This window comes from Girardinichthys multiradiatus, chromosome 9, assembly GCF_021462225.1.
Source record: "Girardinichthys multiradiatus isolate DD_20200921_A chromosome 9, DD_fGirMul_XY1, whole genome shotgun sequence".
Lineage (NCBI taxonomy): Eukaryota > Metazoa > Chordata > Actinopteri > Cyprinodontiformes > Goodeidae > Girardinichthys > Girardinichthys multiradiatus.
Genome location: NC_061802.1, coordinates 20,144,753 through 20,216,841, shown reverse-complemented (window position 1 = coordinate 20,216,841; position 72,089 = coordinate 20,144,753). Strand labels below are relative to the sequence as shown.

Here is a 72,089-nt window from a genome sequence, read left to right as displayed (position 1 = left end):
GTTCCTTTCTAAATCTTTCTTTTCCAACTTGAACAGTGAGTTATCAACATTTATTTGGAATAAAAAACATCCACGAATTGGCAGTAAGATGCTGCAGCTGCCCTGCAATCTCGGAGGCATGTCATTCCCTAACTTCATGTATTATTACTGGGCGGCCAATATTAGAACCTTATTGTATTGGTTGGAGAAGGACACTCCTGTTCCAGATTGGGTGATCTTGGAAAGGAATTCAATCACATCTAGTTCTCTCCCTGCTTTACTCTGTACCCAATTACCTTTTAAACAATCAGTGGCTTCCTATACATCTAACCCAGTCGTATCCCACAAAGTAAAAGTCTGGAACCAGTGTAGGAGGGCTTTTAAGAGTACAGAGTTATTACTGGCTGCTCCAGTATTAAATAATCACATGTTTGCCCCCTACTTGATAGATTCAGCTTTCGATGTTTGGGGTCTAAAAGGCATAAAGTCATTATATGATCTTTATGTAGATAATAAGTTCGTCTCTTTTGAGCAGCTGGTACAGAAATTTGATATTCAAAAATCACATTCCTTCAGGTACTTGCAATTGAGACATTTTGTGATGTCAAACTCTGGGTGTTTTCCTCTATGTCCTTCTACTTCTCTTGTGGATAAGGTTCTGGAATGGAAGCCTGACACAAAACGTTCCATGAGCAGAGTTTATACATTGCTCAGTTCATATAATGACACCAATTTGGACTCTTTGAAATACAGGTGGGAGATGGACCTGGAGGAATCCATAACAGACTCTGTCTGGCAAAAGGTTGTTCAAAATATTCATTCTTCCTCAATATGTCTAAGGCATGCAGTACTCCAATTCAAGGTGAGACATTGTCTGCATTGGTCCAAGGACAAAGTGTGCAAGTTTGGACGGGACGTGGATCCAACTTGTGATCGATGTAAACAATCTCCAGCTACACTTTTGCATATGTTCTGGACTTGTCCAGGGCTGCATGGGTATTGGCAATCTATTTTTGACACTTTCTCAGGAATATTTGGATGAACTGTGCATCCGTCACCATTCATTTCTCTTTTTGGGGTGGCCCCAGCAGACGTTTCCCTCAGCAAAAATCAGGGGACTATGTTAGCTTTCTGCTTTTTACTGGCCAGGAGACTCATTCTTTATAGATGGAAGGAACCACACCCTCCGATATATGGACACTGGTTAAAAAGTCATGTCTCACATTCATTTGGAGAAGATTAGATATACAGTTACGAGATCTGTTACAAAATTCTATGATATTTGGCAACCATTAATGTCTTATGTTGAAAACATTTCAGCAGATAAATTTGTGTAATGGTCAAATACTGGTGTATTACTTCTGCACTAACCTGAAACTGTCTTATGAGTACAAGATGGATACATTTTGGAATCATTGATCTAGTGTAGTAGGGGTGGGTTGGGAGGGGGTTTTGTGTTGTGTGTGTTCTTGTTATTGTTTTTGTGTTTGTATTAAAATAATAAAAAGACGTTGAACAAAAAAATAATAAACTAATATTTAATACAGTCAAAGTAGTTATTTGTGATATTAATATTCCGTACGCTGATACTACAATAATTATACATTTGCCACATACTGTTCAGCCCAAGAAGACAGATAATGAATCATTTGGTGCCATCCAGACACAGTCTTAAGCTTTATTATACATCAATAGCTTGATATCCTATAAGAGGTACTTGGAGGAAGGCTATAAGATCTACAAGAATACCTCTCTCATTACAGTGACAATGAAGGCACAGCAGGGATTAATGTTATGGTTAAAATGAAGATTAAAAAAAATGTTTAATGGTATAAGCCCAAACCTATATCATTTTATTTGACTAAAAGAGCAAAACCCAACATTTACTTTAAGAATTACCAGAACTTTCATATGAATTATTTATAAGTGTCTTCTAAACGTCCAAACCATAAGAAAACGGTTCAGATTACCTGTGACCTTGAAATTTAGTTAACTGGTCAATTTTAGCAGTAAGTCAATTAAATTGGTTGTAGAATGATTTAAGTTATATTTTATTTCTTGTAACATTAGAAAATAATAATTGAATTTTAGCATTACTATTTTGCATTACTATTTAGCTTAACTTTGTAAGCGATGTTTAACTACAGTATTTCACGTATAAATATTTTATGAAAGTGATTTACTTTTATCTTTAAAATTTTTTTCTCTTGTTTTTGCATGTTGTGCTCTTAGTGTGATATTCACATAACCTCCGCAACAATAAATAACAATAAATGTGTTTGAAATGGGTCAAATAAAATGTATCCTGCATGCTGAACATTAACACAGGCAGGCAAAGTGTGGGATAAAGTGGTAGACAGAAGATGACGATATTAGGAAAACCTGTAATATGGTGGTGTGCTGCTCTGCTGGGTGTCTTGTCTGGGCTGGCATTAGGGCGGCAGGATAGAGGGTGGCGTGGAGGGGCTGCAGTGTGTGTGGTTGAGGGGGTTGTGTCATTTGGCAATGTGGCATTGTGGCATTGTGGCATTTAAGGCGCTGTACATAAGAAAAAACATTACAGTGATACAGAAAATCAAACAATAGAGGTAGTTAAAAAAATAAAGAGAATAGAATGATGGATAAGAAAATGAAAGGAAAATTGGACTGAAAACTTAACTAATAATGTTTAGACACATTCAAAGGCCACTCTAAACAAATACATTTTTAATCTTGATTTAAATCAACTTAGGGTTTCGGCGCTTTTACAGTTTTCTGGCAGTTTATTCCAGATTAGTGGAGCATAAGAACTAAAAGCTGCTTCTCCATGTTTGGTTCTGGTTCTGGGTATGCAGAGTAGATGTGAGCCAGAAGACCTGAGAGGTCTGGGTGGTTGATACACTGTCAACAAGTCAGTAATGTATTTTGGTGCTAAGCCATTCAGTGATTTATAGACTAACAGAAGTATTTCAAAGTCTATTCTCTGAGACACAGGGAGCCAGTGTAGGGACTTTAGAACCGGGGTGATGTGCTCCACTTTCTTAGTTCTAGTGAGGACACGGGCAGCAGCGTTCTGGATAAACTGCAGCTGTCTTATCGACTTTTTAGGAAGACCTGTGAAGACACGGTTGCAGTAATCAATTCTACTAAGGATGAACGCATGAATTAGTTTTTCAAGGTCCTGCTGAGACATTAGTCCTTTAATCCTGGAGATGTTCTTTAGGTGATAGAAGGCTGACCTTGTTACTGTCTTTATGTGCCTCTGAAGGTTCAGGTCTGAGTCCATCACTACACCCAGGTTCCGAGCCTGACTGGTGGTTTCTAGCTGTATTAACTGAAGCTGTGTGCTAACTTTTAAACGCTCTTCCTTTGGTTTTGGTTTTGTTTTGATTCAGCTGAAGAAGGTTAAGGCCCATCCATGCATTGATTTCTTCTAAGCATTTACCCAGCCCTTGAATGGGTTCAAAGTCACCTGGTGACATCGTAACGTATAGCTGTGTGTCGTCTGCATAGTTATGATAACTTATGTTGTTGTTTATTAAAATCTGAGTTAAGGGGACCATGTAGATATTGAATATGAGGGGCCCTAAGATGGATCCTTGGGGAACGCCACCTGTGATATTTGTGGTCTCTGATGTAAAGTTACCTACTGACACAAAAAAGTCCCTGTCCTTCAAGTAGGATTTAAACCAGTTGAGTGCTGTACCAGAAAGGCTGACCCAGTTTTCCAGGCGCTCTAATAAAATGGAGTGATCAACAGTGTCGAATGCTGCACTAAGGTCCAATAATACCAGCACTGTGGTTTTTCCTGTCTGCATTTATACCGTTGTCATTGAACACCTTGACAAGAGGAATCTCTGTTCTGTGGTGAGCAGGAAGTCTGACTAGAAGACATCGAAGTGGTTGGTCGTTGTTAGGAAGTTGTTTAACTGCTGAAACACAGCTTTTTCAATAATTTTACTGATGAAGGGGAGGTTTGATATAGGCCTGTAGTTCTGTAGTAGCAGCTTGTCAAAAATTGCTCTTTTTCAATAGAAGTTTGATAATTGCTGTTTTCAGGGCCTGGGGGAAAACACCTGACAAAAGGGACGTGTTTATTTTTGTGTTAAATCAGATGTTATTACAGGCAAAGCTTTCTTAAGGAAAGCTGTGGGTAAAAGATCGAGACAGCAGGAAGAAGAGCTTAGTTGCTGTACGTTTTCTTCTAAGATTTTGCAGTTTATTTGGTGAAATTGGGAAATTTTGTCAAAATCAGTTCTAGTTGGAGACAGCATTGCTACTGGAGTTGATGTGGATGTGCTGACTGCCTCTCTGATCTTTTGGATTTTTTCAGTAAAGAATTTAGCAAATTCATTGCAGGCCCTGGTAGAGTGGAGTTTAGATGCTACAGTTACAGGAGGGTTTGTTAACCTGTCGACCGTGGCAAATAATGCACAAGCATTGTTAATGTTTTTGCTGATGATCTCAGAAAAGAAAGATTCCCTTGCATTTTTCAGTTGTAGGTTATATCTATATAGTCTCTCTTTATAGATCATATAGTGAACCTGGAGTCCAGTCTTTCACCTCCTGCGTTCAGCTTTTCGACACTCCTTTTTTTCACTTCTGACTGGTGGAGCACTTCTCCACGGAAACATTTTCTTCCCAGAAACGACTTTAACTTTAATTGGAGCAATTGAATCAATGATGTCCGAGATTATAGAATAAAAGTTATCTACCAGCTCATCTACAGTGTTACAGGACAAAGTGGAGGTACAAGAGTAAATCTGGTTAAAGGTCTCAGTGGCACCGTCCTTAAAGTTGCGTTTTCTTATCATGTCTCTTTGGCAAACTGAGTCATAGCAGATGATGCTTTCAAAAATAACAGAAAAGTGGTCAGATAGGGCAACATCAGTTACAGACACCTTGGAAATGTTTAGACCCTTAGTGATGATCAAGTCCAAAATATGTCCCTGTTTGTGCGTTTGAGTTTAACATTTTAAGTCAAACCAAAATTTCTAAATGTGTCACATTGATCTATTGGACTTCTGTCTTCAGGATTGTCCATGTGAATGTTGAAGTCTCCCACAATAATTAAACAGTCATAATCAACACATATCACAGATAAAAGCTCATCAAAATCACTGAAAAAGTTTGTTTTGGACTTAGGAGGCCTGTAAACATTCAAGAACATGGTTCGGACCGGGCTCTTTACCCGGAGAGCCAAATATTCAAGAGTCAAATTTGCCCAGAAATACTTTTTTACACTCTAATAAATCTTTAAGCAAAGTGGCCACCCCTCCACCTTTTCTTTGCTGTCTGCTCTCACAAAGAAAATTGAATTTCGGGGGCGTCGACTCTATCAGAATGGGAGCTTCATTAAATTCATGTAACCATGTTTCTGTTAAAAACATAACATCAAGATCATGGTCAGTAATGAAGTCATTGATTAAAAATGATTTTCCTGACAGAGATTTAATGTTCAATAAAGCCAGTTTATATGACTTAGTTGCTGATATTAACTGTGTCTGGTTGTACCTGTCAGTTTATGGCTTTTTTTTGATTGGTTCTCTCCATCTAATCTGACTGAGTTTGAGCTGTTTTGCAAAGAATGGGAAACATTTTCAGTCACTAGATGTGCAAAGCTGGTGAAGACATACCTTAAAAGACTTGCAGCTGTAATTGCAACGAAAGGTGGTTCCACAAAGTATTGATTCAGGGGGGCTGAATACTTTTGCAAAAAAATAAAATAAAATCATGAATGATTTTCTTTCCACTTCACAATTGTATACCACTTTGTGTTGGTATTTCACATAAAATTCCAATAAAATATATTTATTTTTGTGGTTGTAATGTGACAATATGTGGAAATGTTCAAGGGGTATGAATACTTTTACAAGCCACTGTATGTAAATTTTGGAGGGTCACAGGGTGCTGGCACCCATCCCCAGTGGTCAGTTAGGCACCAGCCTATCCCAGGTCAACTCAGAGAGTCACACAGGACAAACAACCATGTAAGCACACATTAACACCTAGGGGTAGATCAGAGATACCAATTAAACCAACATCCATGTTTTTTGGCAGTGGGAATGCTCTGGGAAAACCAATGCATCCATGGGAAGAACATGTAAGCCCCAAGCAAAAAGATCAAAATTCGAACCCAGGGTCTTTCCTGCTGTGAGGCAGCAGTATTAATAACTACTCTTGCCCACCATATGGCCCCCATACTTAGAAGTCAACATTTAGTTCCAATTTAGAAGAAAAAAAAAAACAACTGGAACACCACAACAATGTCGTAAAGTCAGAGTCATTATGGCTGCCTCATGCATCAGAAGTGATGATAGTTGAACTAATACATTATTTGTTCTTCTATAAGCTTGTATCTTATTAAATTAGTCACACATAATGCTGTACCTGGAAAAAAAAGAACAACTTACAAGTGGAAAAGTAATTCCTTGACAGTTTTACGTACTGTTCTAAGACTAAACTGTAGGTTTGCCTTTGTTTTTCAATATTTACGCACAGCAATTCAAAATTTAATGATCCTCTTAAGGACTTCATTAAGACTATTCTATAATAAAGGTACATAAAAGCCTGCTAAAATTGTATTCTGATATCATGCATTTAATGTCTTGTTCTGGCTGCCGGAAGATATTTTATTACCAGAGATTGTTTTTTTTCTTATCTAAACCTCATCACATGTTTAATAGAACATTATGAGGGCACCAAGACTGCTATAAGCACACCTGCACCCAAGACACCACCAACATCTTATTACACACTTTGATGACTTTGAAAAGCATTTGTCAGTCATTCGGTAGGATTTATCAGGTGTCAATCAACAGCCCTGCTGACTAGCCATCACTGTCTACATCTAGGGTGAAAACTGCCCTCCCCTGCTGCACTTCAGACTAAACTCCTCACCCCAACCATAATACACTTGGCCTCCATCCAGCCTTCCTTCAGCCTCCCGGCTTTTACCTTTTTCTTTCTATTCATAACACGAGCATTTATGTACTCAAAGATCCATCACTCAGGATGCTTTATGGGCCCTCCCCTCATCTTCGTTTGGGCTCTTATCCAACTATTTCTGGTATTTAGCTTGAGTGACAGTGTTTAATAAAGTGTTCAGGAATAAAAGGGCATTATTAAATCAGTCAAGGGGGGAGCAAGGCCACTAAAAGGCCAGCATTCAGGTTAGGCAGGTGAGCAAGGATGAGTTCCTGAGAGGAACTCATTCTACTTGAAAAACAAGTAATACTGGTAGGAGTGAATGTTGGCATGGCAGTGTGGATGTGTAAATAAAAAAGAGCACACAGGAAGGCGTAATTGCTTGTTCAATGATCAGCCAACAATTATCTTTACAAATGCCACCCCCTGCGTGCTCCGTCAAGTTCGACATTAATGGTGCATTGAGTAAGAGAACGCTCCAACTGTGCCTTAGAGCCTAATTCTATGTGGAGTCAGTGATAACTGAACTTTACAAAAGCCATTACTGGTATGTCTAGGAATGTATGCAGCACAGTTGATCCTGGCCAACGATAAGGCGCCATCTGTTACCCATGAGTGGAGCTGCTGGGCTATCCACGTACACAGACACATACACACACCAGTGTTGTCACTTGTGGAAACCTCCCTCTGTTGCTACGATAATGAAAGAGATGGTTAGGTTTCTCTCTGTTATTGTAGCATCTTTTGGGCGGCAGACACTGCCCTTCCTACCCCCTTTAAGTTCATGCTGGGGATTACAAGAAGCAATGGGGGCGAATGGATGGCTATCAACCCCTGTCCCCATACTTTTATTCTTCCTTCAGTTTTAATTTGATTGGATGTGCGAGGGGAGAAGAAGGGAAGATTTACGATGAAGAAAAAAGAGAGATCATTTGATACTATTATTTCATCATTGTGTGTGAAGTCCTGAGTTGTTATGCTTGGAAGAAATAAGGAATATTAGTAGACTGCCATTAGAAGACAAAACAAATATATGGAGAATTCACCTTAATAAAAAGGTATCAATGCATTTCCATAGAATACTGTTAAAAGGTGGCAATACAATCTTAATTTAGGGTTATTACTCTTAAATTAATTAAGAAGTAATTCAAAACAAATTGAAAATGAAATATTCTGAAAGTTTTATTATTAACTCATTGAGCAAAAACGTTCCTCTAACAACAGGCACTAATTTGTATGATTGTGGTATTTGACAGTGAGTTGAATGAAAGTTTATCAAAAACAGGCAATCAAAAGCAGTCTAATGTGAGTAATTTCTGATTGCACAAGTTCATTTCTGGTTTCAAGGTATACACAACATTATCTGGCCATTAAGATTTTTTTTAAATACTGTTGCTAAAGTAATTTTTATAAGATGCCAGAGAAAGAGAGACCCGAGTTTTCTTGGACTGTATGAGTAATACAGCAATGCCTCTCCTCTACCTGCTGCTGGGCACTGAAAGTCAGCTTGCTGAAAGAAGGAGCCTTTGCCCCTGCTTACTAGAAAAGAACATTTTTGTGTTTGGCAAAATTTCCTGTAGCTTAAAACACACACCCATGGTGTGAAAACTACAGCAATGTTAACCATTACTTTTATTAAGGTAACACTGTTTTAAAACATTAGTTGGCTATCTATTTTGGGGCATGTCTGTTAAGTAAACGACTGCAGACTGTGTACATGAGCAGATAGCCAAACTAATTAAAATAGCTAATAGCTTATATTTATGTTACTTAATAAACAGCTGAATGTTAAAAAGGTATAATATTCTGTTTAAAACACACTTGTCTAATGTTGCTAAAATCTGTTTATCAAAATCTAAATAATAAATGTTAAGGATAAGATTATTAGAACTCTAATACTCAGCATATTGAATTATTTTAGAATCAGCAGGAATAACTTGCTTTTACAGTTTAAATCAAAACAGTTATGTCATGGTAATCATTTTTGTAACAAACTTTGTTTATGAATACCAAGATACTGACAAAGTAATTTTACAAAGGTTACCATCTGAAAAACATTAATTTTAAAATGTGAGTATGAAAATCAAATGTAATACGAAATTAAGGTACTCTTCTTTAGCAAAAATCCAACAATGTGTTATTTCTGAGTCAAGGCTAAGTAGGGGGAATGTGAAAGACTTGACAGATTTTCATTTAAGTCTAAAAATCTGTTTCCACCACCAGCACCAATTGCGTTTTCCAATTTTAACAAAAATGGTCTTAAGAATGAGAAATTATTTTTTTCTTTTGTCAGTATTGCACTTTTTAAATTAATTTTAAATAATATAAATAAATTTCACATTCATATTTCCTTTTTAGGAAACAGGAGAAACGTTCCCTAAGACATTTTTAATAAAGGTTTTTGTGGCTCTATTGGCATTTATTTGCAGTATTCAGACAGGAATTTGGCACAGAAAAAGGGGGTAAGACATGCAGCAAAGGTCCCAAGGCCAGGAATCGAACTCTGGATGGCTGCGGACTAATAGCCTCTGTATATGTGGCACACACTCTACCTCTACACATGAGTCGCCCCAAGAGTATTTTTCTTCGTATTTAAATGTTCAATTATTGCATAAAAGTGTGTTTTCTGTGAAAGGTTTCCATTTCTGATTCAAATATCTTATGATCTACACACTCTCTGTTCAATAGATTTTACTCCCGCCTTTTGACAAATCTTAATTTCTTGGTTCTCTTTCACTAGCAACTTGTACTTTTCAGGAGGAGGCTTTTAACACGTTCTGACAGAAGAAACTGGAGGAGGTGGAGCAATAACAAGGTAGAAGAGATAGCGGAACAGCAGGGGTGTGACACCAGTCGATACCAGTGGGAAACGGCAGCAGAGATGCAGAGTAGCAGTAGAACTCTTTAGACTGGTGAGAAAATGCCAGGATGAAAGCACTAGCAGGGGGTGTGATAAGAGAAAGGTGTGAGATGAGATAGTTAGGAGGAATGTTGTCAGGCCTACTCACCCGACTAGCTCGACAGATCTGCAGGATGAATAAGTAATGCAGTCTCTCGTAAATTGTATTACGTTATTAATGAATGTTATCAGCCAGGATAGCATGTGATGTGGGTAGAACTTCTCACTGGACATAGGATGTCTTTGCCACAACTACAATGTAATGTAAAACCGTTTTTATTCATCATTCGATGGCAACTGGAAAAAGTAAAACAATAAAAGAAACATGACCAAACTGATTACATCAGTAATCGACCAGAATGTAATATATTACATGTTTACAAGAGGGAGCTGCGGGGATTCACCAAAGCTAAGGTGGGGAATCTGTTACTAGGACAGCTATTAGTCATACGCTTCAGATCAGGCATTGTTGAAAGGAAGCTTTAGGAAGTTCTGTTTGCCACAATTCATGCAAGGGAAATGAAGATGTGAAAGAAGGTGCTCTGGTCAACAATAGGAAAGATATAGCCAGAGCTACAGTGGAATGGTTTACATCAGAGCATGTTCATCTGTCAAAATAGTCAAAGTCCAGCCTCAAATCTATTTCAGAATTTCTGGCAAGTCTACAAAGACAAATGGGCAATGTCTTTTCAGGTGTTTTTTTGTAAAATGAACCATGTCTTTTCTCTTTCACTTTATAACTATGCACAAAATACTGTTGGTATATCACATAAAAGGACAAACAACAAAACACATTGAAATTTGTGGTTGTAACATGATAATCTGTGTGTGAAAGAGAAATACAAATTATTTTGCAAGGCACGACATTTAAGTATTCATCAGAGTGTAAATGCACACAATAAGTCAGGCACGCTGTGCATTCAGTTCTACTCATGCATGTCTAATTTGTCATAAATGTGTCTTCCTGGTGAGCTTGTCAGGTTAAATAAAGGGTTAACCATGAAAGAGATGAGCTAAAGCTGCCAAATGTTTGATGCTTGAAACTATTGGCATGAAAGACCTCCGAGTCCTCGCTGCCGGCAAACTCTGTGTGCTCTGGTGACCGTGGTATTGCTCAACTAGCTTCACGGCTGCAAACCACCCTTTAGTCACCGACAACATGCTACATACTTTTTTTCTGGGTCAGAGAAGTCCCTTTGGCAAAGAAGGTGTGTTATGTGAACATACAACTGTCTCTCACATTTTTTGTGTTCTGTCTTGTTGCATTTTTTTCTATTCTTGTTTACCTTGTTAAAGCAATCATCTCAGCACAAAACCCGAGTCCTGCCAGCTCGTCATGCAAAGAATACAATTTTTCAAAAACGTATTGCCAAAATAAATCCAGTGGCTCAGTCAACTTTTAAAATTATCCCTTCATTTCCCTAAACATTCAGGAAAACATGCTGCATTCTGACAGAGCACATTAACAAGCATATGTTTGTATTTGTTGCATGAGTCTGTGTCTTGCAAGTTTCTGTGTCTCCAGGCCATGTATGCAAGACCCTGTTCTCTAAGCCTCATCTTCAGACCGCCTCCACTAACCATAGCCTTTTCTCCCAGCTCTGGTAGGTTCTTTTCCGTCACACTGCAGACATCTCAGCTGTCCTGCTCCTTCACTGTCAAGGTACTAACAAACCATGAAAGGTGTCCATACAGAGGTCCTCTGATCAGACTTGGGCTTGCACATGAAAGCTGTCATACATGTGCGCTTGCAACTTGTCTGGGCCTGGAGGGTTGTGCGTGACGGCAGGGGTATACGGCTCTGTCAGGAGAAAGCTGATGGTGGGCCAACAGCTCAACATGCTCAGGTTCCCAGCCACTCATTCCCTCTGTGTGCAGCTGTGAGCAATAATTTGGCTCCAACTAGCACAGTGCTGATCCTGACCTGTGAATCTGATACCAATTAGTGAAGGCCTAATCATGTGTCTCCAGGTTCTTGCTTTTGTTAGGAAACAAAATAAAGATATAGGGAAAAAAAGTGATGGGAAAGTGCCAAAAGATGGACAGAAAAAGCACACAGAGTGCAGTACAAAAGACATTGTGTTTTTTTTTTTTTAAGTGGTTTAGCATCGTGAAGCAGATTTTTTGTGTAATCCTTGAGGCAGATGTCTGTAATAAGATGGAACTGTGGAGAAATTTGGGATGCTCCAGCACTAGCACTAGCCATGTGTTAGCATTATTAACCACAGATAAAACCCCAAGGGTGGGTTGTAGCAGACAAAGGGAATTACATCCAGTTGGGCACAAACTAACAGCCCCTCACTCGCATACACATGCATCATTGTCATTGTTCTCTTCTCGCAGGTGGAGGGTTGGCATTTAACCAGTCAGCACTGTCCCGCTGAGCTCCCAGCAGATTTGCAGTTCATCAGCGGGTCATATCTCTTTTACTCTGCTTCTCTGTTCAGTCATTACACTGTTCATCATAACAGCTTCTGCCAATCTGAGGTAGCACACTGCCCCCTAGTGGAGCCTGCATGCCAGGTAATAGAAAATCCCAGTCAGCTCTGCAAGTCTTTCAGCTAATTTTGATCCAATAACCTCTCTGTGAACCCAGTGAGTTCGCAAAATGTGACTTAACAGCTAAGCTTCTTTATATTCTCAGATAATAAAGCCTAGAAATGCCTGATTTCGTGTTTGAGTGTTTACTTGTTGGCTTGAAGCGATGATGATGATGTCAACGGACGATGTTTAAACGCTTCCTGCTGATGGTTTAAACAAAATTATGTGAAGCTCAGAGAAGCAAGTGGCTACTCTGAATAATTTGATCACTTAAGTTTTATAAATTATTTATATATTGACTTTCAGTTTTCCGAATATAGAAATATTGTATTTATCGTTGATGGGGTGTTTCATTATTGTATGTGTATAAGAAGCATACCTTGTTTTAGATATAGACAAAACATGGTCTAAACTTCAAATCAGATTTTAATTACAAGAAGATAATATTACTACTACTAATACTGCTACTTCTAAAAACAATACTACATACTCACTGATTTAAGAGATCACATCTATATGAGTTACTTCACAATTTGTTTTATATTTTTTATTTCAAACAAATTAGGCATTATTTTTAAGTTAACTGAAATCTATCAGCATATATTTTTAGTATTATTAAGGTTACAAAATAAGGGGAAACTGTATGACCATTAACCATTACTTTTATTAAGGTAACACTGTTTTAAAACATTAGTTGGCTATCTATTTCGGGGCATGTCTGTTAAGTAGACGACTGCAGACTGTATACATGAGCAGATAGCCAAACTAATTAAAATAGCTAATAGCTTATATTTCTGTTACTTAATAAACAGCTGAATGTTAAAAAGGTATAAAATTCTGTTTAAAACACACTTGTCTAATGTTGCTTAAATCTGTTTATCAAAATCTAAATAATAAACGTTAAGGATAAGATTATTAGATCTCTAATACTCAGCATATTGAATTATTTTAGAATCAGCTGGAATAATTGTTGCTTTTACAATTTAAATCAAAACAGTTATGTCATGATAATCATTTTTGTAACAAACTTTTTTTATGAATACCAAGACACTGACAAAGTAATTTTACAAAAGGTTATGCTGTGGGAATCCCACATTGACCACTGCCTATGTTACATTTGTACCATCTGAAATACATTAATTTTAAAATGTGAGTATGAAAATCAAATGTAATACGAAATTAAGGTACTCTTCTTTAGCAAAAATCCAAGAATTTGTTATTTCTGATTCAAGGCTAAGTAGGGGGAAAGTGAAAGACTTTAAATTTGACATTAAATTGGAGAATCCTCTGAAAAACACATAAAAGAGGGGATTTCTGTAGCTTTTAAACCGTTGTTAGATCTGCTGGATCTGTGTAGTTTGTAGCTTGTATAACAAACCACAAAGAAGAAGAATTTCATATCAACTCTGCAACAACAAAAAGTTAAGCACTTCTTATTGTTTTGTTTTTTCTTGATATGTTAATTTGTTGTTAGTTTACATTTTTTATTACCTCAATTTTTTTTACTTTGGCTTTTTTGAACTGAAACGTTTTTTTCTTGTTGAAGATTTTTTTCAATAAAAAAAGTCAACAACCCTAAGCCTTTCTTAAAATATACAGAATAACGAATAAAGAATTTATACCTCCTATTAATTATATTGTATTTTTTACTCTATATATTTTCACTCTAAGACATAATAATAATCAGTAGACCCAGAAAAAGTAAGTAACCGTAAACATCTGAATTTGCATGATCAAGTTTTTAATTTTTAGTTTTTTTTTGGAAGTCGTTTCTTTAGCCCAGCGGCCCAGTGTTATTTCTGCTCTGAGGCACATCAAGAAAACAGCCTGGCCTGTGTGTCAGTGTTTATCATTGTTTTCCTACTCCTGACGTACACACATGACCACGAGCAACATGAACTTGATGAAGGGAAATGGAGGGTTGTGGGCGGTGCGGATGTTGATGAGCGTGCTTGGTATTCGCAAAGACATACAATGCAGTCGAAAGGTACTGAGCTATTTGCAGATACACAGGGAAAAATGGGGCCACTGCCTCTCGGCAACCTCTGTGGCAGCATGTTCACATAACAACTGGTCTTCTTTCGTGAACGTTCTTATCTTAATGAGGTCCAATCCTTTGTTTAGCCTACAGTGGAATCCCAGATAGGACTGTTTTTAAATAATCCCCCAACCCCCAACTCCCATGTTCCTCTTGTAATGCTTCTTGCACAGTATCAAGCCAAAACAAGCCACCTTCTTCCACTGAACATCTGAGACGTGACATATTATTGTTAATGTTGACATGGTACTAGAAACTGATTGTCTTTAGGAGTTGATGAAGATTTTCAGCATGACCTTGTCCCTCATCTTGATTAAGAATAACTACAATGCTGTAAATCCCCATTAAGACTCTTGCTTGTGATGTTATGCATGTCGAAGACTTAGTCAGATGTTATGTCTGTAAGTGATCTCGGCTGGTAAAAGTGAGAGACAACCGGGTTTAAGATCAAGAACCCAATGAACAGAGTACAGAATCAAAAAGGTCAGGAAAAGGTTGTAGATGCTCAGCTGACTTTAAAGCGTGTCTGATCGCCCTAGGACTTCCTTGGTAGGCACACACAGATGCATATCTCAGTGGATCTAGGGCACAGTCATGCAATACAGACAAAGCAAGCCTTATCTCGTTTCTTGTTTAAGTCACCACTTCTACCTTGACCCTGTTGCCCACTGATCTGAGACGTCCGCAGACCCTCTTTGTCCCTGGTCTAAACGCTAATGGCCTTTTCCAGGGAATGGTTAAACATCTAATGTTAAAAATGCAGGGGTGAAGAGTTCATTCACTGAATGGAAATCCTTCTTGTCCATGTTAACATTAACACTTAGTGAAGTTCTTGGCAGCACTGCTCAAAGCAGCAAGATGAGGCCCCTGATAAACATGAGCTATAATGCAACGCTTAAATATCTTCATGGAACAAGAGTGCATGTATGTTTAGGTGTATCTGGATCTGACTGTTCTTTTCATGGCCAAATATATCAGGTGAAAAACACTGAAAAAAATGTTTTTAACACATTTGTTATAATTAGATGCACTCAGTTTTTTGTCATTTTATTTTATTATTTTGTGCTGAATTATTATGTGATTTATTTATTTATTTTTAAAGTGTATGATATTGCCACATTTACATCACCAATTAGATTAACCTGTATTTATTTCTTAACAAGAAAATGACATATAAAGAATATCATTTTTGAATTACTGTCAATTATTTTTTACGACATCACAGATAAATTACGTATTTTGTAACAATAAATGTGATAAAAAAAATGGTGGTGCTTTGTATAAATACAAAAATATATTTTGAATGATTTTCATAGTAATGCAATGTGTATGTATTTTCAGATATTATGTAGTAGTTACTCATTAGTAATGAATAATGAGCCTTATTTCTAAGTTATTAAACAAATATTAAATATTTTTTAAATATCTATTAAAAATGTATGTTACACATACAAAATTTTTTTTAAAGTTTATTTAAATTTGTGTTTTAAAAATAAAATGTTTGTAATAAAATACATTTTTGTCATCTTAAAACGTCATTGGGAGGCCAAATACAATATTTAAGCTTCTCATCAGTGTCCTGTGCCTTCTAGAGTGGAAGAAAGAGCAAGAGGACCTAAAAGCCTCTCTACCAACATCAATTTAGTCTGTCCTCGGGGACAGATAACCGGAGCAACTCCTGGGGCCATAAAAAGTTGTTTCAACCAAGGATTTAACAATATAATATCCCTGTAATCTGCCTACAGGTCTAAAAGGAACCAGTAAATGTCTACCTGCAAAGTGAGGACATGGGGATACATGAGAACCGCAAGCAAAAGCAAGACTCACTGCTTAACAGTGTGTGATTAACATAACAGGAACCTGCAGATTGGAATGCAGATAATGCAAGATTAACCACAGTCCATTAAATAGGAAAGCAAATAGAGGCACTTTGATAAATGAAAACCAGACTTGGTAATGCATATCAAGTGTACCTCCATGCATTAAATTCATTTTAAACAGCTCAATATGGCAATAAAAGTAATTATACACTGTTTTTTGTTAACATACACCTAGCGTTTGTTTAGTGAGTGAAAGCAATGATTGTTTACAGGTAAAATTATATAATCACTATTTAAAAAATATAAATTAAAAAAGCATGACAGTGAAAACCCCCAAAATGTTAGTAATAATTTAATTTTTAAGTTTTAATCATTAAGTGTTTCCCTGGTTGCTTTGAGATTTGCTTCTTACGCATCTTGGTTTTAGCTTCGTTCGGAGAGTTAGTCCCCTGCTTTCTTTTATTGATACAAAGGAAACTTTAAACAAAAAGAATTTGTAATTGTAGAAATGCAATGAAGTAGGCGATGAGAACTTTGTCTTATGGGCAGGTTATGTCTGTCAACACTAAGTCAGTGAAAGCTACTATTTTCTGTCAATAACAAGTCTAAATGAAATGTTCTTTGAATTATTGGCACTGCTGTTAAGAATGTGTAATAAGCCTTAAAATAAATGTATCTTTTATTGAAGCAGCATGATATCAAAGTTACATTTTTAGAAAAAACTAAAATTTCTTTAGAGTACATTTACACACATTAGAAATAAAAAGAAATAAAAAGTTCAAATAATAATGACATTATTTTAATGAATTTAAAGTTCATAATAACAAAAACAGTTTTTAAGATCCTAGAATCTGGTGTTTTACAATTGTTGGCACCCCTAACATTTCCCATGAAATAAATGTAACTAAAGCACTTAGTTACACAATAGCCAGAAATAGTAGTACTCTGTTTCATTTATTATTTCATATTTATTATAATTACAGAGGCCTATTTTTCTAAGCCCATCTTCAAAATTGGTATAACATCAACATGAGTCACCAGATAACTATAAGAAAGCAGCTACTTACTGTATTTCACATTTTTGTGCACATCTTTTTTTGGGGAGCCAACATCTGGGCATGGTACAAGGCAAGAGTACAAAATAATACAAAAATGAAATATTGCTGCTTATGTTAACTTATTATGACATAACTGTAGTTTAATGAAGATTTTTAGTAAATGTAAAAACAACTTAAACAGATGCTGAAAATAAATGTTATCCATTCATCTAAATATACTGTACATATAGTATATGTTTCTGTGTTCTTTAATTCGTTAAAAGCTGGATTTCAAAGCTCTAGTTGAGGCTGCAATTAATACACACAGTACATCTAGTATTTAAGGTTGTTTGTCCAAACAGCTTCTTACATTTCTCAAGTTTGTTTCAAGTTTCAAGCTCTGATAAATGCTTAAAAATAATTAAATTCATAAATAACTATATTTAAGCATTTTAAGATCAGTGAAGCGTTGTTCATAATAAATCAAGCATCTCTCTATATATTTGAAATATAGTCTGAAATATAGTGTCACAGTAAAAACTAAATATCAATGTAGGTTAATTATTTGTTTTTCAAAAGAAAGAAAACATTGATAGCGCAACACAATTTTTTTCCCCATTGAAGAAATACAACAAATAAGAGACAGTATAACAAGAGGGTGGTAAGAGAACAATTTAATAAGACATTGCAAGAAAGGACAGAGAGTAATCAACAGTGTTTGTGCTTTATATAGTGGTTTAATCTATACACTGAGTTGGTAATGACTTGACATATTATAAAATATTATACCAAACCTTCAGGGGTACAGTCCAATCCTCAAATATAACAATACTCAAATCTTTAAATCCTTGGAACATATCAGCGAGAAATCACACAAAATTAATGTAGTCCAAGGCAAAGGACTAACATGTGGCTCAAACTGCATAGTGAAAAATGGCATATGTCACATTGGTAAAATATAGCACGATACATTTTTGATGAGAAAAACTTTGAGAAATTAACTTTGATTCTTACTTTAAACTGTAATTGTAACTTAACATGAGACACACAAGTTCATCTGACATCTAGCTCACACTCTCAGCTGCTCTAATTTGTATTACATGAATGAGATTCAAGAAAAAATACATTTTACCATGTGATGCTTGGACTATAGTGCTTCAGTGAAAATGCAAGTAGGACATTATACATAAACCAGATATTCATTTCATTCATTCAAGTATAGAAACGGGTCATTTCAGACATGAACTACCTTTCAAACATATTTAAGAACATAGTTAATACCTTAGAAACTTTAACAAAGAGGCAGCAGATTTAGACGAGTAAGAACAAGCCTTACAAAGATGCAGTGCGTGAGTCACAGAAAACATCCAAACAGTGTAATAAGACCTGTAAAAAAATAAATAAAACAGTCTCCATCAGAGCAGCAGTGCTGTCTTTGGCAAGTAAACAAGAATGAATGCATAGGTCAAAACACCAAATGAGAATTCATGAGGAAACTTTTGCAGTAAGTTCCAAAGACATAAACAATTAATTTAAAATGGAAGAAATATATAAATCATAGTACATAAACCTATAGTTAAAAAGACAGTTGAATTGAAAGTATGGGAAATTATGGATGGATTAATATAAGGTTGGCAGCATTTGTCAGCATATTTGTTATTTTTCTTTTAATTGCTCTTTTTTAATAGAAATTGCCCCAGCTGTGCGGTGTTATGTTGCGTAAATGTGGAATACGCTATGACTACTATTTTTTTTTATTTGATGAGACTTTAATTGGTTAACTAGTGAATTCAGCCTATACCTTAGACCAATTGCACCTTAGTAAGTCAGCTATATCGCAGACATGTCAAACAGTCTAACACCTCACAGAGACAGCGCAAAGCAAGAGAAAGTTGCAAGTGAAAGCTGTGAATGGGCATCTGGCAAAGAGGGATTTAGGGAGGGAAAGAAGTAAAAACAGCATGATGAACCAAGGTGTTTTGGGGCTGGATCAAGAGTTCAGAGCTGGAATTTGTCACCTGCTCAGATTCTCTCATGAGCAGCAAGACTAAAGCTTAACCACTCCCACTCCCACTTCTGTGTCATTTTTACCACCCCCCTAATTGGATTTAATGAGCAATTTAACAACACAACTTTGCGCAGTCAAATCAAACCGCTACTGTGCTTAATCCTGGGTCACTACCTTTGTAATTTGAACATGGTCCAAGGCCCTCCTTGCTTGCAGAGCACTTCCAATTTAGAGGTGTCCACTGCTGCCAAACACATTCCCTCTCTTCTCCGTCACCTGGCTGTCTCTTTCAGTTAAAGTCCTGCAACACTTGCAAACAGCATGCTCAGTAGCCCCAAACGTCCAAAACGTTCTCCAGCAACAAAGGCTGTTGTGTTTGGTAAATAATATGCTTGAGAGTTTGCTGTTGTGCTCAGGGTGTGATGACACCAGTAGGTCAGGAGGAGTCTCACCTCTGCTCTCTTAAGCACATTTCTACTTGCTCTGTTATTTTACCGTTAATTTTCAAGATTTCAATTGTTCTTTCACCAAGATCTTTTACACCACCAAGTTTTATCTATTACAGTAAAATCCAACTGAAATGTAGGCTTAATGAAATATATTTAATATGAAAAAGTAGAATTAATAAATTGAAAGTAATTTAATACCAACTTAAAGGTTGACATTTTCAAAAGGTGCTTTTAATCGGACAAATAAGCCTTATTGGAACGCATATTCCAATTTACTAAGATGTACCTTTATATTGGCATCAATACAGCGATAAAAGAAAGCTGCTTCTCAACTCATAGGCAGCTTAGTTTTAGAATCAAAGACTAAAAGTCAGGCGATCGGGGTGATTATTTGCCATGTTATCATTCATTTAGGCTTTTATTGTTTAACGTCTTGGTCTAGGACTTATTTAATGAAATATGAAATCAAATTTACAAGAAAAAGGATTTGTTTAAATTGCTTGAAACTGCAATAGTGCAAAAAAAAATGAGCAAGATGAAAAGCAGCCATTTGTCATAGTAAAGTCCAATTTAGTAGCTAATAGGGCACATCTGTAGGAGTAATTGTGCATTTTTATTAAATAACTTGGCTTCACGTAAGAGTGAGATTATCATACTGCTTAAAATGCCTACAGTCACAAATGGCAGGGTTATAATGTTAGGCTACAGCCAGTGGATCTGTTCTGCTTCAGATATGTTTTAACCCTTATTTGTCTGTATAAACAAGGTTTAAATGGACTTAAAGGAAAAATATGTAGCTCTCCAATTTCAGTTGTCCTTTGAGAGCATGAAAAAAAAATGGATGGAAATCAGGAATATTGGAACAGGAAATGTTGCATCAGGTCAGTCCCTATATATATAACACTCTAATGTGCCACAAATGAGTCACAACGAATAAGAGATAATTTCATGGACTGCCTCTGTGTTCAGGTCAAGGCAGAAGTCTGCTTTGCCCTGAAAGAAATTTATGGTGAAAAGTTATCAGGCCATGTATTTATACTTCTTCTCCAGGCGTCGACCCATCTTTCCCAGTATGCAATCAGTGTGTCTACTTCCATTTTGTTTAAATCTCTTTTTTTTTTTTTTTTCTCCCAGTGTTGAGTTCTCATTCACCCTCCCCAGGTCTGCCTGATTTCCACTCAGTTCAGCAGCAGGGCACTGGGTCACGGCACTGACTTGATTTTCACACTGCTCCCTCAACATAGTGCCACATCAAGTTAATCAGGGTTAACAATTGCAGCGGGGGCTTGCTGAGCAGGGCGCCCATCGGCTTAGCGTGGCCTGACTCAGGCGATGCAGATGGGCCGGTAATCTCCCTTCTGGGAGCACAGGGGACGCATGAGGCCAGTGGAAGCTGGTTCGGTGGCACATGGGAGGGAAACTAGCAGTCTGAATGCAGTCTGAACAGGGACAAAAGAACGAATGGGAAATAACTTGAGACTTTATTATTACCTTAAACTGTAAGACCGAGTTCCTATAAATTTTTAATTTCAAAATTCCAAAGTTTTCCAGACTCAAATGTCTTTTTTTCTGGAGATTTTATAATGTTTTGGTATTTAAGTACAATTACCAAGTACATTACTAAGCTCTAACTGCTTGAATATGAAGTAGGTCTTATCCACAAAACAACAGTTTTTTCAGTATTAAAAGTAATACTGAAATTGGCTTCCAGTTTTTGAAGTGCGGTAAAGTGACATTTCACTGCTTTTTTCTAGCATGAGGACTAAATTAGATCGGCTCTATTTCAAAATGTATACCTTTCGGTCTTGTAAATAAATCCAGATTCTTTACAACACAGTTTGTGTTCACTGGTATTTTTATTTTGTCTGTAAAACTTCTTTACAGAATTGCAGTTTCAGTGCTTTTATTTTAACCAAACCCAGTTTAAAACCAAAGGTGTAGTTCAGTCTGAGTTTAAAGATGCCCAGAGGCCAAAAAAGTTGTGAAATAGTTCTTATTTGATTTCCAAATGAGTGCATTTAGTCAATAAGTCAGAAACCAAAATGAGGGTTAAAATGACAAACCAATGTTTGACATGGCAAATCAACGATAAAAGGCATAACTGAAATATAAATCAATATAAAGTTTGTTGTATTTATTAACCATTATTAGATTTTGTCCTTTAGAAAATAAAAGAAGCAAAAAAGTCCAGAAAAACTAAACATTTATCTAATAATATATTTTTTGTTTTATTTCGTACCTACCTATCCAGACCTGGAAAAGCATAAAATAACTTCCAGACTTTTAATGACTGCATAGGAACCCTGATGATAACAAAGAATATGGTCTGAATCCAAAAACATAAACCTCTTAAATTGTAAATTAAACTAAACATCAAGAGATATTGAAGAAATAACACATTGCTTCATGTTTATGTTTCAAAAAAGCAACTTTCATCTTCATTTCAATTTCCCTAAACTAATATACCTTTTTGGTCAAAATAATATCAGTGTGTAAAGCTCAAAATAATTATAATAGCTTTTATTTCCCCTCAAATGTATTACTCTACAGAAAGTGGGTAAAATGACATTTTAAGATGATTAAACAATACTAACTCAAGTACTTACTGTACAAATTAAAAAATGGTGAATTACTGAACTCATATTTTGCCAGATTAGTGCTGTTTCTAAAAACCATGTTACATCGGTGTTGCAAGGAACATGTGGATGGATATTCCGGGCCAGGAGGATTGCACTACATTCTATAGTTGTTGTACATTTCTTGGTTTGACATCAGAAACAGCATTTGGTTTTCTCTTAGAACTAAGCTACAAGTAAAACCTTCTGGGTTTGGTCTTCATTTTATAGCAGTTTGAGGCCATTCTAGCGGAGCAGTTTTTCATTTTGTATACCTCTACATATGTTTTCCAGTTTCCTATTAACATTATAATCAAAGTACACTATTCTTCTGAACATTTTCTGGAATTCCATATTTTACTCAGTATCTGTACATGGTTCAGTATTTACAGCATTTGCTGCCTTTTTTATCTAAAACAATGTCTACCTGTTTGCCTCGAGTTTTTTTCACAAAACGATTAATCTCATTGATTGAACTCCGCACTGCTAATATTTTAATCATGTCCCCTTTCAATTAATATTTTAATTATGCAGAACGAACAGCATGCATGTCATGCCTGACAGATATATTGGTTTGATATATGGTTTGCGTATAAAAAAGATAGATGTTTTCTTTTAAAAAAAAAGAAAAACATGATTATTGATGATGGTCTGCTATGTATACCAATAAATGACTTTATAATGTACATAAAAAAGATGGAAACCTGGGGAAAGAAATTATTAAATCATGTGTATGATGCAAATAGGAGGTAAACATTGAACTTTTGACACATTTTAGAAAATAAAACAGCCTTGTGTGACCTGGGTATAGACAGAGCAGACCTATTTATTCATTCAGTCAGCAGAGAAATTACACAACCATGAATCTCCAATAAAATCAATGATGAAGAAAAACTCTTTCATCATACAGGCCGGGGTAACAGATGGAGTTCATATTTTGTCCTTTTAGAGTTCACTTTAAGCAAACATAGTAAGCATCTTGACATGACCTTTTATACAGAAGAAACTAGGCCACGGTATAACTTAGGCATGAGCTTGACTTGTATTTTCCTGTTTCCTTCGGGAAACCTTCTGCTGCCGTGCATTCTTTTATCTCCGTGTTGCCACAACTCCAGCACTCTGCTTCGTCCTTTTTTTCCATAACCGCCTTGCTTTTGAAATGTCACACCTTCCGAGTGACACATGTATTATTAAATGGGTCTTCAAGTGCTACCTCTACAGGGACACTCGGGGACTTTCACACGCTGGTGTTGGTGCCATCATTTTGATTTGACCGTGGCAGGGACGTTCAGTGCGAAAACATTAGGAATCCTCGACACCACTGCAAAATCTAAATATTTCATGCCTGTGGTAGCAATTCAAATGTTTTTGCTCAAGAGCATTTCTAAGATTCTTTGCTTTATGAAAGTTACCTCTGAAGCATTACTGCACTGATCAGGCATTTCTTGGCCGATACCGATTTCCAGTTTTGTTTGAGATCTGACCTACCAACACATCGGAGAAAAAATGTATTGCATGTCCTTTGATAGAGGTCATGCTTTTAAATCAAACAGAACATGAAGGATTTTGAAGATTATCCCCATTTATCAATCAAAGTCAAATCTTTATCTAGTTTTCATTAAAGTGAAAAAAATGCATAAAATCATGTGACATTTGATAATGCATTTATGACTTATGTTGTTTCATTTACTTTATCTGTTTAACTTGTAAATACATTTTATTTTCATTTGGTTCGGTTGCTCTTTTCAAACTGTATTTAGTACTGAGATTTCATCAGAAATAAATGTAATTTTAAGTTTTATCTTTATTTGTATTATAGATAAAGCACATTTTTTTTCAGTTAGGTTACTAGAATTATAAAGTTTTTATTTTGAGTTAATATTTGTCTCTGGTGTTTCCGGTGTTCTGTTTGTTTTATGTCATGCTCTTTGTTGTCTAATTGTTGTTTAATCATTTTTATGGCTTATAATTTATTATTTGTTGTGTTTTTTTGTTAATGCTTTTTTATAGTTCCAATTTTTGGAAAGACAATTATTACTACATTTCTGAGGATTATGAAGGTTATTGATTTTGATGCATTAGACCAGAAAACGTTCTTCCTGTCACAATATTCTGAGGCTTCCTGAGTATAACTATCAGAATGCAGTATAGTGCGTCAAGTTGTTCATAAACTCAACAATACATTATGTGATCTCAATACATTATGTGATCATCACAGTCTTTCTTCCTGTACACATCTATACAATCAGAAACAGAAACCAAATTAGGGAAAATAATGAATTTAAATGCACCAGTTTTCAGGAATGTACACAAATTTGAAATGAGCTTGATGCCAAGCCAAAACGTCAGATTGCATTTTTTATCTTTAAGGAAAACTAGAAACTGCAAATACAGTCAAAGGATGACTGAATTTATTGAATATACTAAAAGGCTTGTTTATGGATAAGTTGATAGGGGCTCATGTGTTATTTATCTCTTATTTAATCAATTTAAATATCTATTACTGTGAAGAGTGGCTGATTTATCTTAATTGTACCAACATATTGAACAACATTTGAATGTTGGGATTGATTGTTGTATACCTGCTAAATGTTTGTTTGTACACTGCTGCATTCAAAATATATATGAGACCAATATTTAGACTGTATTTGTCTTTTCAGTAAGAAACTTGGCCCCCTATAAAAACCTTTAAATAATTGGAGTGACCCCTTCGCACCTCCAATCTTTGTTATAATGTTCAGAGATGTTTTTTTTTTATATATGTCCATGATCAAATATTACCCAAAAGAAGTTTTGCACACTATTTAAAAAACAACAACAGATTTTTAATTAAACAACATCCAATTCGGTCAAAGTTCCTCTGTGATTAGCGACAACTTGTTTTTTCCCCCAGCAGTCAATCAGCTTAGCAATACAAAGTGTTGCCTTTTTTCCTGCTGGATATGTTCTTTAAAAGTTATTCAATAGGTATTTATGGGTCATATCAGAGACTTTGTGCATGCAGACAATTTTATTTGACTTTCAGAGCTTTTCGGCTTTGTCCACACTCCCACAAAGAAACTAGTACAAAGTAAGCAGCACTGTTCTAAAAAATCCCAGTCATAATGCACCCGCTTGAGACAACACCAGCCCAGTTTTTGGGAGGTCAATCAGCGTCAGAGCTGGTGGAGATGGAAAAATAAATAGAAAATAAAAAATGACGACAACAAATACTGAAGTCCCCCTAAACTCAGCCTGCCCTTGGTGCCATCTAGTCGAGGTAAAACAGAGTTCACCAAAAGTTCACGCGTCCATTATTATAGAGGAATTTGGTACCACAGGATTGTGATTGGAGAGGAAAGAGGAGGAGCCAACTCACCAGATTTACCCAGAAAAACTGTTATGACACATGACGTGTTCTGCACTTTCGACCCCAATACGCAGGGTCATTCGTCGGTCAGAGTGTTGCTCCAGGCCAACTGTGTTTTGGGACTCTGTGTGTGTGTGATGGGCGCAGGGACTCAGTTAAAAAAAAATAAATAAATAAATAAATAGGAAAACCCTAAAATATCTTTGTTACTGCCCATGTGTCGTAACATCTCTAAGCCTGCCCCGCCCAACATGGAAACAGGTTCAACCAGAGTTCACACTGATGAGCTACGCCCCTTCACCACCACGTCACTAGGGACACCATGTTTTATCATAAGCAAGACACACTTTATCCAGGTTTTCTGTTAGCAACGTCACAGCGACCCCTGACGAGTTCATAGCCACATTCTCCGAAGCTTCTAATGCCCTCTTTGAATGCATTTCCCCTCAAAGCTCTTGGCCTGTTTATGCCAAAATAAAATAAATTCCTTCATTTTATTCCTACAAAAATAAGGATTATTTTACATCACATTAACATTACATCAACATTTTTGCATCTTATTTTCTTCCCTCTAACAACTGTATCTAACTTCTTTAAATATGATTTTGTTGCTGAGCACAGATTGGGCATTATGTTTCAATACTGATACTGTGAACTATTACCAATATTTGATCTTTAACATGCATCCTCTTAATGGCTATTTTTATATTATAGGTATATATTCTACTGTAATTATTATTATTTTTTTATTTTTTTTGATATCATAGAGAACTTTTATTTGTATCATTGTATTGAAATTATATTCACACAACAGAAAATATTTTCTTTTCAAAACTCCGTTTTAAATTAGTTGAAATGAGTAAAGAAATATATATATATAATAATACACTTGGTTTATGTAACTTATTAAGTTTTGGCTTACATAATTTGTAAAACCCTGTTAAGCATGCTTTTTCGGTTTATTGAATTTCTTTTATTTTTGGCTAAAATAAATAAATGCAAAAATAAAATAAAATCCCTTTTTAAGATAATTCTAATAGTCATATGCCACCTATTTTCCTTTAAATATGTCAAGTCAATTTGAAAAATTGGATTTAAAGAAACAAAGAAATGTACACTGTTAAATGGAACAGTAACAAATACTGGGCTACATAAAGTAACCAAATAATGCTAATAATAATACATTTTAAACCATTTAAATAATGAACACTTTTAGGTCACTTCAGTTTAACACTAACTATACGTTTAACAGTTTCTAGAATAATATAGTGCATGTATTATACTAAAAGTATCACGATTTATTTGTTTTGTTAATAAAATAACCTTTTTCTAGAAATTAACACATGACTTCCTAACAAAAACATATTTTTCATTGTGATAACCTGTAAAAAAATAATGAAAAAATTTAATAAAATCTATAATTATAAAAATACACAGTATATTAAAACAGTAAAAAGAATGTTTTAACAGCAACAGACATGAGCACGCTTTTTTTGGGTAAATAATTAAATAGTTCTTTACTGAATAATAAAACAAGTCTGTGGAATAGATGTTTTTTTTTTTTTTCATCTTTGAACAAGAAACGAAAACAAACAACAGATAATCATATGTTTACAACAGATCTACAAGTTAGATCCTAAAAAATAAGAAAAAAAAATAGTGTCTTACTTTACTTACTTTATCTTATTTGTTGGGCATATAAAACCTAATGAAATCATTTGATTTATTTTCATTTACAGCTACTGAAAACGACTTTTAGATTTTATTTGTGACACAGATGTGTCAGTAGAGCTTATGTTCCACACGAGTAATTATAAAGATACACTTCACTGCCTGTGGCCTCCCAGCATGCTGGGTTCTGTATTAATGAGGATGGCACACAGAATAAAGACTAACAGCACCCACTTGTGTTGACAAAAAACATTACATCAAGCATATGGTAAAATACATGTGTACTTACAGGGGTTGGACAATGAAACTGAAACACCTGTCATTTTAGTGTGGGAGGTTTCATGGCTAAATTGGACCAGCCTGGTAGCCAGTCTTCATTGATTGCACATTGCACCAGTAAGAGCAGAGTGTGAAGGTTCAATTAGCAGGGTAAGAGCACAGTTTTGCTCAAAATATTGAAATGCACACAACATTATGGGTGACATACCAGAGTTCAAAAGAGGACAAATTGTTGGTGCACGTCTTGCTGGCGCATCTGTGACCAAGACAGCAAGTCTTCGTTGATGTATCAAGAGCCACGGTATCCAGGGTAATGTCAGCATACCACCAAGAAGGACGAACCACATCCAACAGGATTAACTGTGGACGCAAGAGGAAGCGGTCAGAAAGGGATGTTCGGGTGCTAACCCGGATTGTATCCAAAAAACATAAAACCACAGCTGCCCAAATCACGGCAGAATTAAATGTGCACCTCAACTCTCCTGTTTCCACCAGAACTGTCCGTCGGGAGCTCCACAGGGTCAATATACACGGCCGGGCTGCTATAGCCAAACCTTTGGTCACTCATGCCAATGCCAAACGTCGGTTTCAATGGTGCAAGGAGCGCAGATCTTGGGCTGTGGACAAGGTAAAACATGTATTGTTCTCTGATGACTCCACCTTTACTGTTTTCCCCACATCCGGGAGAGTTACGGTGTGGAGAAGCTCCAAAGAAGCGTACCACCCAGACTGTTGTATGCCTAGAGTGAAGCATGGGGGTGGATCAGTGATGGTTTAGGCTGCCATATCATGGCATTCCCTTGGCCCAATACTTGTGCTAGATGGGCTCGTCACTGCCAAGGACTACCGAACCATTCTTGAGGACCATGTGCATCCAATGGTTCAAACATTGTATCCTGAAGGCGATGCCGTGTATCAGGATGACAATGCACCAATACACACAGCAAGACTGGTGAAAGATTGGTTTGATGAACATGAAAGTGAAGTTGAACATCTCCCATGGCCTGCACAGTCACCAGATCTAAATATTATTGGGCCACTTTGGGGTGTTTTGAAGGAGCGAGTCAGGAAACGTTTTCCTCCACCAGTATCGCGTAGTGACCTGGCCACTATCCTGCAAGAAGAATGGCTTAAAATCCCTCTGACCACTGTGCAGGACTTGTATATGTCATTCCCAAGACGAATTGACGCTGTATTGGCCGCAAAAGGAGGCCCTACACCATACTAATAAATTATTGTGGTCTAAAACCAGGTGTTTCAGTTTCATTGTCCAACCCCAGTAGCTCAGCACATTTGAAACAAGGAAAATTTAAAAATTTAAAAAATCAATTACAGTTACAGAGTAATAGATGTAAAAAAATAATTTCCAATGATGGCAGAATAAACAAACCAACATGACACACTGTGTAATCTTTAAGTTTGGCTACATTAACTGTGGTTCGAAAAATAACAATACGGTAGCCATGGGGTGCAAACCAACGTTACAAAATCTAAAACACTTTTACAAACCTAAAGACAAATTTACATTTCCGAAAACAATTTAACAAGATGTGAAACACTTTTACAAGTACTGAAACAAATTTACATTTCAGAAAAGCTGTCCCAATTCATGAATCATGACTCCCACAAATGCGGCCGACAAATATGTACTTATTTTGCCCGATTTGAAGGATGCGTCGTGAGTATCCTTCGCGGCCCATCATTTCCCATCATTCATTGCGGGTCGAAGCGGATTGGTCAAGCAGGGGAAGCCATGGTGGACCATAGCAACAAAAGCTGTGAGTAAATTGTGGAAAATTACACTTTCTGTGACACAAATTAACTTCTGCAATGTTTTTAGTGCGGGAATATAACTATGTAGACGTGAAATATCTGCTTGATTTATCTAGACATCGCTTAATTTCAAACGTGCTCCGACGTGTTCGGAGTTTTCCGTTCCCGGCGTAGTAACCGGCTCGCCTCGCCAGCCCTACCGGCGGTGAGGTGAGCTAGCCCGGTAGAGATCTGACCGTACTCCCGGCACTAAGCTCCCGCTGGCAGTCATCACAGTGAACGTTTAACACAACTGTTTCTAACAGTTTATGTTATTATTTTAATTGTTACTGAAAATCGATTTAATATTTCAGGTGATATTAAGGTTAACCAGAATAAATGGACAGTTTTATGTAATCCAACTGTATCGCTGGAGAGTGTGATTGAGAATAAATAAGCTTTACAATATTAATTTTTAATGAAGAAATGTGCTATATGTTTTAAAAGTTTATTTATAATTCAGTTAGCATTATAATTTCTGATTCCAGGTAAACCCGACATAGGAAATATTTTTATATTTTCTTCAAATTAAGACAAATGTAAAATTAAAAGAGGCTTTATTTTTGCTCTGATATTAAGCAAGATGTTTTTTTTTTTGGTATTTTCATATTTTTTTTTAGGTACAAAGGAGCAGATGGGCCAGTTTATTAAGCTCAGGGGTGAGAACCACCACCTTTTTACTGGAGCTAAAAACTCAGCCACTGTGGCTTGGAGGTACAATAACATTCTTTGCAGTCAGTTTCTGTCCAGTTTCAATAACTCCTATCTTTCTAACTTTCATAAATATCTATCCAGTGATTAACATACTTCTTTCGGTTTAGGACAGTTCTGGAGAAGATGTTCCAACAGGGGAAGGTCAACCCCTTGCAGGCCAAAAAAAAAGTGGGACAATATGATAAAGAAATATAAAGTTTGTTCAGAACTTCTCATGTCACACACAAATAAAAAACATATTTCTAAAAGTCTTATTGGTTTCTCTGTTTAGTCAATTTTTTTTTTTTATTCCTTCTAACTTTAGGATTGTACGTATCCAGGGTCAGGAGAGGGAGTCAGTGAAAAGCCCACTGCTGCTACTTGGCCCTGGTTTGTCCTTATGGATGAGGTGTTGGGTCAGAGGTCTTCCACAACACCTCCTGTCCTAATTGCCTCCATCCCTGAGGACACTCCAGGGCCAAGCGGAGCGGTGGGCAACCAGATGGAGAAGGAAGACAGTGAGCCAGCAGGAAGGGGTCAGAAAAGAAAGAGGGACAGAGATGATGGAGTTGATCAGGGAGGACATGAGGGCACAGAGAATGGACCGACTGTTTTCCAAAGAATGGCACCAAAATAAGGTGCTACAAAAGAAATATTAAGTTTTGTTCAGATTGTTTCTTAAAGTTTTAAGGTGTCTGTCAGTCATTTTCTACCGCTTATTCCATAATGGGTTGCAGGGGAGCTGGTGCCTATCTCCAGCAGTCTATGGGCAAGAAGCAGGGTTCACCCTGGACAGGTTGCCAGTCCATCGCAGGGCAACACACAAACAACCATGCACACACTCATACACCTAAGGGCAATTTAGAGTGACCAATTAAACTAACAGGCATGTCTTTGGACTGTGGGAGGAAGCCGGAGTACCCGGTGAGAACCCACGCATGCACGGGGAGAACATGCAAACTCCATGCAGAAAGACCCCCAGTCAGGAATTGAACCCAGGACCTTCTTGCTGCAAGGCAACAGTGCTACCAACTGCGCCACCGTGCAGTTTTAAGGTGTTCTAATAAATTTCAAAATTGTTTTTGTCACTAATTTTATTTACATTTGATCTAACAATACATCAACTTCATTTAAAGTTATAAACAGAATTTATTATGAAAAATACAAACAGCACTTTAAACAGAATGAGGGAAGAAAACATTCAAACAGATCAAGATTACAAGACAAAAGGCATAAAATATAACTATGTACAAATATTTACAATGGCGACAGCAGGATCAACCTGAGTGACTGGTTCCTGGAAAAACCTCTTCAACAGAACAAAGAGGCAGATGTCTTTCTGAACAGAAAGTCTGGCGGTGTGGCTAAATCTTTCACAAGGTCAGAGACTTGGATTGGATGCTGCAACTGAAATCTGTGGTTAGTCTTTTTGGATGGTGAGCAAAGCATCACACAGGCGGTCTGCAGATGTTTGTGATGCCTCTCTCCGCTGTCCACGGTATCGTCCATCAAGTGGGTTTAAAGGGCTGGCTGAATTGACAGCTGCCGCATCTCTAAGAGGTAATCGGAAAAATGCAGAATTAGAAGATGGTGCTCACAAAATATTACAATTAGTTATACCCCTCAAAAATTAATCACATCTATAATATTATACTTGGCTGCACACAGTAGTCATGTTCTGGTGGTACCTCCTTCAGGGCAGACACCTCAGCTGAAAGCTGATCCCGCCAGAGAGCAACACTGACTGTCTTAGTCCTGACCTCACCCTCATCCTCTTCTACAGCCTCCTCTGGGTCACTCTCTGGGGCCATGACATCCCCAGCACCAAGGCAGATGTTGTGGAGGATGGCGCATGCTGTTATGACCTGAAAACAATTTAAAAGAGGGTGCATATATGTGTATGTGTATATATTATGTATAATGTATATATAAAATGGATCTAGGTCAAAACTTACGTGAGGTACAAAGGTGTGGTGCACCTCCAGCGCTTGCAGGAAGATGGTCCTGAATCTGGTCTTCATCATTTCAAAAACACGCTCTATTATAGAGCGTGTTTTTGGAATGATGGCTGTTAAAGCGCTGGCTTCCCACACCTTGTCTTGTCCTCTTGTAGGGAGTGATGAGGGGGAGTGGATATTGGAGGCATGGGTACCCTCCATCAGCAAGGATAAAATGCCCTGGAGGAGGATAAACTGTACAGTGGGCTGTGGCGGAGCACCCTAGAGTCATGCACTGACCCAGGCCAGCCCACATACGTGTCAATAAAATGGCTCTCAGAAACTGCCAGCAGGATTATGGAAGGGAAGAGTTTCCTGTTCCTGTAGCACTGACCATCAGGGCTGCTTGGACACCTGAAGCGGATATGGCAGCCGTCAATTGCACCCACAGCTTTAAGAAAAGCTCTGTGGGGTCCAGCCCTGCAAACTCACGGGACACTGCCTTAAGTCCTCAGGGGTCTTTAGAAGGTAGATGACCTGGTGACAAATAGCCACGATCTCCTCTGTAACTCTGTGGACGATGCGATGGACAGTAGAGCGAGGCATCTCAAACACTCTGCAGACCACTCTGTAGGATGTGCCACTTGCCACCAAGAAAAGAAAAACCAAGGTCTCAATAGTAGCACCCATCCATGTCTCCTATCCTGGTGCAAAAGATTAAGCAGCACTGCCAGAGACTTCCTGTTCAGCCGAAAATCAGGCCTGGTGTCCTCCTGGTTGAAGAAACGATCAGGACTGGGACACTCAGGTTGATCCTGCAGTAAAGGGGTCTGGTCTAGAAAAGGGAAGAATGGAGATGGAAAAACACATTATTTTTAAGGCATGCTTCTGGATATTTTAAGTGATCAAAGTAGATACTAATACACCAAAAACACTGCATTATTATATAATTATCTAAGACCAGCCAGAGGGGATCAAATACTTTATGATTCCCATCTATCTTAAAATTGAAAGTTGTTGTTTATATATATATATATATATATATATATATATATATATATATATATATATATATATAATGTCATATATAATATGTCGACATACATTAGCCATTAAGTTGCTATCTCTTTGTTTATTGGCTAGTTAAATCAAACATCTTTTTTACCTGAACATGATTGTCTCTCAGCCGGAGATAAAATAAAGGAGATGTCTGCGACGACAATAAAACTGCTGAAGTTCCTCAAAAATTAAAAATAAAACTACCAGAAGTTCGGCTCCATTCTGCTTTAACGGCTTTTTTCTCCTGGCAGCTACGGTTGCTAGGCGACAGCTGTTACGCTGAGGTGAGGGCGGGAACAGCTGGTAAAGGCTAGACCGTCCCAATCCGCAGCTGCTCACTTCCGGCCTCCGTGGTTTTAGCCAGCGCCATAGAAAGACCCTTTCTCTTTCTATGGCGCTGGTTTTAGTGGTCAACGAAGGACCCACCGCACGTAGACCGGGTCCTTCGAAGGATGCAGCCCCTGAGGTTGACTTTCGGGTCAGCCTCGGCGTTGGTACATTCCCTTTCCGGTTGATTTTGTCAAATGTAAATTTGTTTCAGTACTTGTAAAAGTGTTTTGCATCTTATTAAATTGTTTTCTGAAATATTAATTTGTTTTCTGAAATGTAAATTTGTTTTCTGAAATGTAAATTTGTTTTCTGAAATGTAAATTTGTTTCGCATCTTGTTAAATTGTTTTCTGAAATGTAAATTTGTTTTCTGAAATGTAAATCTGTTTCGCATCTTGTTAAATTGTTTTCTGAAATGTAAATTTGTTTTCTGAAATGTAATTTTTTTTCGCATCTTGTTAAATTGTTTTCTGAAATGTAAATTTGTTTTCTGAAATGTAAATTTGTTTTCTGAAATGTAAATTTGTTTCAGTACTTGTAAAAGTGTTTCACATCTTGTTAAATTGTTTTCTGAAATGTAAATTTGTCTTTAGGTTTGTAAAATGTTTTAGATTTTGTAATGTTGGTTTGCACCCCACGGCCAACAATAACCTAAATCGCACAATAATATAATTCATTTAATTTTGCTTAGTGTTATTTTTTCCAGAACCAATGTCTCAAATGATGCACATTGCACATGTTAGTGTTTATTTTACTGCAGTTCTCAAATAGGACCCTAACTGGAACACTTGAAATTTACATAAATAAACAGTGTTTAGTCGAGTAATTACCTATGTGACCATCCTCCCGCAGATCTTAACACAAATTAATTAATTTATTTGTGTTTATGCATATTGATTTTTGTTTTCTATTTCTGAAGGATTTAAATAAGGCAGATCTGACGCAAAATTTGGCATATCTGCTGTGTTTCCTTTAGGGTTTAATATTTAGATCCCACCTTTCGTCTTTTCAACATTCTTAGGAAAAACAAAGTGCTCCAAGGCTTTATAGGGAGACAGATTACATGAGGACATTACAGGTCCTTCTCAAAATATTGGCATATTGTGATAAAGTTCATTATTTTCCATAATGTCATGATGAAAATTTAACATTCATATATTTTAGATTCATTGCACACTAACTGAAATATTTCAGGTCTTTTATTGTCTTAATATGGATGATTTTGGCATACAGCTCATGAAAACCCAAAATTCCTATCTCACAAAATTAGCATATCATTAAAAGGGTCTCTAAACGAGCTATGAACCTAATCATCTGAATCAACGAGTTAACTCTAAACACCTGCAAAAGATTCCTGAGGCCTTTAAAACTCCCAGCCTGGTTCATCACTCAAAACCCCAATCATGGGTAAGACTGCCGACCTGACTGCTGTCCAGAAGGCCTCTATTGACACCCTCAAGCAAGAGGGTAAGACACAGAAAGAAATTTCTGAACGAATAGGCTGTTCCCAGAGTGCTGTATCAAGGCACCTCAGTGGGAAGTCTGTGGGAAGGAAAAAGTGTGGCAGAAAACGCTGCACAACGAGAAGAGGTGACCGGACCCTGAGGAAGATTGTGGAGAAGGGCCGATTCCAGACCTTGGGGGACCTGCGGAAGCAGTGGACTGAGTCTGGAGTAGAAACATCCAGAGCCACTGTGTACAGGCGTGTGCAGGAAATGGGCTACAGGTGCCGCATTCCCCAGGTCAAGCCACTTTTGAACCAGAAACAGCGGCAGAAGCGCCTGACCTGGGCTACAGAGAAGCAGCACTGGACTGTTGCTCAGTGGTCCAAAGTACTTTTTTCGGATGAAAGCAAATTCTGCATGTCATTCGGAAATCAAGGTGCCAGAGTCTGGAGGAAGACTGGGGAGAAGGAAATGCCAAAATGCCAGAAGTCCAGTGTCAAGTACCCACAGTCAGTGATGGTCTGGGGTGCTGTGCCAGCTGCTGGTGTTGGTCCACTGTGTTTTATCAAGGGCAGGGTCAATGCAGCTAGCTATCAGGAGATTTTGGAGCACTTCATGCTTCCATCTGCTGAAAACCTTTATGGAGATGAAGATTTCACTTTTCAGCACGACCTGACACCTGCTCACAGTGCCAAAACCACTGGTAAATGGTTTACTGACCATGGTATCACTGTGCTCAATTGGCCTGCCAACTCTCCTGATCTGAACCCCATAGAGAATCTGTGGGATATTGTGAAGAGAACGTTGAGAGACTCAAGACCCAACACTCTGGATGAGCTAAAGGCCGCTATCGAAGCATCCTGGGCCTCCATAAGACCTCAGCAGTGCCACAGGCTGATTGCCTCCATGCCACGCCGCATTGAAGCAGTCATTTCTGCCAAAGGATTCCCGACCAAGTATTGAGTGCATAACTGTACATGATTATTTGAAGGTTGACGTTTTTTGTATTAAAAACACTTTTCTTTTATTGGTCGGATGAAATATGCTAATTTTGTGAGATAGGAATTTTGGGTTTTCATGAGCTGTATGCCAAAATCATCCATATTAAGACAATAAAAGACCTGAAATATTTCAGTTAGTGTGCAATGAATCTAAAATATATGAATGTTAAATTTGTATCATTACATTATGGAAAGTAATGAACTTTATCACAATATGCTAATATTTTGAGAAGGACCTGTACTTGGAAATAATTGCTTTGGTTTGTTAGAGAGAGCTTTTTTGTGTTTATTACCTTGTTGTATTACATTAACCAGCACTCCTAATGTGAAAAAAGAAGAGTTTAGTGCAGGACAGCAAGTGGGAAAAATAATAATAAACACAGCGATTTCCTGTTTGTAGAATCTGGTTCATTAAAAATTTACTCGTGAATTTTTAACTACCTCAATCCTCACTTCTGTATTTATACATATTAAGCAAAGAAAGTGAAAAATGAAAAGTGATTCAGAGTTCATTTCTTTTTTATTTTTACCCATTTTTCATACATTATATTTGCCCTGATCTAACTTTGTACAATTGTGGGAATTTACTTCCAGACATTGATACGGTCAAACAGTAATTAAATATTCACTCAGAAACAACACATTGGAAATTTTAATTTCCAAAGAAAATGAAAAATCTATTTTTTTTCAAATAATTTAGCTTGAATCTTGAAATATTAACACAGCTAAAAACAAATTCAACTCTAAATTAGCTTGAATCGGTATTGAAATTAATCTCAAACAGTTTTCACTACAAGAACTACGTATGTTTATTAGGTTAAATAGTGCATATAACATCTCATCTGCTGAAGACTGCAGGGTGGCGTAGAGAATCTTGTTTACCTTTGATGGAAGCAGCTTCATTAAACAGATTTACATGCATTTTCAGCATGGTTTTATATTTCCACAGGAAACATGCTGTAAAAATATACACTGTGTGAGCTCTTTATCAGACCACGATTCTTCATAACCTTTTCAAACACACAACCACTAAAATCCAGGTTTCAGCCAGCAAGCTGCTGATGTCTTCTTTAGCGGGATGTTGTCACCTTATGAACTTATGAACAAGAAACTTTCACCATGTTCTGAAATGAAAGGAAAAAAAAAATTGTAGATCAGAAAAATGTGGAAGTGTTTCCATAGCGTTCAATATACAAAAGGCTGCTTAGTATCAAGGATACATTCCCTAATTGATTCAGGTTAAAACTATAAAATGTAGTTTCTTTAATAAAACTAATGCATTTTATACATTTACTAAATATATATTTTTATTTTTAAAATTCAAGGTGAGATCAGTTATATTTTTTGGACTACAGAACAAGAATAAAAAAATATCTAAGTTTGTGTTGAAGTTACCAGATTTTTATATATATTCCCAGATTTTCCTTAGTAGGTAAAGTTTATTCATAAAGCCGCTTTCCCAGATCCAGAGTAACAAAGCATTTACAAATGGTAATCCAAATAACAAAGATTAACAATGTAATCATGACATAAATGCCTGAACAAAAAAATAATCTCCTGCATTATTATTTAGATCTAAAACAAATTCTGACAAGAGTGTCCAGCTCATGCACAATATTTTATTTGTTTGTTTGAGAAATAAGTAAAAGAAACACATCTAATTTACTTTACCTAACAACTGCTACTGCAGATTTAGGTACAAATGTGTGAACTTTCCATGTGCTCCACTGTAGGTTCCACCAGCCGCTTGTACGAGAAAGCCAGCATAATCTGTAGAAGGTGCAAATAATTGATCTGCATTATTAAAAAAATAAATGTGTCCTACAAGCCAAGGTAGGCAAGGTGAGGTTACATTTTTCCCCTGTATAACATACACTTCTGTGAAAAAAGCATTTGCCCCCTTTTTTGCTTTTTAGCATTCTTAAATGTTTCAGATGAAACTAATTTTAATACCAGACAAAAAAAACCTAAGTGAATAAATAAAGCAGTTCACTTATGACTTTATTTATGAGAAATAGAAGCTATCCAAACCAATCTGCCCCTATCTGAAAAAGTAAAACTAAGGACTGGTGGTCCCACCCTCGGCAGGAACAACTTTTCTACATCTTTTACATCGTTGTGAATGACTTTTTTACATCACTCTTCTTTGCAATTGTTCTAACTCAGTGTCAATCAGGGGGTTTTAGCAAATGTGAGATGGTCTTTTGTGTTCTTCTTGGTCAGTAGTGTTTTTTACCTTAAAACCCTCCCATAGATGGCATTTTTGCCCAGTCTCGACCTTATTGTTGAGTCATGAACACCCAATTCAGCTGAGTCAAGTGAGGCCTGCAGTGCTTAGATGTTGTTCTGCTTTCTATTTTGACCTCCTGGAAGAGTCACTGACCAACCCATGACATCATTTTGATCTGCCAGCCATTTCTGCGAAGGTTTACCATTGTCCCAGGAGTTTTCCATTTGTGAAAAAATTTGGTTTACTCAAGTCCCAAAGCCTTAGAAATGACTTTGTCAGAGATTTCCAGAATAATAGATTGTATTGACCCTGTTTCTCAACTATTCTTTAATTTCTTTCAATCAGGGCCTAATGTGTTGCTTTTTGAGTATACTGTCAGGCAGTTATTTATTTATTTTTTTTTTACACAAGTGTGTCTGGCAGTAATTAGGCCTGATTGAAATCTGCTGTACAAAAACTTTGTTTAATTTCAATTATTTTATGACTCAACATTTCAAGTTGACCATCATTTGAAAACAGATTGATGTATGTTGTTCAAGTACAGACAGATTGATACGGACGGACGGACGGACGGACGGACGGACGGACGGACGGACAGACGGACAGACAGACAGACAGACAGACAGACAGACAGACAGACAGACAGACAGACAGACAGACAGACAGACAGACAGACAGACAGACAGACAGACAGACAGACAGACAGACAGACAGACAGACAGACAGACAGACAGACAGACAGACAGACAGACAGACAGACAGACAGACAGACAGACAGACAGACAGACAGACAGACAGACAGACAGACAGACAGACAGACAGACAGACAGACAGACAGACAGACAGACAGACAGACAGACAGACAGACAGACAGACAGACAGACAGACAGACAGACAGACAGACAGACAGACAGACAGACAGACAGACAGACAGACAGACAGACAGACAGACAGACAGACAGACAGACAGACAGACAGACAGACAGACAGACAGACAGACAGACAGACAGACAGACAGACAGACAGACAGACAGACAGACAGACAGACAGACAGACAGACAGACAGACAGACAGACAGACAGACAGACAGACAGACAGACAGAAATAAGTATTTGAACATCCTGCAACTTTGCAAGTTCTCCCACTTAGAAATCATGGAGGGGTCTTAAATTTTCATCTTAGGTACATGTCCACTGTGGGAGACATGTGGAAGACTCTTAACTACTAACATGGCTAAGACCAAAGAGCTGTTCAAAGACACCAGAGACAGAATTGTGCAGCTCCACAAGGCTGGAAAGGGCTACGGAGCAATTGCCAAACAGCTTGGTGAAAAAAGATCAACTGTTGGAGCAATTATTAGAAAATGGAAGAAGCTAAACATGACTGTAAATCTCCCTCGGACTGGGGCTCCATGCAAGATCTCACCTCGTGGTGTATCAATGATCCTAAGAAAGGTGAGGAATCAACCCAGAACTACATGGGAGGAGCTGGTCAATGACCTGAAGAGAGCTGGCACCACTGTTTCCAATTTTACTGTGGGTAATACACTAAGACGTCATAGTTTAAAGTCATGCATGGCACAGAAGGTTCCCCTGCTTAAATCAGCACATGTCGAGGCCCGTCTTAAGTTTGCCCATAACCTTTTGGATGATCCAGAGGAGTCATGGGCGAACGTTCTGTGGTCAGATGAGACCAAAATAGAACTTTTTGGTCTTAATTCCACTCGCCGTGTTTAGAGGATGAAGAATGATGAGTACCATCCCAAAAACACCATCCCTACTGTGAAGCATGGGGGTGGAAGCTTCATGCTTTGTGTTTTTCTGCACATGGGACAGGACGACTGCACTGTATTAAGGATAGGATGACCGGGGCTATGTATTGTGAGATTTTGGGGAACAACCTCCTTCCCTCAGTTAGAGCATTGAAGATGGGTCGTGGCTGGGTCTTCCAACATGACAATGGCCCGAAGCACACAGCCAGGATGACCAAGGAGTGGCTCCGTAAGAAGCATATCAAGGTTCTGGAGTGGCCTAGCCGGTCTCCAGACCTAAACCCTATAGAAAATCTTTGGAAGGAGCTCAAACTCCCTTGTTTCTCAGCGACTGTGAAACCTGGCTGATCTAGAAAAAATCTGTGTGAAGGAATGGGCCAAAATCCCTGTTGCAGTTTGTGCAAACCTGGTGAAAACTACAGCAAACATTTGACCTCTGTAATTGCAAACAAAGGCTACTGTACCAAATGTTAACATTGATTTTCACAGGTGTTCAAATACTTATTTGCAGCAGTAACATGCAAATAAATTATTTTTAAAAAATCATACATTGTGATTTCCGAATTCTTTTTTTTTAGATAATGTCTCTCACTTATTTTCCTCACTGTATATATACATTGCTCAAAAAAATAAAAGGGAACACTTAAACAACAGCAATCCTTCATGAGGACTTGTAGATTGAGGCACGTGATGTCGCACGGTACGGCGGAGCCGGGGACCCACCCTGGAGCCAGGTCTGGGCTCGGGGCTCGCCGGAGAGCGCCTGGTGGCCGGGTTGCTCCTCGCGGGACCCAGCCGGGCCAAGCCCGAACAAGAGATGCGAGGCCATCCCCCAGTGGGCCCACCACCTGCAGGGGGAACCGTGAGGGATCGGTGCAAAGAGGATTGGGCGGCAGACAAAGGTGGAGACCTCAGCGGACCGATCCCCGGATGCTTAGGCTGGCTCTAGGAGCGTGTAATGTCACCTCGCTGGGGGGGAAGGAGCCTGAGCTTGGCCGGGAGGTCGGGAGATATCGACTAGAAATAGTCGGACTCGCCTCCACACACAGCGTGGGCTCTGGAACCTCTCTCCTCGAGAGGGGCTGGACTCTCTTCTACTTTGGAGTGGCCCACGGGGAGAAGCAGCGGGCTGGGGTGGGTTTGCTTGTTGCCCCCCAGCTCAGCCGTCTCGTGTTGGGGTTAACCCCAGTGGATGAGAGGCTTGTATCCCTGCGCCTTCGGGTTGGGGATAGGTCTCTGACTGTCGATTCGACCTATAGGCCGAACGGTAGTGCAGATTACCCGGCCTTCTTGGCGTCCCTGTTGGGGGTGCTGGATAGGATCCCTCCTGGGGACTCCATTATTCTGCTGGGGGACTTCAACGCTCACGTGGGAAACGACAGTGACACCTGGAGAGGCGTGATAAGGGAGGAATGGCCTCCCTAATCTGAATACGAGTGGTGCTTTGTTATTGGACTTCTGTGCTAGTCATGGGTTGTCCATAATGAACACCATGTTCAAACATAAGGGTGTCCATAAGTGCACTTGGCACCAGGACACCCTGGCAGGAGGTCAATGATCGACTTTGTTGTCGTATCATCAGACCTTCGGCCGCATGTTTCGGACACTCGGGTGAAGAGAGGGGCTGAGCTGTCCACTGATCACCACCTGGTGGTGAGTTGGATCCGCTGTGGGAGGAGAAAGCCGGACAGACTTGGCAGGCCCAAGTGCATAGTGAGGGTGTGCTGGGAACGTCTGGCGGAGCCCTCGGCCAGGGATGTATTCAACTCCCACCTCCGGGAGAGCTTTGATCAGATTCCGGGGGAATGTTGGAGTCCGAGTGGACCATGTTCTCCGCATCTATTGTTGATGCTGCTGCCTGTAGCTGCGGCCATAAGGTCTGCGTTGCCTGTCGTGGCGGCAATCCCCGAGCCCGGTGGTGGACACCGGCAGTAAGGGACGCTGTCAAGTTGAAGAAGGAGGCCTATCGGCTGTGGTTGGCTTGTGGGACTCCTGAGGCAGCTGACGGGTACCGTGAGGCCAAGCGTGCCGCGGCCCAGGCTGTCGCAGAGGCAAAAACTCAGGCCTGGGAGGAGTTCGGTGAGGCCATGGAGAAGGACTACCGGTTGGCCTCGAAGCGATTCTGGCAAACCATCCGGCACCTCAGGAGGGGGAAGCAGTGCTTCGCCAACACTGTTTACAGTGGGGGTGGGAGGCTGCAGACCTCGACTGGGGACATTATTGGCCGGTGGAAGGAGTACTTCGAGGATCTACTCAATCCTGCCATCACGCATTCCGTGGTGGAAACAGAGGCTGGGGACTCGGGGTTGGACTCTTTCATCACCCAGGCTGAAGTCAACGAGGTGGTTAAAAAGCTCCGCGGTGGCAGGGCTTCAGGGTTGGATGAGATCCGCCCTGAGTACCTCAAATCTCTGGATGTTGTGGGGCTATCATGGTGGACATGCCTCTTCAATATTGCGTGGTGGACGGGGACAGTGCCTTTGGACTGGCAGACTGTGGTGGTGGTCCCCCTTCATAAGAAGGGTGACCGGAGGGTGTGATCCAACTAGAGGGGGATCACACTCCTCAGCCTCCCTGGTAAGGCCTACGCCAGGGTATTGGAGAGGAGAGTCCGGCCGATAGTCGAACCTCGGCTTCAGGAGGAGCAGTGTGGTTTTCGTACCAGCTGTGGAACACTGGACCAGCTCTATACCCTCTACAGGGTGCTCGAGGGTTCATGGGAGTTTGCCCAACCGGTTCACATGTGTTTTGTGGACCTGGAGAAGGCATTCGACTGTGTCCCTCGTGATGCCCTGTGGGGGGTGCTCCAGGAGTATGGAATTGGGGGCCCTTTATTAGGGGCCATCCGGTCCCTGTACGAGCGGAGCAGGAGTTTGGTCCGCATTGCCGGCACTAAGTCGGACCTGTTCCCAGTGCGTGTTGGACTCCGGCAGGGCTGCCCTTTGCCATCGGTCCTGTTCATAACTTTTATGGACAGGATTTCTAGGCGCAGCCAAGGGCCGGAGGGGATCTGGTTTGGGGACCAGTGGATTTTGTCTCTTCTTTTTGCAGATGACGTGGTCCTGCTGGCCCCCTCTAGCCAAGACCTACAGCATGCGCTGGGGCGGTTCGCAGCCGAGTGTGAAGCGGCTGGGATGAGGATCAGCTCCTCCAAGTCAGAGGCCATGGTACTCGACCGGAAAAGAGTGGCTTGTCCTCTTCAGGTTGGAGGGAGTTCCTGCTTCAAGTGGAGGAGTTCAAGTATCTTGGGGTCTTTTTCACGAGTGAGGGAAGAATGGAGCGGGAGATCGACAGACGGATCGGTGTGGCTGCCGCAGTAATGGGGGCACTGTGCCGGCCCGTTGTGGTGAAGAGAGAGCTGAGCCGAAAATAAAATCTCTCGATTTACCGGTCGGTCTACAGTAATGGAAATTCTTTTATTAAGCATTCCATAGTGTATGACCTTTAGGTTACCTTACTCCTCAGAACATCTGTGTTAGAGGAGGAAACTGTAAAAGCCATTATCAGAAGTTTAATGGTTAAGGCCCATTTGTTAGGGTGATGCCTCGGGGAGATTAGATGGTTGTTCCTAGGTAACCTTGTCACCTCTGAACCCGAGAAGGGTCTAGGGTAGTAAAACACAGACTCTTTGAAGATGAGATAACACTGTCATGTTCTGGTATAAATACTGTGTGTAAATGTTGATCGGGCTCTGTTTCACTGACTAACCTCAGTGACAGAGTCATTCAAACGCTGAATGCCTTTGAATAAAATTTATAAAGACAAAGTCCGGATTTTCTCTTGTTATGAGTCAACTTCTACCCGCTTTGATAAGAAAATTCCACAACACTACGTTACTACCATCACCTATGGCCATGAACTTTGGGTCATGACCGAAAGAACGAGATCTCGGATACAAGCCACTGAAATGAGCTTCCTCCGTAGGGTGGTCGGGCACTCCCTTAGAGATAGGGTGAGGAGCTCGGCCATCCGGGAGGAGCTCGGAGTAGAGCCACTGCTCCTCCACATCGAGAGGAGCCAGTTGAGGTGGCTTGGGCATCTATACCGGATGTCTCTTGGACGCCTTCCTCGGGAGGTGTTCCAGGCACGTCCCACCGGGAGGAGGCCCAGGGGACGGCCCAAGACACGCTGGAGGGACTATGTCTCTCGGCTGGCTTGGGAACACCTTGGGCTCCCCCCGGAGGAGCTGGAGGAGGTGTCTGGGCGTCTCTGCTGAGTCTGCTGTCAGATAAAGCGGAAGACGACGAGTACGAGCACTTAAACAACACAATATAACTCCAAGTAAATCAAACGTCTGTGAAATCAAACTGTCCACTTAGGAAGCAACACTGATTGACAATCAGTTTCAGATGTTGTTATGCAAATGGATTAGACAACAGGGGGAAATGTTTGGCGGTTCGCAAGATACACTCAATAAAAGGAGTGGTTCTGCAGGTGGGGACCACAGACCACTTCTCAGTACCAATGCTTTCTGGCTGATGTTTTGGTCACTTTTGAATGTTGGTGGTGCTTTCACACTCGTGGTAGCATGAGATGGACTCTACAACCCACACAAGTTGCTCAGGTAATGCAGCTCGTCCAGGATGGCACATCAATGCGAGCTGTGGCAAGAAGGTTTGTTGTGTCTGTCAGCGTAGTGTCCAGAGCCTGGAGGCGCCACCAGGAGACAGGCCAGTACACCAGATGTGGAGGAGGCCGTAGGAGGGCAACAACCCAGCAGCAGTACCTTCGCCTTTGTGCAAGGAGGAACAGGAGGAGCACTGCTAGAGCCCTGCAAATTGACCTCCAGCAGGCCACAAATGTGCATGTGTCTGCACAAACGGTTAGAAACCGACTTCATGAGAATGGTATGAGGGCCCGACGTCCACAAATGGAGGTTGTGCTCACAGCCCAATACCATGAAGGACGCTTGGCATTTGCCAGAGAACACCAGGATTGGCAAATTCGCCACTGTCACCCTGTGCTCTTCACAGAAAAAAGCAGGTTCACACTGAGCACATGTGACAGACGTGACAGAGTCTGGAGACACCGTGGAGAACGATCTGCTGCCTGCAACATCCTTCAGCATGACCGGTTTGGCAGTGGGTCAGTAATGGTGTGGGGTGGCATTTCTTTGTGCTCTCCAGAGGTAGCCTGACTGCCATTAGGTACCGAGATGAGATCCTCAGACCCCTTGTGAGACCATATACTGGTGCGGTTGCCCCTAGGTTCCTCCTAATGCAGTTCCTGCAAGATGAAGACATTGAAGCTATGGACTGGCCCGCCCGTTCCCCAGACCTGAATCTGATTGAGCACATCTGGGACATCATGTCTCGCCCCATCCACCAATGTCATGTTGCACCACAGACTGTCCAGGAGTTGGTGGATGCTTTAGTCCAGGTCTGGGAGGAGATCCCTCAGGAGACCATCTGCCGTCTCATCAGGAGCATGCCCAGGCGTTGTAGGGAGGTCATACAGACACATGGAGGCCACACACAATACTGAGCCTCATTTTGACTTGTTTTAAGGACATTACATCAAAGTTGGATCAGCCTGTAGTGTGTTTTTCCACTTTAATTTTGTGTGTGACTCCAAATCCAGGCCTCCATTGGTTTATAAATTTGATTTCCATTGATGATTTTTGTGTGATTTTGTTGTCAGCACATTCAACTTTGTACAGAACAAAGTATTCAATGAGAATATTTTATTCATTCAGATCTAGGATGTGTTATTTGAGTGTTTCTTTTATTTTTTGGAACGGTGTAGATATAGACACACACTTTTTTTTTGCTTACCGTAAGCATGACCAGTAGTGTCACCATTGCGCCCATCATTACATACATGTGCTCAGTCAGACCACCTGCCCAGAGAGGTCCTAGGATGGTGGCTAGACCCCCCACTGAGCGACGTACTCCCTGACTGAAGCCTGTAGTGACAATCGGTGACAGAAACACACATCAGTGACAGAAAAGGTAAACATATTTTACTGATTAAAGTGAGCAAGTAGGATGGAGAAATAAATAAATAGAGCAGATATTTTGCATCCACTAGATGGTGCAGTTCCTTACCCTGACTTCTCTCAGAAGTAACTTTGGAGAAGAGGGAAACCTGGGCCACCGCTACAAAAGGTAAACCCAAAACCTGCAGAAAAACCCCGATGATGAACTCAGTCAGCTGCCATGAAAAACCACCTACAGAAAACATAAGAAAAATACAGTAGGCTTAAAATTAGTAATGACATTTCTGGTGATCCTCAGAGTTTACTGGTATTTATTGGCTTGTTTGACAAACTAAATAATGAAACTCCTGCACTTTATTTGAAGCATCAATCAGTATATGCACAAGCACAGCAAGCTGAGACTTACCTAATGGGTTAGCGAGAAAGATGAGGCACCAGATACAGGAGATGTTGCAAATGGTCAGACCAATGGCAAGGACCACCCGCTCTGCAACATGCTGGCTTAGCCAGCGCACGAACAGGAAGCCAGCTATCACAACCACACCGCCAAGGCAGTACATCACGCTGTTTTCCAGCTCTTTGAAGTTGAAATATTTTTGGGTTAAGGGTGTCACCATAGTCTGTGGAAAAAACCAATCATAAAACACGTAACTATTTTAGGCAAATCAGTCTAAAATTCTTCAGGAGTAAAACATTTAAGCAAATTAAATGTGGTACAGAAGTTTTGTTATGCTCACAAAATGTCTGATCTTTTTTTTCCTAGAGCAAGTCAAAGTTTGCTAAGCTGGTGTACTAAGCTGGGATTTCACATATTTATTATTGTCATCTATTAAAGTACAGGTACATCTCAAAGAATTAGAATATAATAAAAAATTTAATTTATAGCATTTCGCCAACTCAATTAAAAATTTAAGCTCAAAATATACAGATTCATTACACACAATGACATATTTCAAGCAGTTGTTCCGGTTAATTTTAATTCTGGTTTATTTTAATTATGTCTTACAGCAGATGAAAACCAAAAATAATATTATTCTCGGATGAGGGTAAGACACAAAAGGTAAAATCTAAAGAAGCTGGCCAGTAACATTGGGCTGTATTCACATATCTTGGTGGATAAAATGTGGTAGAAAAACATGCACAAACAGCAGCGAAAAAATTGAAAAGTGTGAGGCAAAACCCATTAAAGGATTGGAGACACCTGGAGTCAGTGCTTCAAGTGCTATTACACACACAAACACACACACGTATCCAGAACACGGGCTATAACTGTGGAAATCCTCGTTTTAAGCCACTCCTGAACTGCAGACAACATTAGAAAAGGCTAAGGAGAAAAAGGACTGGACTGTTGCTCAGTGGTCTAAAGATCTCTTTTCAGATGAAAGTAAATGTTGTTCTTAATCTGAAAATCAATGTCCCAGAGTCTTGAGGAGAGGCACATAATCCAAGTTGCTTGCATTGAGAAGTTTCCAAAGTGACAATTTGGGGTGCTATGTCATCAGCTGATGTTGGCCCATTGCACTTAATTAAGTACAATATGAGTGCAGCCTCCATATCACACCACATCAATACAGTAATTCATGCAAAAAGACCCCAGACCAAGTATGGAGCGCACATAATGGACTTAACTGGTCTTATGCAATATACTATTACGCCATAAACTATGACTGCCCAAATAAAACAAAGTAACACCAGAAATATATCACTTTGTGTGCAACAAATCCTTAAAATATATGATTTTCACTGTTGGCTGAAATATGTTATATGTGATATTCTAATTTATTGAGAAGCACCTGGTACAAAAGTAAACAATGTCTGTTCGTTCTGACACTGATTTGTTAAGGGTACAGCAGGTTGTACTGAAGGCAGACATCTTTGTAACTCCAAACAGTATCACATCATTTTGTTTGTACTCATATAGAGAGAACTTTTTTTTGTGTTAACGTCACATGATTGTTGGATTTGTGTAACTTTGGTGCACCTCCAGCACTGTTTGATTGAAAAGGGTGATGAACTGAGCAACCAGCAGCACGACCACGTTTTCTCTCAGAAACTCTGACACAAAGACACAACAGTAAAGACAGATCAAGGTGACAAGAACACAAGATTTGGAAACTTTATGCATTTTTCCAAATGCTATTACAAAAGCAATACCTGATCAAGTGGTGAAGACAAGTTTTAAAAAAGTACATTCCTAAAACTGATTCCATAAGTAATTGGTAAATATTGTTAAAACTTGTAACTAGAAATCAAGCAAACACTAATTTGACACTTGGCGGCCAGCAATCTTGAGATTTTTATTAAACAGAGATTAAAAAAATAAAATCTACTTATTTAGCCAATTAAAGATATTTACAGTCAACCAGTTACCTTGGCATGAGCTGGAATTTCTGAAGGATCTGTGGAGCTCATGGCTTGGTGTTGCCACATGAGATTCAAGTGAAGAGTGAATGTGATTCAGTGAGTTGTTGGAGACAGCCGATTTGGAAAGGCTGGACGTCATCACAGAGCTGTAGGAGGCCACAAACTCCTGGGATGTTATTAGTGGCCTTACCTCCTCCTCGACCTCGTCTTCGTCAAACCCATGTACGTTTTCTTCTCCATTGTTTTTTGAACTACAGTAGGTCATTCTCCTTTCCATTGGTGGCAAGTCCCAGTACATGAAGACCACTGCCAGTTGAAGGAGAATCCACAACAGAAACATAAACAGCTGAAGGGAGCAGAAAAGAGGAGTGGTAATTCTTGGTTGGGCATCAGGAAGTTTATAATCAGTTTACAGCACAATCTTCGTTCGTTCGTTCGTCGTCTTCCGCTTATCCAGGACCGGGTCGCGGGGGCAGCAGACTCAGCAGAGACGCCCAGACGTCCCTCTCTCCAGACACCTCCTCCAGTTCCTCCAGGGGGAGCCCAAGGCGTTCCAAGGCCAGCCGAGAGACATAGTCCCTCCAGCGTGTCCTGGGCCGTCCCCTGGGCCTCCTCCCGGTGGGACGTGCCTGGAACACCTCCCGAGGAAGGCGTCCAGGAGGCATCCGGTATAGATGCCCGAGCCACCTCAACTGGCTCCTCTCGATGTGGAGGAGCAGCGGCTCTACTCCGAGCCCCTCCCGGATGGCCGAGCTCCTCACCCTATCTCTAAGGGAGTGCCCGGCCACCCTACGGAGGAAGCTCATTTCAGCCGCTTGTATCCGTGATCTCGTTCTTTCGGTCATGACCCAAAGTTCATGGCCATAGGTGAAGGTAGGAACGTAGACCGACCAGTAAATTGAGAGCTTTGCTTTTCGGCTCAGCTCTCTCTTCACCACAATGGACCGGCACAGTGCCCCCATTACTGTGGCAGCCGCACCGATCCGTCTGTCGATCTCCCGCTCCATTCTTCCCTCACTCGTGAACAAGACCCCGAGATACTTAAACTCCTCCACTTGAGGCAGGAACTCCCCTCCAACCTGAAGAGGACAAGCCACCCTTTTCCGGTCGAGTACCATGGCCTCGGACTTGGAGGAGCTGATCCTCATCCCAGCCGCTTCACACTCGGCTGCGAACCGCCACAGCGAATGCTGTAGGTCTTGGCTAGAGGGAGCCAGCAGGACCACGTCATCTGCAAAAAGAAGAGACGAAATCCACTGGTCCCCAAACCAGACCCCCTCCGGCCCTTGGCTGCATCTAGAAATCCTGTCCATAAAAGTTATGAACAGGACCGGTGACAAAGGGCAGCCCTGCCGGAGTCCAACATGCACTGGGAACAGGTCCGACTTAGTGCCGGCAATGCGGACCAAACTCCTGCTCCGCTCGTACAGGGACCGGATGGCCCCTAATAAAGGGCCCCCGATTCCATACTCCTGGAGCACCCCCCACAGGGCATCACGAGGGACACAGTCGAATGCCTTCTCCAGGTCCACAAAACACATGTGAACCGGTTGGGCAAACTCCCACGAACCCTCGAGCACCCTGTAGAGGGTATAGTGCTGGTCCAGTGTTCCACGGCTGGGACGAAAACCACATTGCTCCTCCTGAAGCCGAGGTTCAACTATCGGTCGGACTCTCCTCTCCAATACCCTGGCGTAGGCCTTACCAGGGAGGCTGAGGAGTGTGATCCCCCTGTAGTTGGAACACACCCTCCGGTCCCCCTTCTTATAAAGGGGGACCACCACCCCAGTCTGCTAGTCCAGAGGCACTGTCCCCGACCGCCACGCAATGTTGAAGAGGCATGTCAACCATGACAGCCCAACAACATCCAGAGACTTGAGGTACTCAGGGCGGATCTCATCCACCCCCGAAGCCTTGCCACCGCGGAGCTTTTTAACCACCTCGGTGACTTCAGCCTGGGTGATGAAAGAGTCCAACCCCGAGTCCCCAGCCTCTGTTTCCACCACGGAATGCGTGATGGCACCGTGAGGGACCGGTGCAAAGAGGATTGGGTGGCGGACGAAGGTGGAGACCTCAGCGGCCCGATCCCCGGATGCTTAGGCTGGCTCTACGGACAGCACAATCTATCTTATTTTAATCCTTACCCCTGGTGCAGTATATTTGTTGACAACAAAAGGACCAAGATGGAAGTCACAGAGTCTCAGAAAGATATTGAATGCAGGACCTACGTAGAACATAAAAATGAAAAATTTCACTTCATTTACAGATTCTGGCCTTGATTTAGTTGAAACTTTATTAAAAATGATCCAAATAAAACTCATAAAAATCATAATTTTGTAACATTATAGCAAAGCACAGTAGCACAAACCAATCAGAAGCCCGGCCTGTCGACAAACCATGACTGCAGCAAATACTGTGGCCCGGTCCTCTGAAGCAGTGCTTCTGGACAGGAAGCCAAAGATTGATGAGCCAGCACCTGTACCAATGCCTGAAAAAATAATGGAAAAGTTCTCGTGTTTGTCTGATTTGCTATGAGTTATTTAGAATATGAAATATCTGCAAGGTGATCTGAGGGGAAGTGCTCACATTACAATAACATTCCAGCTTTTCCACCAATAAATCAGAATCATACCATGTAACTTGGCATATTACTATGATATTACATTAGACACATAAGCAATAACACATTAGCACTGATCATAGTTGAATTTCAAAGGGTTATGCGTTAACTTGAGGTTGAAAATGTAGGTATTTGATAGGGATCAATAGCAAAGACAGGGGAATGGTCTAAAAATCCATTCAATATAATCCAAATATGCCATTTATTTAGAGTTCTTGAAGATGCGAAGCTTCGTTTTGTGTGATCCATAACTGAAACAAAACCAGCATTATGCCAAGCTCATAAAGTTAGGAATCATAGCAAAAGCTCAGTAAGTATGCACATTTAATAGTGATTAGGCATTAAATGCTGAAGGCACTGCATATTAAAAGCAATACTGAATCTCTTTTGGTCTGTTTGGAAATTTATCAAGGTGGGCAAATTATCCCCTTAAATGTTTCCTGCAACTTTCAACGTTTTCTAGAAGTAACACATATGATACTGGTAATTTCATCCTTTCATCTTTCTGTACTTTTGCTGAAATACAACCTGGCCATATGTGGAAAAGTACTTGCCCCCTAAACCTAATAATTACTTATGCCACCTTTGGCAGCAACGTCTACCATTAGGCATTTGCATTTACTGGCATCAAGTATTTTATATCACTGTAGAGGAATATGGCACACTCTTCTTTTTAGAATTGTTTTAATTTAGCCACACTGCAGGTTTTTCACGAATAAATACCTGGTTTAAGGTCAGGATCAGATTTAGACTGAACTGACCAATCTAATATCTTGATTGTGATTTTTTTTTCTGTGTGTTTCAGCAATTCAAAAGTAGACTTTCTGGTATGCTTTGGATCACTATCCCGCTGCTTAACTCAAGTTGCTCTTGAGCAGGAGTTCACACACTGATGGCGAGACGGCAATTTTCCTTCAGGTTTTCTGCTAGACAAAATAATTTTTGGTTCCCTCAATGACGACAAGATGTTTAGATCTTAAACGAGCAAAAAAGGCAAGGAACATCACACTATCACCACTATGTTTGACTGTCAATAACATGTTCTTTGTCTAAAATGCTGGGTTGATTTCATTTTATCAAAAGTCTACTTCATGCAGTCCGAAAGTTTCTATTTAGATAATTTCTTGATGCTACAGGTCTGGCAGTAATGAGGCCTGGGAGCGTTTATTATTATTATTATTTTTTATAAAGGGTTGGGTTGGTCTGGCTAGTTTTGTTCCCTAAATAAATGAAATAATCTGAAAACAGCATTTTGTATGTCTAATTGTAAAATTTGATTGATCTAAATATTTAAGTGTAACAGAAAAAAAAAAAAAAAAAAGGAAATCTGTAAAGGGACAAATACCTTTTCAAAACCCTTTACATGCTTTTTAAACAAATACCACATGAGGCTTGTGGCAATGTTTACAAATTATATAAGTTACCTCAAATACAACCACTCCCAAAGATTTTCATTGATAAAAATATTTGTTAGGTGACCTTATTGTAAATCATAAAGCATTTTCTAGCCCTAGAAATTATTTTAATAGCCATTTAACATGCAGGAAGTCTTACCTGCTACCAGTCTACTCGACAGTAAAAGCCACTTGGAGTAGCCCATGAAGTACATAAAATTACCTGTAAAAGGCATAAAAATGAAATACAGTTAAAATAGTATTAGAATCTGAACATATAGTAGTTTTTACTGATGGGTTAGAGACAACTGAAAACAGTTTCATTTGTAATCTAGAGCAATCTAGAGCAGTGAGTATAATATATGGAACTGGGGACTTAATATCAAGGTGACAAGAAAACAAGAAACTTTATGCATTTTTCCAAATGCTATTACAAATATCAATACATGATCAAGTGGTTAAGACCTGTTCAAAAAATGTAATCTCTAAATCTGATTCCATAAGTAATTGGTAAATATTGTTAATACTTGTAGCTACAAATCAAGCAAACAACATAAATGTAATACTTTGTGGCCAATTAGGACTTACCAATTATCTCAAAAAGGTTGGAAAACAAAATGATTTTCTTCGTGGTCCTTGTCCTGTCGGACCAGTATCCAAACAGTGGTCCTGACAGAAGCCCGCTCAGACTGAATGCTGACAGGGCCAAACCCAGGAAATAAGGGTCTGCCTCTAAAGTCTGCAGATACCTCCATATTGTGGGTAATATAACAGCTGAAGAGACATAAAGGGATTTTCTAATATTAATTCTCATATAGTTTTCTGGGGAAAAAAGCAAAGCATTTATGTTGAATAGCCCAAAAAAAAAAATCTGGTTATCAAAATATAATACCATTATAAATTGCATAATTTGAAGCGTTGTTCTAAATGTAGACTTGGAATTATTCATCATGATAATATTAAATAAATTATGAAAAAGTCTTTACAGATGTCTGCAGAACAATTTTCCCTAAAAATCCAAGTCTATTTGTGTCAAACTATCAACTGTTCTGTTTTACTGAATATCAACATAAACAGAGATTAGAAGAGAAGAGGATTAAACTGGCTGGTTGATGTGATTGTGTTGCAACATTAAATCTTATCAAATAAAATTCCGCTGAACAGTAGTCAAACTTTTGGCAAAATAATTGGTTCTTCATCTCCACCAATGCCTCCAGTTGGATTATCACACAGACAAAAGATGATCCAGGGCAAATACAATCTAAACTCAATGGCGGAGTCAGATGACACTCAATAAATCCCGCTGACAGTGAATGAAATAGAGGAAGTGATTACTCGAACTCTCTTGAAATCTGGGAAAAGCCGTTGTCACTAGAAGAGAGATAAGTGTGTGAAACAGTTGTTCTAACCAAGCACAGTCATCATCATGGACATGAATATTTGCTAATACCTGAGCAAAATTGGAGTTTCATTTATTTCTCTCATTACAGAACATGCAGACCTGTCTTGAGACTATTACTATTCTGCACTATTATCACAAGACTACTGTTCTACTGATCCTCGTGGGCATTATAAAATCTGTCTGACTCAAAAATGCCTCAAAAATGTAAATATAGTACAAATATTCTGTTAAATTTCATTTAGCAGTTTGGAATATGACCAGATACTTTGACTGCTAACAAGAAGCTGCTGAAATTTGTTTCAAAAATTCCATTTTAGCATTTCTTTTTGCAGAAGAGGCAGAATTAGTTGGGTTTTCTACCTCAAACTCTGTCTTTAGTCTCTTTCAGGAGCAGCTAAGTCTGAATCTCAATATTATCTTGCTTTAGCCACTCAATGACGAACAATTTTTTTCAGGGGTTGCTTTCATTGGCTAACCGATGAAGTCCAGGTTTAAATGTCTAGATCAGTGGTTCCCAATGTCAGTGTCAGAAATCAAGTGGTGAGGGGTCTTGCAATCCTCTTCAGAAATCAAACTAGATGACAGAAATTATACTGGTGAAGTATATTTATGCTACCAGTGCTAAAAGAAATATAAAACATTGGTAAACCTGTGTTGTTAATAAATTCCTCTTTAACTGACTAAAGGCTGCACAATATACAGGTCCTTCTCAAAATATTAGCATATTGTGATAAAGTTCATTATTTTCCATAATGTCATGATGAAAATTTAACATTCATATATTTTAGATTCATTGCACACTAACTGAAATATTTCAGGTCTTTTATTGTCTTAATACGGATGATTTTGGCATACAGCTCATGAAAACCCAAAATTCCTATCTCACAAAATTAGCATATCATTAAAAGGGTCTCTAAACGATCTATGAACCTAATCATCTGAATCAACGAGTTAACTCTAAACACCTGCAAAAGATTCCTGAGGCCTTTAAAACTCCCAGCCTGGTTCATCACTCAAAACCCCAATCATGGGTAAGACTGCCGACCTGACTGCTGTCCAGAAGGGCACTATTGACACCCTCAAGTAAGAGGGTAAGACACAGAAAGACATTTCTGATCGAATAGGCTGTTCCCAGAGTGCTGTATCAAGGCACCTCAGTGGGAAGTCTGTGGAAAGGAAAAAGTGTGGCAGAAAACGCTGCACAACGAGAAGAGGTGACCGGACCCTGAGGAAGATTGTGGAGAAGGGCCGATTCCAGACCTTGGGGGACCAGCGGAAGCTGTGGACTGAGTCTGGAGTAGAAACATCCAGAGCCACCGTGCACAGGCGTGTGCAGGAAATGGGCTACAGGTGCCGCATTCCCCAGGTCAAGCCACTTTTGAACCAGAAACAGCGGCAGAAGCGCCTGACCTGGGCTACAGAGAAGCAGCACTGGACTGTTGCTCAGTGGTCCAAAGTACTTTTTTTGGATGAAAGCAAATTCTGCATGTCATTCGGAAATCAAGGTGCCAGAGTCTGGAGGAAGACTGGGGAGAAGGAAATGCCAAAATGCCAGAAGTCCAGTGTCAAGTACCCACAGTCAGTGATGGTCTGGGGTGCCGTGTCAGCTGCTGGTGTTGGTCCACTGTGTTTTATCAAGGGCAGGGTCAATGCAGCTAGCTATCAGGAGATTTTGGAGCACTTCATGCTTCCATCTGCTGAAAAGCTTTATGGAGATGAAGATTTCATTTTTCAGCAGGACCTGGCACCTGCTCACAGTGCCAAAACCACTGGTAAATGGTTTACTGACCATGGTATCACTGTGCTCAATTGGCCTGCCAACTCTCCTGACCTGAACCCCATAGAGAATCTGTGGGATATTGTGAAGAGAACGTTGAGAGACTCAAGACCCAACACTCTGGATGAGCTAAAGGCCGCTATCGAAGCATCCTGGGCCTCCATAAGACCTCAGCAGTGCCACAGGCTGATTGCCTCCAAGAACGTAACTTATAATGCCAAACTGCAAAGATTATTTTCAGTATTTAAGGTTAATTCATATTTGTCAATATTTTATTAATATCTCTAAACGTGATGGCTTATTTGTAATATGCAATGTCATTTGTCATTTTAAACACCAGTCTTCTTCTTTTCTTTTAATTTTTCTTACCCGGAAGTGGTAGTTTTTCGTGTCGAAGGTTGAGCACATGGTTCCTCCGCGGTATATTATGGTTTAGATAGTAATGAATGAAATCATACGTAATTAAAAAATTCGGCGCTAATACTCAACACTTGGTGCCTTTTAACAGAACCGAGTGGCCGTGGCTTTATTTAGTTTATAACCTGTTTTAAGAACATCGTTTGCGGTAAGTATGAAAAAAATTATGCGAACCTCGTGCTAAGATTAGCATGTAGCTTGAACACGAGAGCAAAAGTTGTGGTTATATGGCAACAAACACCAAAAACCTGGAATGAACATTTTTAGACCCTCTATGCATTTCTGTGAATGTATTTCTGCCACGTTCTATATGGTTTATAAAACAATGTTGTGTTGTGTGTGTCCTGTTATTTGTGCACAAAATCTTCTACCAGACGTCCTAAAATCATTACTTTAATTTTATTTATTTGATCTCTTTTACAAAGTCAGACTACAACGAGATGGCTGGAATTCTGTTTGAAGATATATTTGATGTAAAAGACATCGATCCAGATGGGAAGAAGTTTGACAGAGGTAGGATTGATGAGATTAAAAACCTACACTTATATGAAACAAAAGCACAGAATAAGGCCAACACCCTTCAGTTATTTACATGTTTCCTGAATTTGTTGATCTTGTCTCTGGTTTGATTTCGGGGGCTTCCATATGTTTGTCTAAACCAAGCTGTTATAGCATTAAACCCATTCACTGGTGGTCTGAATAAACAAAACAACAAAATAAAAAGCAATAAAAGGGTCAAGAGTGAGGACTGGGTGGAAAATCTATTGGAGCACCTACTTTCTAAAGGCAAAAAATTTAAATCCTCTAGAAAACTGAGACGGCAAGCTCTGGATAATGTTTGAAAGTGTGGCTCACCAAACATATTTACACTCTGGTTATCTTGTTGCTAGAGTAATTTTATTGTAGCACTTGAATGTTGTTTTTCTATTATTTTTCTTCTTTTTTTTTTAGTGTCACGACTACATTGTGAAAGTGAATCTTTCAAGATGGACCTCATCTTGGATGTGAACATTCAGATATACCCTGTTGATCTTGGTAAGACGTTAACTCAGGGGTGTCCAAACCTTTTGGACACCACATGTCATGTGGGCCAAAGTTTTCAAGTCAAAAGTACTCTTGAGCCAAAAAAATATAATAAAAAAAACTATTATCACAAAAACTTAAATGGGATTTTTTTTTAACCAGCTCAACAATAAATTAAGCATGCGATATTTAAATAAAAAATTAAGTAGTCAACTTTTTTTTTTTTAGTTAAGGAATGTGTAAATAATTGTAGATCCAAAACTCAAAAAGCGTTATTGCATGCTCCCTCAATAAAAGAAAGGCATTCAGTTTGCAAATTTGGGCTCAATTGAAAATTGGAAAAAATTATTTTTTTACTCAATTCTGGGCAATAAGAACAGGATTTGTGTCACACTTTTGAGTCATATTTGTTTTTATTTATCCAAGTGTAATAAATTAAAAGCAGATTTGGATGAACCAAAGTATGCTTTTGAGTAGAAGTCACTGGACAGATGTGTTGTATTTTAAATTTTTCCCTTGAAAGAAGATTTAAAATGGTCAGTAATAATATTGCCCTGATTAAAAATGAAATGTCTCCATGTGAATCAACCACCAGTGCAAACAGGCCAAGTTTATATCGTTATTGAATTGGAGTTGGGGACCACACAAAATCGGTCCAGGGGACGTAAATGGCCCCGGGGCCGCACACATTTAGAAATAATTGTATCTGGCTAAACACAAAGCTTAGGAACTGTTTTGAGTGTACTTTTTATACACCAAGCTATCTGTCAACACTATAATGTCATTATCAGCTGATGTCATTGTCTATTTTATTAAGGTGACAAGTTCAGACTGGTAATTGCCAGCACGTTATATGAGGATGGAACACCAGATGATGGAGAGTACAACCCTCAGGATGATCGACCGTCTCGGTAGGACATTTTGCACCGCATACATTTCTACATATTAATAAAATATTGCAACACCATGCTTTTTGCTGAGGTTCAGACTCACTGTTACATTTGATTTTGTAGAGCAGACCAGTTTGAGTATGTGATGTATGGAAAGGTTTACAAGATTGAAGGTGACGAAACTTCAACAGAAGCCGCGACACGTCTGTAAGTAAACTGATAATACAGTAGAAATGTCTGGTCGGGAAATTAACAAGTCATTTTAAAGTGTACTTCAGTATCTATAATACAAAGTATGAACGGCACATGACAATATGGCACAATTTCAACTAATTTGACTGCAATAAAAAAAGTTACTGTTTTAACCTACTTCCACTGATGTGCTTATTTCAGCTCTGCCTATGTGTCTTATGGAGGCCTGCTTATGAGGCTGCAGGGAGACGCCAACAACCTTCACGGCTTTGAAGTAGACTCCAGGGTCTACCTTCTTATGAAAAAGCTGGCCTTCTGAACACCATTCTTCTTGCCCACCCACCCACTGTCAGCTATCGTTAGCCGTCTTTGAAGTCATGGTGAAATTCACATATTTCTGTAAATTCATGATTTACAGACGTAGAACATGGATCCTACTGAGAAAATATTTTAGAAATTTTTTTTATTTGTGTTAATTCATAAAAAATACTTCTACGGAGCTGTAAGTCAGACTGAAGACTGACAAAAAAGACCTGTTGCCATCTCATTTTCAAACATTTGTAAATAAATATTTTATAAAAACAATGGTCAACAGATGATCAACCTGGGTAATATTTTTATATTCTGGTTTGGTGTCTATTTACCAGGGTTTCTTTGCAGTCTGGTATGGGATTTGATTTTGATTTTGTTTTTTAGCTCTGGATAGAATATGGAATGATTTTGTATTTCCAGACACTATCAGTCCCATCGTTTGAATGTTGGATCTTTCCTTCTACCCTTTCTTTTTTATGTCATTCCTTGTATAAACCTTTTTGTCATTCCTTCTGTAGTCTATGTCTCTCCTGTTCTTTTTTTCTGTCCTTTCCTCATTTCCCTTCTTCCTTGTATTCTTCCTTACCTCCTTGTGCCATTTTTCTTCTGTTGTCATTGCTTCCTCCCTCCGTCCCTTGTTTGTGTCCTACCCCAATTTTGTCCTTATAAACATTCATTTTCTTTCTGTATTTTCATGTGTCCTGCCTCCTTTCTTTCCTAATGTTCTAAATATTGTGCTTCCTTGTCCTTTTTTACCTTTTTCTCTTATCTCCATGCTTATTCCTTCATTTTTTCCTTCTATTCTTCATTCATTCTGTCCTTTTGTGTCCTTTATTTCTCTCCCTCATTCCCATTCTGTGCTTTTACTTTGTCTTCATGTCTTTTTCTTTATGTACTTCCTTTTCCCTTCATTGTGTCCTTCAATCCTCCCCTCATGCCCTTCTTTCCTTTCTTTCTTCCTTATACCCTTCTTTCATCTCTCGTGTTTTTGCTGTTTTTGTTCATTCTTTGCAACCTACCTAATTTGCCTACCTACCTAATTTACCTAATCCTGCCTGCTCAGACGCTTTTCTCCTAAGCTTCCTGCTTGCTTGCATTCTTTTACTCCTAACTTTTTATCTCTTAGCCAAAATTATAGAAATATTAGACTAAAACAACTTACCAGCAACTCCCAAGGATTATTATTATTATTTTATTTTTTAATTTTTTTAAAGGACTTTGATGCTTTTATAATTGAACTCGAAAGCAGGACAGGTTGACACCAGCTAATCAGCACAAAATGCCTTCCTTCACCACAGAGGACTTTGACAAACCTTTACAGAAATTGGCTGTTTTGGAGATGAAAATCCATCGACTAGAAGTGAATGTGGAGGTGAATATGGGGTACAGCGATGATTCAACTCTGCCTGTCATCCCAAACAGTGACAGCCAGCTCAACAACTCAGCCGGCAATCAGAACACTAAGAATAAACCTACAGGCAGACCCCCCTGGCATGTTTTAGGCACATGCCCAAAAAAATCAAGGTGGACGACTCACTGGAAGATCTCAGCAATTAAATAAATTAGAATGGCCAGAATTACAGAGAGATGTTCCTGTTTCCCTTGGGAAAAGGAGACTTCCACAGCGAGCTGCTGTCACAACAACTGATAGGAGTGAGACAGCTGGAAATTATTGAATTCCCCTCCAAAACAGATTTGCTCCACTACACAATGAAAACCAGGAAAACTATCCATCTTCTGAGATCAATAAAAGGTTTGAGAACAACCTTCATTCTAAAGTCTTCTCCTAAATTGCCAGAGAAAAAGTTCCCCACCAGACCAAGAACCCTAATAGTAAGTAACACAGCTGTGGATGGGATTAAAAACTTCTGCAACAAGAAAAACACAGAAGTTATGATTGATACCAGTAACATGGTCTCTGATATCTCAGAGAATATTCTTGCAATCACAGAAAAGCGCCCGTTTCTAGAAAACCTTATTATACAGGTCCTTCTCAAAAAATTAGCATATTGTGATCAAGTTCATTATTTTCCATAATGTCATGATGAAAATTTAACATTCATATATTTTAGATTCATTGCACACTAACTGAAATATTTCAGGTATTTTATTGTCTTAATACGGATGATTTTGGCATACAGCTCATGAAAACCCAAAATTCCTATCTCAAAATTAGCATATTTCATCCGACCAATAAAAGAAAAGTGTTTTTAATACAAAAAAACGTCAACCTTCAAATAATCATGTACAGTTACGCACTCAATACTTGGTCGGGAATCCTTTTGCAGAAATGACTGTTTCAATGCGGCGTGGCATGGAGGCAATCAGCCTGTGGCACTGCTGAGGTCTTATGGAGGCCCAGGATGCTTCGATAGCGGCCTTTAGCTCATCCAGAGTGTTGGGTCTTGAGTCTCTCAACGTTCTCTTCACAATATCCCACAGATTCTCTATGGGGTTCAGGTCAGGAGAGTTGGCAGGCCAATTGAGCACAGTGATACCATGGTCAGTAAACCATTTACCAGTGGTTTTGGCACTGTGAGCAGGTGCCAGGTCGTGCTGAAAAATGAAATCTTCATCTCCATAAAGCTTTTCAGCAGATGGAAGCATGAAGTGCTCCAAAATCTCCTGATAGCTAGCTGCATTGACCATGCCCTTGATGAAACACAGTGGACCAACACCAGCAGCTGACACGGCACCCCAGACCATCACTGACTGTGGGTACTTGACACTGGACTTCTGGCATTTTGGCATTTCCTTCTCCCCAGTCTTTCTCCAGACTCTGGCACCTTGATTTCCGAATGACATGCAGAATTTGCTTTCATCCAAAAAAAGTACTTTGGACCACTGAGCAACAGTCCAGTGCTGCTTCTCTGTAGCCCAGGACTGGGGAATGCGGCACCTGTAGCCCATTTCCTGCACACGCCTGTGCACGGTGGCTCTGGATGTTTCTACTCCAGACTCAGTCCACTGCTTCCGCAGGTCCCCCAAGGTTTGGAATCGGCCCTTCTCCACAATCTTCCTCAGGGTCCGGTCACCTCTTCTCGTTGTGCAGCGTTTTCTGCCACACTTTTTCCTTCCCACAGACTTCCCACTGAGGTGCCTTGATACAGCACTCTGGGAACAGCCTATTCGTTCAGAAATTTATTTCTGTGTCTTACCCTCTTGCTTGAAGGTGTCAATAGTGGCCTTCTGGACAGCAGTCAGGTCGGCAGTCTTACCCATGATTGGGGTTTTGAGTGATGAACCAGGCTGGGAGTTTTAAAGGCCTCAGGAATCTTTTGCAGGTGTTTAGAGTTAACTCGTTGATTCAGATGATTAGGTTCATAGCTCGTGTAGAGACCCTTTTAATGATATGCTAATTTTGTGAGATAGGAATTTTGGGTTTTCATGAGCTGTATGCCAAAATCATCCGTATTAAGACAATAAAAGACCTGAAATATTTCAGTTAGTGTGCAATGAATCTAAAATATATGAATGTTAAATTTTCATCATGACATTATGGAAAATAATGAACTTTATCACAATATGCTAATATTTTGAGAAGGACCTGTATAGAGAATATATCCTCACCCCAACACAAGTGTATAAGTGATTAATATCAGAAGAGCTGTCATAAATATGCATATTTTGCCTGCAAGTAAAATATTCAGCCTTTTAACCAATATTTGTGAATAACTGTGGATTTATCTCAACTGATAGACATCACATTTTACAATCATATCTTTATCACATGATTTTCTAATATCATGCAGACCTACTCCGTAGCATAATCAAAGGATAGTCAAGATTATGAGTCTTTTCCACTGTTATTTTTTAGGTTGGAACCTGAAAAAATTTTTGTTCGTTCGTCGTCTTCCGCTTATCCAGGACCGGGTCGCGGGGGCAGCAGACTCAGCAGAGACGCCCAGACGTCCCTCTCTCCAGACACCTCCTCCAGCTCCTCCAGGGGGAGCCCAAGGCGTTCCCAGGCCAGCCGAGAGACATAGTCCCTCCAGCGTGTCCTGGGCCGTCCCCTGGGCCTCCTCCCGGTGGGACGTGCCTGGAACACCTCCCGAGGAAGGCGTCCAGGAGGCATCCGGTATAGATGCCCGAGCCACCTCAACTGGCTCCTCTCAATGTGGAGGAGCAGCGGCTCTACTCCGAGCTCCTCCCGGATGGCCGAGCTCCTCACCCTATCTCTAAGGGAGTGCCCGGCCACCCTACGGAGGAAGCTCATTTCAGCCGCTTGTATCCGTGATCTCGTTCTTTCGGTCATGACCCAAAGTTCATGGCCATAGGTGAGGGTAGGAACGTAGACCGACCAGTAAATTGAGAGCTTTGCTTTTCGGCTCAGCTCTCTCTTCACCACAATGGACCGGCACAGCGCCCCCATTACTGTGGCAGCTGCACCGATCCGTCTGTCGATCTCCCGCTCCATTCTTCCCTCACTCGTGAACAAGACCCCGAGATACTTAAACTCCTCCACTTGAGGCAGGAACTCCCCTCCAACCTGAAGAGGACAAGCCACCCTTTTCCGGTCGAGTACCATGGCCTCGGACTTGGAGGAGCTGATCCTCATCCCAGCCGCTTCACACTCGGCTGCGAACCGCCACAGCGCATGCTGTAGGTCTTGGCTAGAGGGGGCCAGCAGGACCACGTCATCCGCAAAAAGAAGAGACGAAATCCACTGGTCTCCAAACCAGACCCCCTCCGGCCCTTGGCTGCGTCTAGAAATCCTGTCCATAAAAGTTATGAACAGGACCGGCGACAAAGGGCAGCATGTCCAACATGCACTGGGAACAGGTCCGACTTAGTGCCGGCAATGCGGACCAAACTCCTGCTCCGCTCGTACAGGGACCGGATGGCCCCTAATAAAGGGCCACCGATTCCATACTCCTGGAGCACCCCCCACAGGGCATCACGAGGGACACAGTTGAATGCCTTCTCCAGGTCCACAAAACACATGTGAACCGGTTGGGCAAACTCCCATGAACCCTCGAGCACCCTGTAGAGGGTATAGAGCTGGTCCAGTGTTCCACGGCTGGGACGAAAACCACACTGTTCCTCCTGAAGCCGAGGTTCGACTTTCGGTCGGACTCTCCTTACCAGGCCTTACCAGGGAGGCTGAGGAGTGTGATCCCCCTGTAGTTGGAACACACCCTCCGGTCCCCCTTCTTATAAAGGGGGACCACCACCCCAGTCTGCCAGTCTAGAGGCACTGTCCCCGACCGCCACGCAATGTTGAAGAGGCGTGTCAACCATGACAGCCCTACAACATCCAGACACTTGAGGTACTCAGGGCGGAGCTCATCCACCCCCGAAGCCTTGCCACCGCGGAGCTTTTTAACCACCTCAGTGACTTCAGCCTGGGTGATGAAAGAATCCAACCCCGAGTCCCCAGCCTCTGTTTCCACCACGGAATGCGTGATGTCAGGATTGAGGAGATCCTCGAAGTACTCCTTCCACCGCCCGATAATGTCCTCAGTCGAGGTCATCAGCCTCCCGCCCCCACTATAAACAGTGTTGGCAAAGCACTGCTTCCCCCTCCTGAGGCGCCGGACAGTTTGCCAGAATCGCTTCGAGGCCAACCGGTAGTCCTTCTCCATGGCCTCACCGAACTCTTCCCAGGCCCGAGTTTTTGCCTCTGCCACAGCCCGGGCCGCAGCACGCTTGGCCTCACGGTACCCGTCAGCCGCCTCAGGAGTCCCACAAGCCAACCACAGCCGATAGGACTCCTTCTTCAACTTAACAGCATCCCTTACTGCCGGTGAAAAAATGTGAACTATTGAACTAGATGATGGTTCAAGTTAGTTCCTAAGAATTCTGAGATAGCCAACTTTAATCCAGCAGTTCATTTTTCCCAATTTCCCATTTCCATAAGCCAAACAGTTCCAAACACAAGCACTACCCATGAATAACTCAGTCGAATAAATTTGTTCTCATCCATCTGTAAAACCCTTCAAAAATAGTAGTCCAAAGAAAGTAGTTTAATGTCAACTGAAACGTCAACAATTAAGTGGAGCAATAAGGTATTTTTTAAATAAGGGCCCTATTTCTTGGATGGTCGTCTCCAAGTTACCATTGATGTAAAACTGGGTTTGGGCTTTTGAGCAAACTCCAGTTCACTGAAGGTTTCCACAGTTGGGGCTTCTGTTTTGCTCCCAAACAGATGGATCAACTTCCTCCCAGCTGAGGAACCATTTTACAATTTCCTAAAGCTTTTACTTATGTATCTCCTTATTAAATATGAACTGAGGATTTTGAAATTGCATATTGAACAATGTTGGCAAATGCCTTTGGTACTTTTTAGAAAGTTTATCTACAGTCAATCATAATCACTGGAAAATAAAATTTTAGCCCAACTGAATTAAAAATCCCAGTGCTTCAGATTTTATATTTTAACCTATGTTGCTGTCATAAGAGAGAAACAAAAAATTCCTAATGCAACAGGAGAGGACAGTAGAGAATAAATGTGACTTAGAGCTTTGGCCCTGAAATCATTTTCTCTATAATCAAAGACATTTTACAATCTACACAGACTCACTAAAGTATTACCTTTCAGGAAAGAAAAATAAGAAAGGCTGATGAAAATATGTAGTTCATACTAGGTTTCGAATTTCACAAAGAATAAGCCAAAGTGCAGATGTGTTGCATAAAAGAAACTAAGCACAGCCTTACTGCTTCCATAGAAACAGATAGGTAACATCCAGTGAGACATATTTAGATATATTGAAGGATATATCATTTAAATTTGCTTTTCAGCCACAGGATTTAGGCTTCTTGCAGTCATTACCTCAACATTTGTGTCTAACAGCTGAAGCTGGCACCAAATTGGGCCATGCAACAAGACAATGATCCAAATCACAGCAGCAAAACTAGAGGATAATGACTGAAAAAGTAAGACGTCAAAGTGTTGCAATGGCCCAGGCAAAGTCCATAGCTCAAACTTTTGTTTCAAAGCCTAAAGACAGTTAGTATCAGTATGTGATGTCTGATATCTTTATTTTGTGTTAAAAAAGATTGGGTTGCATTTTTTAGCCACAGTTCTACTTTAAATTCATGTTCTAATAGAGTCTGTAGGCCAGAAACAAGATTGAAAACAGCAATAAAATGCTTTTTGCATTGTTTTTTTTTACAGATTTATCTGTAGTTTCAGATAAAAACGGTCAACAAAATTGGATAAATATCCACGTTGTGATGTGGCAATCAAAGATAAAGCCATTTAATATAACTTAATGTATGATGACATCATATTCCAGGCCTTTGGACTGGTTATTGGCTGGTTAAATGAATAATGGTATAACTGTCATGTGTTTTTATTTAACTATTATGTAAAATGAATAATTTAAACACACAAATACGAACTTAGAACACTTTTTCAGACATGAACCCTGACTATTGAAACCCTGATTTCATTTTCACCTTTTTTCCTCGCCCCCAAACATTGAGCGTCAGTGAGCAATTCAACTTCTTACCATATTCCACGCCACTAAAAAGAAAAATGAGTCCGATGGTGAAATATGTCAGTTTCTTTTTCCGTTGATAGTCCATTGTGGTTGATTGAATAATCTTCTTTCACACTGATGCTTCAAGATATCCTCATCTCTGCACAACTGCTGTCATAATCCTGAGTGCCGTGCTTCCAATTAGAGCCGAAGGGGATGAGATCCTAAATCTTTCGGCAGCTGAAAGACAGGAGAAAAAACAAACAAGGCATGCATTTTGTTTTGCCAATCTGAGCAGCGAATATGCACGAAGTTAATTCTCTAAATTTTGTAAACTCACCGAGCAGATCCTGCTTACTGCAGCCAACACTTGTAAAACTAAATCCTGATCCACATAGGTCTTCTCTTGCGCAGTTTACATCATTTCCGGTGGCCCAGAAATTGACTTCCCAAAATCAAATCTGAATCCACATTCCTACTTTTTGTCTGTAATTCCTGCTTTAGTAAATAATGTAATAGACTTTCCAAGAGTCTCTGAAATTAACCAGAAAATACCTTGAATAAAAAATAAAATCATTAATATGCAAGTATGTTAAATTTATAAAAAATATGTTAGCCTCTCTGTGAACTAATTAATTTTGTAATCACATAAACCTTAACAGTTATTGTACAATTTTTTATAAACTGCAGGGATTAACACAGAAACTAAATACTTTGGGATTTTTGCAGGTAATTGATAATAGTGGTTACAGTGCCTATTCCTCCTTGAATGTAACAGACCATGGCAAATTAACTAATAATTTTGAAGTGGAATGAAAAAGAAAATGTTTTACAAAAATCTGAAAAGTGTGGCGTGCAAATGTATTCTGCTACCTTTCATCTGATAACTCTAAACAACAGATTGCAACTAGCATGACTTCAGAAGTCTCCTAATTAGTAAATAAAGTTAAACTGTGTGTGATTTATTTTCAGTATGCTCTGTTTCTTGTGGAATATTAGTGGACAAACACCCTCATGAGTACAGCAGGGATAAAGTTGTAAGAGAGATTGGGCTAAATACAGGACAATCCAGGAAGAAAATATCCCCAGAACAATAAAATGGTTGAGTTAGATGTGCATCCACATGCCAAAAATCCAGACCAAAAAACAATTAAGAATCTGGAGCATACCTTTAAAATAGCTTGTCACAGACACTGCTTATTCACTGTGAGATACCCCAAAAGCAGCTGCAGCTGTAATTGCAGCAAAAGTTGCTTCTTCCAAGTAGAGTCAGGGGTGACAGTATAAATGCATGCACACTTTTCTCATTTTTATACATATAAAAATTTGAAACGTTATGTATTTTTATTCCTCTTTAAAATTATGCACTGCTTTGTGTGGGGCCATCACTTAAAAGCACATTAAAGTTTGTGGAAATGCATTAAAATGTAAAAATAAAGGGGTATGAATACTTTCATAAGGCAATGTCATAACACCATTTGAAGGCAATGCGTCTACAAGTTTGTTTCCATATAGTAACATATATTTAAGAAGCTATTGTGAATTGAAGAATCTAATATTGTGATTTAAGAATTCTCATTTTAAAAACTTCTGATCAAATATTTTTCATTAAAAAAAATCAAGATATTCATATTGTAATAAAAGAATGTGCATGAGCATGTTCTACAGCATCAGAAAACTCCACATCCATTGAAGCTTTGCTTGCATTGATCAGGAATGTGTGAGTCACTGGTAGAGCTTACCCATCCTGTGACAATCATTACCACGGGCTTACACTGTTGTTTGTGCACAAAAGCTGCTTCTTTGCCGTTAATTTGATTTGCAGTCTTCCGCATCTTGCAATTTTAGTTCGCTGCCATCTTGAATTTCCCATGGCCATACCATTTAATAATTTAAAGTTAATCTTGCAATGCTCTGAGATGAGTGAACTGTCTATATTAACAAAATAGTTGAGGTAAAAAAGTAACATCCGATTAATCTGAAAATGAATTATGTAAAATGCGAACTTAGATTTTCAACAAAGCTTCTGAATTGGAAGAAGGCACATCAGGCAACATTTTTAATGTTTCTTTTCACTATTACAGCACACATCTTGCTGGTGTCATAGTATTAGGAGTTCCTGATAAATTGTACATTAAAGGCCAACATCTGCAGCTGCTGAGATATAAAAGGAATAAAACCCACAGTTAATAAGGGTCCCCATGGCAAAAGCTGGAACTCTGAACGTTTTTATTTTTATCTGCAAAATATATATTACAAAAAGCTTATTATGGATTTCTGGAAGGTTTTACTATAGTGGACAGGAATGAAACACAAAAATCTGAAAAGAAGTGACTGGAAAGATAGAACACAAGGGAGGAAAAAAGGAAATGAAGGAAAGAACTGGAGGGAATTACTCAAGAAGGAAAAGACATGAGGGAGAGAGGGAAGAACGAAGAGATGTTGGTAGGTAAGGTAAGTTTATTTATATAGTGCTTTTCAGCAACGAGACACTCAAAGTGCTGTACATACAATTACAATACAATCACCAAGCAAATAAACACAGATACAGACACAGAAAAACAAATCAAATGATAAAATCAAACAACAGAGGTAATTTAAAAAAGTTAAATAAAATAAAATAAAGAGAATAGAATGATGGACAAGAAAATGAAAGGAAAATTGGACTGAAAACGCAACTAATCATGCCTAGATGGCACAGTCAAAGGCCACTCTAAACAAATAGGTTTTAAATCTTGATTTAAAGTAACTTAGGGTTTTGGTGCTTTTACAGTTTTCTGGGAGTTTATTCCAGATTAGTGGAGCATAAGAACTAAAAGCTGCTTCTCCATGTTTGGTTCTGGTTCTGGGTATGAAGAGTAGATGTGAGCCAGAAGACCTGAGAGGTCTGGGTGGTTGATACACTGACAACAAGTCTGTAATGTATTTTGGTGCTAAGCCATTCAGTGATTTATAGACTAACAGAAGTATTTTAAAGTCTATTCTCTGAGCTACAGGGAGCCAGTGTAGGGACTTTAGAACCGAGTGATGTGCTCCACTTTCTTAGTTCTAGTGAGGATGCGGGCAGCAGCATTCTGGATCAACTGCAGCTGTCTGATCGACTTTTTAGGCAGACCTGTGAAGACACCTTTGCAGTAATCAATTCTACTAAAGATGAACGCATTAATTAGTTTTTCAAGGTCCTGCTGAGACATTAGTCCTTTAATCCTGGAGATGTTCTTTAGGTGATAGAAGGCCGACCTTATTACTGTCTTTATGTGTTTCTGAAGGTTCAGGTCTGAGTCTATCACTACATCCAGGTTTCGAGCCTGACTGGTGGTTTCTAGCTGTATTAACTGAAGCTGTGTGCTAACTTTTAAATGCTCTTCCTTTGGTCCAAAGATTATTACTTCAGTTTTGTTTTGATTCATCTGAAGAACATTTTGGCCCATCCATGCATTGATTTCTGGTGACATCGTAACGTATAGCTGTGTGTCGTCTGCATAGTTATGATAACTTATGTTGTTGTTTATTCAAATCTGAGTTAGGGGGAGCATGTAGATATTGAATAGGAGGGGCCCTAAGATGGATCCTTGGGGAACGCCACATGTGATTTTTGTGCTCTCTGATGTAAAGTTACCTACTGACACAAAAAAGTCCCTGTCCTTCAAGTAGGATTTAAACCAGTTGAGTGCTGTACCAGAAAGGCCGACCCAGTTTTCCAGGCGCTCTAATAAAATGGAGTGATCAACAGTGTTGAATGCTGCACTAAGGTCCAATAATACCAGCACTGTGGTTCTTCCTGTCTGCATTTATACCGATGTCATTGAACACCTTGACAAAAGCAGTCTCTGTACTGTGGTGATCACGGAAGCCTGACTGGAAGACATCGAAGCGGTTGGTCGTTGTTAGGAAGTTGTTTAACTGCTGAAACACAGCTTTTTCAATAATCTGACTGATGAAGGGGAGGTTTGATATAGGCCTGTAGTTCTGTAGCAGCAGCTTGTCCAAGTTGCTCTTTTTCAAGGTTTGATAATTGCTGTTTTCAGGGCCTGGGGGATAACACCTGACAAAAGGGACGTGTTTATTATTTGTGTTAAATCAGATGTTATTACAGGCAAAGCTTTCTTAAGGAAAGCTGTGGGTAAAAGATCGAGACAGCAGGAAGAAGAGCTTAGTTGGTGTACAATTTATTCTAAGTTTTTATAGTTTATTTGGTGAAATTGGGAAATTTTGTCAAAATCAGTTCTAGTTGGAGACAACATTGGTACTGGAGTTGATGTGGATGTGCTGATTGCCCCTCTGATCTTTTGGGTTTTTTCAGCAAAGAACTTAGCAAATTCCTTGCAGGCCCTGGTAGAGTGGAGTTCAGATGCTACAGTTACAGGAGGGTTTGTTAACCTGTCGACCGTGGCAAATAATGCACGAGCATTGTTAATGTTTTTGCTGATGATCTCAGAAAAGAAAGATTCCCTTGGATTTTTCAGTTGTAGGTTATATCTGTATAGTCTCTCTTTATAGATAATATAGTGAACCTGGAGTACAGTCTTTCGCTACCTGCGTTCAGCTTTTCGACACTCCTTTTTTTCACTTCTGACTGGTGGAGCACTTCTCCATGGAGACATTTTCTTCCCAGAAACGACTTTCACTTTAATTGGAGCAATTGAATCAATGATGTCTGAGATTTTAGAATGAAATTTATCTACCAGCTCATCTACAGTGTTACAGGGCAAAGTGGAGGTAGAAGAGTAAATCTGGTTAAAGGTTTCAGCAGCACCATCCTTAAAGATGCGTTTTCTTATAATGTCTCTTTGGCAAACTGAGTCATAGCAGATGATGCTTTCAAAAAAAACAGAAAAGTGTTCAAATAGGGCAACATCAGTTACAGACACCTTTCAAATGTTTAGACCCTTAGTGATGATCAAGTCCAAAATATGTCCCTGTTTGTGCGTTTGCTCTTTAACATGTTGAATCAAACCAAAATTTCTAAGAGTGTCACATAGATCTATTGCACTTCTGACTTCAGGATTGTCCATGTGAATGTTGAAGTCTCCCACAATAATTAAACAGTCATAATCAACACATATCACAGATAAAAGCTCATCAAAATCACTGAAAAAGTTTGTTTTGGACTTAGGAGGCCTGTAAACATTCAAGAACATGGTTCGGACCGGGCTCTTTACCCGGAGAGCCAAATATTCAAGAGTCAAATTTGCCCAGAAATACTTTTTTACACTCTAATAAATCTTTAAGCAAAGTGGCCACCCCTCCACCTTTTCTTTGCTGTCTGCTCTCACAAAGAAAATTGAATTTCGGGGGCGTCGACTCTATCAGAATGGGAACTTCATTAAATTCATGTAACCATGTTTCTGTTAAAAACATAACATCAAGATCGTGGTCAGTAATGAAGTCATTGATTAAAAATGATTTTCCTGACAGAGATCTAATGTTCAGTAAAGCCAGTTTATATGACTTAGTTGCTGATATTAACTCTTTGTGTGGTTGTATCTGACAGTTTATGGCTTTTTTTGATTGTTTATTACTGTCTCTTATCCTTTTGGCTTTGTTCTTTCTGTCACGTATAAGCACAGAGATTTTACAACTATCTCCTATTAGGGGCCCAAGTTTTTCCTGGACATGCACATTTCTGATAGAGTTACCACTGGGGCCCAGACTGTATCACAGAGAAGTGATTTGAAGGTCCTGATTAGGTGGAGATAGATTAGGAGGTGGTGGAGCTCTGCGGCATTTGGAAGATGTTGGTTTAGTAGCAGGGCCTCGCCCATGGGGGGTGTTGAATGGAGACGATGTCAGAGCCATTTGGATCCCGATTTTAAGAGCTCCTTTCATGTTATCAGAATCCAGTAAAGCAAAAAGCGGGCTCAGTGGGGAGATGGGAGAGTTCTGTGCGGTCTGGGTCAGGGGTGAGGGGGGTTTACTGGGGGTGTCGGTCTGGGTCTGGGTTTGGGGGGATGGGGGTATAATGGGGGGGACGTTTTGTGATGACCTTTCTTTCTCAGCCAACTGACCAGTTGTCTCTGCCAGAGCTGTTGGAGGCAGCGTTATCATTGTTGTTGATACTCCATGTTCTTTGCTGAAGGTCGAAGCTGCTGGTGGATTATTTACTGAATGGAAGAGATTAGATGTGAGACGTCTGGCTCCTGGCTTGTTCAAACAGAAACCATCTTGCTTGAAGAGTTGTCTTTTTTCCCAAAAAATATTAAAGTTTTCGATGAAGTTCACAGGTGTGGTGGCACATGTTTTTTTCAACCACTTATTGCTCATCAGAAGTCTGGAAAAAACCTCACCTCCACAGAAAATTGGTGCAAAGGGTCCGCTGAGAAACACCTTGATATGAGACTTCCAACAATATTCAGAAGACGAGAGAAATCCTCCTTCAGTCTTTCTGAATTTTTCTTAGCCACGTCATCCATGGCTCCACAGTATACAGGTCCTTCTCAAAAAATTAGCATATTGTGATAAAGTTCA

General features: G+C 39.7%; 2 protein-coding genes across 5 annotated transcripts; one reads left to right on the top strand and one right to left on the bottom strand.

Annotated features, from left to right (window-relative positions):
- Positions 1 to 36,368: 36,368 nt before the first annotated feature.
- mfsd8l1 (major facilitator superfamily domain containing 8-like 1) lies at positions 36,369 to 66,067 on the bottom strand. Of its 3 annotated transcripts, none has more exons than XM_047373895.1 (13): positions 65,962 to 66,067; positions 65,652 to 65,861; positions 52,773 to 52,958; positions 52,345 to 52,407; positions 50,539 to 50,658; positions 50,315 to 50,394; positions 48,177 to 48,516; positions 47,788 to 47,861; positions 46,213 to 46,426; positions 45,916 to 46,038; positions 45,643 to 45,773; positions 37,539 to 37,637; positions 36,369 to 36,991 (listed from the first exon to the last, which is right to left on the bottom strand). In XM_047373895.1, the coding sequence occupies exons 2-12, from the start codon at positions 65,725 to 65,727 to the stop codon at positions 37,560 to 37,562; spliced, it is 1,485 nt and encodes a 494-aa protein (XP_047229851.1). In that variant the 5' UTR covers positions 65,728 to 65,861; positions 65,962 to 66,067; the 3' UTR covers positions 36,369 to 36,991; positions 37,539 to 37,559. The 3 variants fall into 3 exon arrangements, with proteins under 3 accessions (XP_047229851.1, XP_047229852.1, XP_047229853.1); XM_047373896.1 differs by lacking the exon at positions 47,788 to 47,861 and having other exon boundaries at positions 48,177 to 48,245; positions 48,361 to 48,516; XM_047373897.1 differs by lacking the exon at positions 47,788 to 47,861 and having other exon boundaries at positions 48,361 to 48,516.
- Positions 55,740 to 58,477, top strand: LOC124873332 (DNA-directed RNA polymerases I, II, and III subunit RPABC3). Of its 2 annotated transcripts, none has more exons than XM_047373899.1 (6): positions 55,740 to 55,928; positions 56,210 to 56,293; positions 56,732 to 56,815; positions 57,621 to 57,714; positions 57,817 to 57,900; positions 58,087 to 58,477. In XM_047373899.1, the coding sequence occupies exons 2-6, from the start codon at positions 56,221 to 56,223 to the stop codon at positions 58,202 to 58,204; spliced, it is 453 nt and encodes a 150-aa protein (XP_047229855.1). In that variant the 5' UTR covers positions 55,740 to 55,928; positions 56,210 to 56,220; the 3' UTR covers positions 58,205 to 58,477. The 2 variants fall into 2 exon arrangements, with proteins under 2 accessions (XP_047229855.1, XP_047229856.1); XM_047373900.1 differs by having other exon boundaries at positions 56,206 to 56,293.
- Positions 66,068 to 72,089: the final 6,022 nt, after the last annotated feature.

Excerpts from the sequence above, each read along its gene's own strand:
- LOC124873332 (XM_047373899.1), top strand. The coding sequence starts at position 56,221 with ATGGCTGGAATTCTGTTTGAAGATATATTTGATGTAAAAGACATCGAT. Across the intron at positions 56,816-57,620 it reads GATATACCCTGTTGATCTTG|GTGACAAGTTCAGACTGGTA; the intron begins GTAAGACGTTAA and ends TATTTTATTAAG. Across the intron at positions 57,901-58,086 it reads ACAGAAGCCGCGACACGTCT|CTCTGCCTATGTGTCTTATG; the intron begins GTAAGTAAACTG and ends TGCTTATTTCAG.
- mfsd8l1 (XM_047373895.1), bottom strand. The coding sequence starts at position 65,727 with ATGGACTATCAACGGAAAAAGAAACTGACATATTTCACCATCGGACTC. Across the intron at positions 50,659-52,344 it reads GTCGAGTAGACTGGTAGCAG|GCATTGGTACAGGTGCTGGC; the intron begins GTAAGACTTCCT and ends TTATTTTTTCAG. Across the intron at positions 50,395-50,538 it reads ACAGGCCGGGCTTCTGATTG|GTCCTGCATTCAATATCTTT; the intron begins GTTTGTGCTACT and ends TGTTCTACGTAG.